Below are 72,089 nucleotides of genomic sequence, written 5' to 3' on the forward strand. Positions count from 1 at the left end.
CTATAATTCGGTGACCAGAACTGTACACAATATTCCAAATTTGGCCTTACCAATGCCTTGTACAATTTTAACATTACCTCCCAACTTTTTTACTCAATGCTCTGATTTATAAAGGCCAGCGTTCCAAAAGCCTTCTTCACCACCCTATCTACATGACACTCCACCTTCAGGGAACTATGCACTGTTATTCCTAGATCTCTCTGTTCCACTGCATTCCTCAATGCCCTACCATTTACCCTGTATGTTCTATTTGGATTATTCCTGCCAAAATGTAGAACCTCACACTTCTCAGCATTAAACTCCATCTGCCAACGTTCAGCCCATTCTTCTAACCGGCATAAATCTCCCTGCAAGCTTTGAAAACCCAACTCATTATCCACAACACCTCCTACCTTAGTATCATCGGCATACTTACTAATCCAATTTACCACCCCATCATCCAGATCATTTATGTATATTACAAACAACATTGGGCCCAAAACAGATCCCTGAGGCACCCCGCTAGTCACCGGCCTCCATCCCGATAAACAATTATCCACCACCACTCTCTGGCATCTCCCATCTAGCCACTGTTGAATCCATTTTATTACTCCAGCATTAATACCTAACGACTGAACCTTCTTAACTAACCTTCCATGTGGAACTTTGTCAAAGGCCTTGCTGAAGTCCATATAGACTACATCCACTGCCTTACCCTCATCAACATTCCTCGTAACTTCTTCAAAAAATTCAATAAGATTTGTCAAACATGACCTTCCACACACAAATCCATGCTGGCTACTCCTAATCAGATCCTGTCTATCCAGATAATTATAAATACTATCTCTAAGAATACTTTCCATTAATTTACCCACCACTGATGTCAAACTGACAGGTCTATAATTGCCAGGCTTACTTCTAGAACCCTTTTTAAACAATGGAACCACATGAGCAATACGCCAATCCTCCGGCACAATCCCCGTTTCTAATGACATCTGAAAGATCTCAGTCAGAGCTCCTGCTATCTCTACACAAACTTCCCTCAAGGTCCTGGGGAATATCCTGTCAGGACCCGGAGATTTATCCACTTTTAAATTTCTTAAAAGTGCCAGTACTTCCACCTCTTTAATTGTCATAGGTTCCATAACTTCCTTACTTGTTTCCCACACCTTACACAATTCAATATCCTTCTCTTTAGTGAATACCGAAGAGAAGAAATCATTCAAAATCTCTCCCATCTCCCTCGGCTCCACACATAGCTGACCACCCTGATTCTCTAAGGGACCAATTTTATCCCTCACTATCCTCTTGCTTTTAATATAACTGTAGAAACCTTTCGGATTTACTTCCACCTTATTTGCCAAACCAAACTCGTATCTTCTTTTAGCTATTCTAATCTCTTTCTTAAGATTCCTTTTACATTCTTTATATTCCTCGAGCAATTCCTTTACTCCATGCTGCCTATATCTATTGTAGACATCCCTCTTTTTCCGAACCAAGTTTCTAATATCCTTTGAAAACCATGGCGCTTTCAAACCTTTAACCTTTCCTTTCAACCTAACAGGAACATAAAGATTCTGTACCCTCATAATTTCACCCTTAAATGACCTCCATTTCTCTATTACATCCTTCCCATAAAACAACTTGACCCAATCCACTCTCTCTAAATCCCTGCGCATCTCCTCAAAGTTAGCCTTTCTCCAATCAAAAATCTCAACTCTAGGTCCAGTCCTGTCCTTCTCCATAATTATATTGAAGCTAATGCTATTGTGATCACTGGACCTGAAGTGCTCCCCAACACGTACATCTGTCAGCTGACCTATCGCATTCCCTAACAGGAGATCCAACACTGCCCCATCTCTAGTCGGTACTTCTATGTATTGTTGCAAAAAACTATCCTGCACACATTTCACAAACTCTAAACCATCCAGCCCTTTTACAGAATGAGCTTCCCAATCTATGTGTGGAAAATTAAAATCTCCCACAATCACCACCTTGTGTTTACTACAAATATCTGCTATCTCCTTACACATTTGCTCTTCCAACTCACGCTCCCCATTAGGTGGCCTATAATACACTCCTATCAGTGTTACTACACCTTTTCCATTCCTCAATTCCACCCAAATAGTCTCCCTAGAGGAGCTCTCTAATCTATCCTTCCAAATCACCGCCATAAGATTTTCTCGGACAAGCAATGCAACACCTCCTCCTCTGGCCCCTCCTACTCTATCACACCTGAAGCAACTAAATCCAGGAATATTTAGTTGCCAATCACACCCTTCCTGCAACCATGTTTCACTAATAGCTACAACATCATAATTCCAGGTATCAATCCACGCTTTAAGCTCATCCACCTTTCTTACAATGCTCCTAGCATTAAAATAGATACATTTAAGATACTCTCCACCTCCTCCCCTCTTTTCATCCCTAACAATGCATTCAAATTTATTATCCTTTTCTTTCTTCTCCCCTACATCTTCAGGCTGAGCGCATCCCTTCTCCATCACCTGCCTTTCCTCCCTCACACACTGTCTACTTACTTGCTCTACTGGTGAACTAACCTCCTCTCCCATAGTTTCCTCAAATTGATTTCCGCCCCCCCCCCCCCCATCTTACTAGTTTAAGTAGGCTCAATACATTTGGCATTTTTATTGACATAGTGTTCAAAGCCATTTTATAGAATGTGGACATTCCCTGCAAGGCCAGCATTTATTGAACTTCCCTTAAGAACTTAGTGGTGAACTGCCTTCTTGAACAGTTCACTGAAGGGACTCCTGCAAGAGAATTCTGGAATTACACTCAACAAAGATGAAGGATTACCTCAGACGGTGCTGTCAGAATAGCCTGGGTGAGTACCATCAATGCATTTTTGTAGATGGTTCACTACTGTGACCACTGGGTGAAGAGAAGGAATGTTAAGGATGGTAAGTGAAATATTAATCAAACAGGTTGCTTTGTTCTAGATCAGGCATTCCCAACTTTTTTATGCCATGGACCAATACCATTAAGCAAGGGGTCCATAGACCCAAGGTTGGGAACCACTGTTCTAGATAGTTTCAAGTTTCTTAGATGTTGTCAAGAGTATTAGAATACCTGTTACACTAAACCTTGATTAGAATTGGCATGGAGTCTCTTCAACACTGTTTTACCTTAAATCTACTTTTATTCCTTTCTGAATTAGCTGATAATGCCCAAGCTTCTAGGTTGGCCTGAGGCAGAGTACTGAAAATAACTGATCTAATTCCTGCCTCTGATTCAGTACCTAGTGGGTCTTGCTCAAGATTTGGTGTATGTGGCTGTCAAGTTATGACAGATTTGCTGAGATTAAATGAGCCATGATACGAACATAGGACAGTCACATTAAAGGAGAACAATTGTCCGAATTCAGCATATATGGAAACGTACTGTAGGTCTGCAAGCTGAAATCTTCGTTCACAGGAGGATGCCTTGAAGCTTCTTCAGATCTCCCGCCATTACCCTGCAAAAACTCAATGAACACCATGCAAAAGTTATGCAGAATTGTAGAATTAAAGAGAGAGATTGGCTTTATTTGTCACATGTACATCAAAACATAGACTGAAGTATATCATTTGCAGCAATGACCAACATGGTCCAAGAATGGGCTTGGGGCAGATTGTAAGTATCACCATGCTCCTAGTGCCCACAATTTACTGATCCTAACCAATATGCCTTTGGAATGTGGGAGGAAAATTGAAGTATCCAGAGAAAACCCACACTGTCACAGGGAGAACGTACAAACGCCTTACAAGCAGTAGTGGAAATTGACTACAGTGCTGCCCTGAGTCATGATAGCCTGAAGGAGTTATTTTGTCCATCAAGTCCATGCTGTTTTTAGGAGCATTGCCTAATTATACTCACGCCCCTACTCTTACCTCATAGTTGAGCAAATTATTTCTCCTTAACTACCTGTTAGTTTCACTTATGAAGAGTTAGTTCCTGATTATAATCACTTTACTGTGTTAAATTGTTTTTCCTCACATTCGCTCATTTTTTTAAAATATCTGTGTCGTCTAGACCCTGCACCATCTGTTAGTACCAATCTATTTTGCAATTATAAACCTTCATAGACATAGTCTGCTTTGTGGAGAAGATCCCCAGGCTATCTTCATAATTGAACTCTCTCATCCCTGAAGGTATTCTAGTATCTCTTGTCTTGGACCTTCATGTCCTTCTGAAAGTGCAAGTGTAACATGCTGTAAGGTTTTACTGCTAATGTAATGGCCTCTCTGTAATGTTTCACTGCTAAGGTAATGGTTTCTCTGTAGCAACAACGTTTGGGTTATGACTAGAGATAACGGGGCTCTGGAATATGTGCTGCTACGTACCCCATAACTGGGTCACTTACCAGCAAAGATAGAGAGGTCCGTTGAAGTCTGATGGTACTATTTTTAACAGTATTTATTGATAAAAATACACAAAAATAATATCAATGCAAACATACAGATAATATACGTCATCAATACTAAATCTAAAAGCGCGGGTATAATAATAATCAAGAAGAAATAGCTCTATCGTTGTCTAGGGGATAATGTATTGTCCGCTGGAAATATAAAAGTCACTTTAGTTCATTCAAGCTGCAGCTTTTGGTTGGAGAGAGAGACGGAGGTTTAGAATTTGCCCAGTTTTCCGTTTTAAGATGTCGATCCTTCGAAATGGCGTCGGTGGTGATCTCTTCCTTAGCTAACCCGCCTTCCGTGGTAGGGCCTCAATCCCGGGGCAACGGGAAAGGACACACGTGGGCCCTCCACCGGTTGTCGCTATTAGACGCTGTCACGGAACTTCTAGCGTTTCTCCTGGTGCGTGTCAAGAGCTGTTCCCCAGACCCTCTTTTATCCTGACTCACAGGGTCTCAGATGTCAATCAGGGTGGAATGATGCCATCCCCCAACCAGCCCACGTTGCCTGAGGGCTTCCACGAAGCACAGTACTCAATACACAATTCTGTCTCCACGAGACAATGACCTTTTCCGTGGCTTTGTATCGCTGAGGGCCAGGACATTCCAAACGTCTCTCTCTCATTTCCTGGGTCTCCTGACCTGACTTAATAGCAATCTTGCGATTCTCAAAAAGGAGGGGGGGCACAGGCGTAACAGTGCTATCAAATGAGAGGGTTATTGTTCTTTCTTGTGGGTCAGGGAGCAGGGACTTTGCAGTCTTTTGTCGGGAAGAGATGAGGAGAGAAGACGTGAATGGAGACGCCGGATGGAGTGGACTTGGAGCAAGAGTCCGGGGGTCAGCTATGTTCAGAGGAGGTTGACGGAGAACCAATGGACTGTTTCATGAGAATGAGCCCTTTTTTTGGTGTCTTTACTAACCATATAGTCAAATTAAGAATTATAAAGTTCAATCATTTATTTGCATATTGTGTACTGTTTGTTATTTCGGGGTACGAATTTATAACAGGAACACATCGTGCAGCATCCGCCCAAACAAGATTTCTTAAGTTTAGCCAGGCCGGGGGCTGGGGGCTGTCTTCCCCTAGATTAAGCCGCTAGCCAAACCAAGAGTTACAATTATGGGGGTATTGTTCGGGATTGATTTTGTTGCATGCTGTATGATTACCCTGAGCTTTGAACCAGTGGGGTAGATATTCGTACTCCTGATGAATTGTTAATTCGCCTGTTACGTAATGTTAAAGTTGAAATTGCGCAGAGGAGGTTTGATAAAATGGCGGGCACAGCTCTCACTTTAATGCAGACCAGTGCTGACACAGAGGTAGCTGGGGTGAGCGGAGATTTCAAAGACAGGTTTCCATCGTTTCTGAGGAGTGAGGGGAAGGAGTGGTCAGATTTGGAATGTCTAATTAATCCCCGTCCACCAATGAAGAGTGAGAATTCTGAGTTAGTATCCGCCCTTACCTCTCTGGCGAATAAATGGAAAAACACCCAGGTTCAAACTCCCTTCTATGGTAGGCTCTGCCTATTCTCTGGAATAACGCCCACCCCAAAAGGGAAAGAGGAGTATGAAACATGGGCAGAACAGACCTCTTAGTTAGATGGGTGGCCGTGCTCTGATGATGTAAAGCGGCAGAGATTGGTTGAGTTTGAGTGGGCGGGCTGCTGACATTGTGAGAATCGTCAGGTTGCGGTATCCCGTAGCGACAGCTGTCAATTACATGTAAGCACTGGACAATGCTTTTGGCCCGACAGAGCTCATGGCGGGGTTTCAGAACATGCGTCAGGAGAAGGGGGAGAAGCTTTCTGCTTTTATTTTTCAGCAAGAGAGGCAGCTAAATTCCTTGTGGCGCAGAGGGATCACTCAGGCTGCTGAGGGGGATCAGTTAAGAATGGACCAGATAGCCAGAGTGCCCAGTCCCAGGACCTGATTGCTTGGGGTCTCTGACAGTCTCATAAGACGTGCCCCCCTTCCCTCTTTTATTGAGCTGATCAGAGAGGTACGGGAAGAGGAGAACACGGCAGAGGTGTGGGAGGCCTATGTCAGCAGGATACAGTCCTCGGTAGTGGTCCCCTACAGTGAAGTGACCACGGGAGCGGTAGAGGAGATTGTGGCCGAGCTGAGAACGGAGATGTCACGGCTGTTATTACAGGGTGTGACCCCCTGGCCCGTATGATGGAGCTGATGGGGGGGAGCGTATCCCCTAAGAAGATGAACAGTGTGGAGGGCTGCTGGCAGCAGGTGCCACGCCAGAAGGAGAGTGACCCCGGGTACTAAGCAGAGAGTGTCACTGCGAAAACTCAGTGGAGACCCAATGAGGGAACGGCCTGGTGTCTCTGGGGGAGCACGTTCCCAGCAATATAGTGTACGACAGAACCCCCGAAAGTCAAAAGACCCTATTCCTAAAGGCTTAGTGGGACCATGCTCAGTGTGTTGCTACGTACAGAGGATATTTATGCTAAACCATATTCGACACCGGGTCGCAGATCATGTTGTTGTACCGTTCATTTTACAACTGGTATCTGAAGCATTTACCATTGACCCCATTCAGGGCACTGGAGATCTGGGGCTTAGTGCTAGTGATTATCCATAAGACAGTTATTCCTCAGTGAAGCTGGAGCTCTTAAAGGTCGATGTGGGAGTGTCTGAGGTCCTTGATACATTAGTGCTGGTTTGTCCGGACCTCATTGAGAAGGACAGGGTTTCAATTCTGGTGGGGACCAACACCCCTCTTGTGAGGAGGCTCATGGGGGCTTGCAACGAGAAGGCTGGGAGAGCTTTCTGGGAACATTGTCTGTGCACCCACTGTTTTGAGCCGCTTTTGAGGAAATCCGTGGGCCGGATTGGACCAAATTTAGACGAGGGACTGTGTGGTTCACCCAGTTGAAGCCAATGGTGGTACAGCCTGGGGAAGTAGCGAGAGTGATGGGGAAACCCAAATTTCCCGGAGTGCCTGAGGGTGATGCTCTTTGAGGGGATGCTCCAGAAGACCACGAGGGGGAGTTGGGATTTCCTGCTGGGGTACAGGCAAGCAGGACTCATCCATGAGTTACCGGGCATGCTTGGAGTCGAGAAGTCGCAGGGTGATCCAAATCCGAGACGTTTAATCGGACCTTGCTAGACATGCTCTGGCTTTTGGAGATCAGCAAGAGCAGGTGGAGTCAACATATTGGACATCTGGTCCACAGTTACAACTGTACCCGAAATGAAGCTATCGAGTACTCGCCATACTATCTGATGTTTGGGCACGAGGCGAGGTTGCCCATTGACCTTTGTTTTGGGACTGGCAGGGGTGACTTACCACCGAAGACTTGTCTGAAATATGTGTCTGATATGAGAAGAGAGCTGAAAAGGGCTTATGAATTAGCTGGGGTCGCGGCTGCCAAGCAGAATCAAAGAAATAAGAGGAGGTCTGATCAAAAGGTGAGGTTCTCCCAACTCCTGCTGGGAGACCAGGTCCTCAAAGAATTTGGGGCTACCTGGGAAACATAAGTTGGCCGACCGCTGGGCGGCTAAGCCCTATGTGGTGGAGAATCAAATATCAGTTTTCTGGGTGAAACCAGAGGGATGGGAATGGGCCTGTCAAGATTCTCCATGGGAACCACCTGCTGCCCCTGGGACAAGAGGTGCAGGCAGACCCAGAGACCGACTTGGAGCCTACACCTAGTAAGAGGACTCTGCAGAAACTGAGGGGGGGCTTCACTGCAGGGCCCACAGCAGGAGAGGTTAGGCCGGCCCCTACCTCTGAGAGGAATACTGATTCGGAGGATGAGGACCTGGAGGTGGACCTGGAGGTGTGGTATATGCTGCCTTTTGCTAACTCCCCATTGATTGAGGAAGAGACTCCTGGCCCTTCTCCCGCTGAGTCAGGTGAAGTGGGGGAGCTATCTATAGACAGCCTGGGTTGCAGCGGGACCCTGCAGGGGATGAAGTGGGGCTTAGTCATGGGACAGAGGGGTCTGAGTCGCAGGTGGGCATGAGTGATAGATCAGGGGAGGCCTCGCTAGGTAGACCAGAAGTGTCCCTAGTAGTGTCTGAACCTGAAGAGTTAGGTGAGGGGGTACGGAGGTCTCAGAGAATTAGGAGACCACCGGATAGGCTGGCCTACGTAGCACTGGGGGAACAGAATGTGACCCCTATCATTTTGGGGAGCTATGTCACTGCCTTTTACACCTGGATTGAACTTTGTGTTTTGCAAATCATCTCAATGTCATGAGGACATGACTAAATTTGGTGGGGGGAGAGTGTAAAGCGCTGTAAGGTTTCACTGCTAATGTAATGGCCTCCCTGTAATGTTTCACTGCTAAGGTAATGGTTTTTCTGTAGCAGCAATGTTTGGGTTATGACTAGAGATAACAGGGCTTTGGAATGTGGGTTATCCAATGAGAGGGATGTTGTTCTTTCCTGTGGGTCACGGAGCAGGGACTTTGCGGTCTTTTGTCGGGGAGAGGTGAGGAGAGAAGACGCAAATGGAGAAAGCTGGTAGACTGCTGGATGGAGTGGACTTGGAACAAGGGTTTGAGGGTCAGCTATGCTCAGAGAAGGTCGACGGGGAACCAGTGGACTGAACCGTGAGCTCCAACGTTGCGCATTAGACTGTTTCATGAGAATGAGCCCTTTTTTGTTTCTTTGCTAACCATATAGTCAAATTAAGAATTATAAAGCTCAATCGTTTATTCGCATATTGTGTACTGTTTGTTATTTCGTGGTACTGATTTGTAACGGGGGAACGCATCACGCAGCATCCACCCAAACAAGATTTCTTAAGTTTGACCGGGCCGGCGACTGTCTTCCCCTAGATTAAGCCACTAGCCGGACTGAGAGTTACAAAGTATAAGAATTTTACACAATACCCTTGTTCTGGTCTACTCAACGGTTCAGTGTAATTTCCCCACTTTCGTATTCTGTCCTTCTCTCTGTGAAGGCATGATCCTGCATACTTACGAACCAGTCCCTCGAAGATCTGCCACCTTCAAGAATTTCAATACATAGGTCTTTCCATCCCTGCATCCAGTTTAAAATAATAAATATGTGAATGGCTTTTTTCACTTCAGGATGCTGAATATCAGCCATTTGTAAGCAAAGCTTGCTTGGGCACAAAACCTTTATTTTTCATTGTATTCATATTAAACAAAATAGGCAATATACAACACTACAAAGACTAGCTTAGTCACCTCAGTTAGCTTGGATTGGCAATATCTCGTCCACAATCACCATCGGCACAGGGGCACTACAAAATTGTGTGCTTAGCCCCCTGCTCTACTCACTGTGAGGCTAATTCAGCTCCCATACCATATATGATGACACTTCTGTTGTTGGCACCTTCAGAAATGGCAACAGATCAGAATACAGGAGAAAGATTGAAAATCTGGCTAAATGGTGCCGTAACAACAACCTCATTCAACATCAGTAAAACCAGAGCTGATTGTTGTCAACAGAAGGATGAAACTTGAGGTTCATGAGCCAGTCCTCATCAAGGGATCAGAGCTGAAGAGGGTCAGTAACTTTAAATTCCTCGGTGTTATAATTTCAGAGAATTTGTCCTGAATCCAGCACATAAACACCATTACAAAGAAGGCACTGCAGCACCTCTACTTTCTTAGAAGTTTGTGAAGATTCGGCATGTCATCTAAAACTTTGACAAACTTCTATGTAGTTTAACTTCGGTGGAGAGTATACTGAGTGGTTACATCACAGACATCAAAACCTGCTATGCCCTTGAATGGAAAATCCAACTATAAGTAGTGGATATAGCCCAGTCCATCACAGGTAAAGCTCCCCCCACCATTGGGCACATCTTTAGGAGAGCAGCAAACATGATCAAGGACCCCTGTCACCCAGTCCATGCTCACTTCTCACTGCTGCCATCAAGAGGGAGGTACAGGAGCCTTGGGTCCCTCACCACCAGCTCCAGGAACAGTTGTTAGCCCTCAACCATCAGGCTCCTGAACCAGAGTGGATAACCTTACTCACCCCAACGCTAAACTGATTACACAACCTATGGATTCACTTTCAAGGACTCTACAATTCATGCTCTCAATTTTATTTATTACTTATTCTATTTATTATTATTATTATGTTGTTTTTCTTTTTGTATTTGCATAGTTTGTTGTCTTTTGAATTCCCACAAGAAGATGAATCTCAAAATAGTATATGGAGACATATATGAATTTGACTTTGAATTTCAACTATATAAACTGTTCTTTAAACCCTTTTGGTTAAATGTGATGCTTCAGCAATTAAAATATTTATTTTCCTGGAGCAGTTTGTGACCATTGGAGTTGAGTTCCTGAAGTCACTATTGAAGTTTAATAATTAGACGAAACTCAAATATCTGATAAACAGTGAGGAAAAAAAAAGATGCATTCCAAGAGGCCACAAACAGGATGGTAACACAAGAGAGACTACAGATGCAGAAAATCTGGAGCAACACACGCATATGAGAAATGGCAGGGTCTGCCAGCAGCTTCTACATCTGCATCACTTATCCCCGTGTCATGAAACAGGCAACTTTCCCTAAGTGATGAAATTACACAAGGCTAGAATCCTCATAACAGTAATAAACACAAATAGTGCAAAGATTGAAAATTATCAGTTGGGTTAAAACACTCCCTCTCTAATACCTTCACGATTCCAATACTTGTGAGATCTGATGAATTGGTACTAGATTACCAGACTCCTTATTTACCAGGCTTCATTTTGGTTTCTGTGTTCTTTCTATTTGAGATAAGGTAAGATTAGCATTATTTGTCAGACACCCTGAGCCAATAGGCTGGTCCTGGACTTACTTCCACTTGGAATAATTGACTTATTATTATTTAATTATTTATGGTTGTTTGCTATATTTCTACACTATTCTTGGTTGATGCGACTGTAATGAAACCCAATTTCCCTCGGGATCAATAAAGTATGTCTGTCTGTCTGTCGCGCGTAGACCAAAACATCGAAACACACAGTGAAATGTGTCTTTTTGCCTAAATGGCCAACACATTCTGAGGATTGTGCTGGGGGCAGCTGGCAAATCATACTTTTAGCACCAACATAGCATGCCCACAACTCACTAATCCTAACCCTAACCCTAACCAATACATTTTTGGAATCTGGGAGGAAACCAGAGCACTCAGAGGACACCCACATGGTCACAGGGAGAACACTCAAACTCCTTAAAGACAGAGGCAGGAATCGAACGCTGATTGGTGCATCCAATCACTGTGAGGCCAGTGTGCTGACCACTATGCTACCATGCCACATTCAGGACATATTTCCTCAATGACCCACAAGAAGATCTTGCAAGTAAACGGATGGGCTTCTGATTGCTTCCAAGGCCAACTGAAGAAACGTCCCAGGATGGCTGGTTGTGGGGCACTGGTGTGTGTGCTGCTTCAGAGCACACGTGGGTGGTGGACTGATGCTAAGAGAGCGTTGGACTTTGAGGAATGTGGTGGAGGACATTAATGTCCTGACTGTGCATATCAGTAAAATCTAAACAGGGTGCAGCGACCGGCTCGTATTAACACTGCACTAATGCACTTCGAACTTCCAGATCTGTAGTCCACCCAGCTGACAGAGACAAATGCATCTCTGCCACCCTCGATCTTTTCCTTGCAGTCAGCTCCCTGTGCAATCTGAGCAGGACTATTGCTGGAGCTTTGCGATGAGTTCCCATATCTACTCTGATAACCGTGCCATACTTCTGATTCCGAGACTCGCATTTGACAGCTCTCTGCCAGCACAGGAGAGCAATCTGCTCACATGCAGCACCTCTTTCCTCATACAGAACAGCCATCTGTTCGCATGCAGCAATCGCGTTTCTATTGTCGAGTCCCGAGTGTGCTCCCAGTGGCTAATGAGAGCAGCAATTTGCTCACAAATGACACTCCTTTACTCAGTAATCACTGTCTATTGGTGTTTCACTGTTCCTGAAGAGCTTTAAGCTGCACCTGGGTAGTGCCATCTTGATTACCAGCTTGATGAGTGTAAGGCTGAAGGACAGTAGTATGATTCTGGGGAGCCTCCATGTCTGAGTCATAGCAGCTGTCGCCTGAATAATCCAGGACTGCCACTCCTGTGCTGTGAATTAGCAGCTGCTACGTGACAGAATTGTCACCGGTACTCAGTAAATAAGCTGAGATCAGAATCTTACCAGGACCCAATGAACCAGCTGAGGCAGTGGGACAAGATTACCACTAGAAACAACAAAGAATGGCATCGAGCTTCTAGAGTGGACTTGTGGTGGCCTATCACTGTGGAACATTCCCCTCTAGGTTATCTGTAATCTTTCTTCATTTGCTGAAGCAGGATACAATGTTAACCAGCAGTGCCGTCATATTAGCCTTGTCATTAAAGCTTCCCAACTCCTGCCTTATTTGAGGTCTCTGTGACAGAGTGGAAATATGTACCCTAGCTTCTCTGAAGGAGGACACCCCATTGAAAAAATGTACTGCATATAACAATTTCTGGAATGTTTTGGTGATTAGATCCCAGACTTTCATTAAGTCACCTATTTGTGTTATGAGTTAATGAGTACAAATATAAAATATTTCAGTTTTAGGGCATTGTACTATGAGGTTTTTTTTTCAAACTTACAAGAATTCGTGCATGCTAAGAAAAATAAACAACACTCCTGCAAAACAGACAAAATGCTGGCGGAACTCAGTTGGCCAGGCAGTGTCCAGGGAAATGAACAAACATTCAACAAACACAATGTAGGCTCTTGCACCCTCTGAGGTTTTCACTCACCACTTGTCTGACCTGTGAGACACTGGCAATTAAAGGAGACTTCCTGCACACTTGTCCAAGATTATATCTTTCATATGGGATTCTAATGAACTCCTACCAGGCAAATCACACCCAGTCATGAATTATTGAATTGCTAACTCGGCCTTTCCAGCCTGCTCCTATCCCCTGAGCATTGATGTTTTCTCTGTCCATTCTTTCACGGGAAGAAATTGAGACCAAATATTGGGATGGGTGGGGGGAGATGGTCGATTTCATGTCTGGAATTTTGTGGAAGCTAATCCATAATACCTTAAAACATAGGATCAGAATTAAGTCATTCATCCCATTCCACATCCCTGATGCCTTCCCACGATGGTTATTATTCATGCATGAAGCCACCTTGCTATCACTCTTGCCCCAATGAACCATTCAGTATCGTGAGCAGTAATAAAAGAAATTACAGCCTCATAATGTGAACTTAGGAGATATCATTTAAGACTTATTGTTGGTTACATTGACCCTGGCAAAATCCAGTGGAAAGATAAAGGAGATTTATGCATGGAAATAGAAGAAGAATTTGCATTAATTTTATGACTTCCATTATTTCTGGATTTCCAAATTGTGTTTCTAGTCAATAAGGCATATTAACCTTGTTTTCTTTCAGAGGCTTGAAGATTGTTTTCTCCCCCATGGTTATCAGGCTTCCAGTCCAAGAACACCTTGTATTTATGATTTATGAACTCCTAGATTTCTTGTCCTTAAACTAGTCCAACTATTTTCTGATAGATAAACTAGAAGAATACTAATGATAGTGGACTTCAGAACAGTCTGGGATTATGGACACCTCTGTTCCGGTGGGTTAGGTATCTTCATATTTGCTGTGTGATGCTGGCTAAGTAGCACCTTCTTACTGGGGTTCTTGAGTTCTCCAATGTTGATTTCCTCAAGGCAAGTTTTCAGTTACCATCAACATATTTGGCTTAGCCAAGGGAAAGGACGGAGTATACGAAACAGTTTAAGTGCATCAGTTGTTAGCTCCTCAATGGTCTGTCACTTTGTTGGTCATGTGCTCTAACAAGTTCCAGTTGCTGATTCAGGGATGCGTCCATTAATATAATTGTCCCTCTCATAAAATAGGGTTATGAAATGTCATGCTCAGTCATTTCATCAGAAAAATGATTCATTTGGAGAGGAGGGAGGGGAAGTCTAAAGGAATCAATGACCTTAAGAGAAGAATGTAGGAGATCCAACAATTCATCAATCACCATGGCCTGCATGAATTCTTTAGTGATGTCATGGCTAGTTTCAGAGCAATGACTCACCCTGAAAGCCCAGACTGGAAGGGAGCTCATCAAAGATAGTGAGGCAGTCAATTCCCACTGGGAGGAACACTTCAAAGATCTCCTCAACCAAGACTCTGCCTTTAACTTGAGAGCTCTTGACAATATTCCTCTTTGTACCATTTCCCCCAACCCTAACGCTCCCCGGCCCAGCAGCAAATTGAAAACAATACAGCAAGGAACCTCAGCCTTGATTTCATGTTCGAACAAAAATGTGTGCCTGCAGCAAACATAGAGCAACAGTACCTGAAACTGAAACACATTGTCTGGCTTTTTCATCATTCTGCTATCCATAATTGATGTATTAGAGTCAAGTTTATTTTCACTGACATATATTGTGAAATTTGTTGTTTTTTTTAGCAGCAGTACAGTGTAGGACATAAAATTACTATAAGTTACAAAATAAATAAATCTTGCAGAAGATGAATAATGAGATAGTATTCATGTGTTCATGAATTGTTCAGAGATCTGATGGTGGTGGATGAAACTGTTTTTAAAACATTGAGTGTGGGCCTTCAGTCTCCTGTACCTCCTCCCCAGTGGTAGTAACATGAGGGGTCTACAAACCTCTGCAGCCCATTGAAATCATGTGCATTACAGCCTCCATACCAGGCTCTGATGCAGCTAGTCAGAATGCACTCTGCTATATATATCTGCAGGAATTTGCATATCTTTGGTCACATATCAGATCTCCTCAGGCTCTTAAGGAAGTAGAGCTGCTCACGTGCCTGGAATAGATCCTCTGAGATACTAATGCCCAGGAGCTTGAAGCAACTCACCTTTTCCACCATTGTCCCTTCAATGAAGTCGGGTGTGTGTGTTCTCCTGTCTCCCCCTTCCTTGATCTTGCTGACCTTGAGTTTGAGTTTGTTGTTGTGACACCACTCAACCAGCCAACATATATCATTCCTGCACACTTACTTGTCGCCATCTGAGATTCCGCCAACAACACCTGATATTCTGCCAGTGGTATCATCAGCGAATTTACATATGGCATTTGAGCTGTGCCTAGCCACACAGTCATGATTGTAGAGAGTAGAGCTATGGGCTGAGCATGCATACTTGAGGTGTGCAGGTGATGATTGTCAGTGAGGAGGAGATGTTATTACCGATCTGCACTGTCTGTGGTCTCCTGATAAGGTGGACATGGATCCATTTGCAGAGGGAAGTATAAAGGCGAGGTTTTGAAGCTTGTTGATTTGTAGTAAGGGGGTGATGATGTTGAACGCTGAACTGTGATCAATAAGCAACAGCCTGACATACGTTTTTCTGTTGTCTAGTGCTTCAAAGGCAAGTGGAGATTGTTGACCTGTTGTGGCAATAGGCACATTGCAGCGGGTCCAGATCCTTGGTCAGGCAAGAGTTAATTCTAGCCACGACCAACCTCTCAAAGTTCTTCTTACAATAGATGTGAGTGTTATCAGGTGATTGTCTTTGCGGCAGCTCACCCTGCTCTTCCTGGGTACCAACATGATTGCTGCCCCTGTGAAGCAGGTAGGAACTTCCAACTCCAGCAGTCAGAGGTTGAATATGTCCTACCAGCTGGTTTGTTAAAGCTTTCAGCACCATGACTACACGTATGATGTAATCCTGCTTAAGTCATTGTGGTAATCATTTATGAGTACAATTACCATAAGACATAGGAGCAGAATTAGGCCATTCCGCCCATCAAGTCTGATCCACCATTCCATCATGGCTGATCACAGATCCCACTCAACTCCACACACCTACCTTCTCACCATATCTTTGCTACCCTGAATGATCAGGAAACTATCAACTTCAGACAATCTGTGGCAGAGCATTCTGGCTAAAAAATCTCCTCTTTACCTCTATTTTAAAAGGTCGCCCCTTTGTTTTGAGGCTGTAGCCTCTAGTTTTGGATATCCCCACCACAGGAAACATCCTCTCCACATCCACCCTATCTATTCCTTTCAACATTCAGTAGGTTGCAATGAAATCTCCCCCGTACTCTTCTAAGTTCCAGTGAGTACAGGCCCAGAGCTGCCAAGCACTCCCCATACATTAGCCTCTTCATTCCTAGAATCATCCTTGTGAACCTTCAAAGACAACCCATCCTTTCAGAGATATGGGGCCCAAAACTGTTGACAATACTCTAAGTACGGTCTGACTAGTGTCCTATAAAGTCTCAGCATTATCTCCTTGCTTTTATATTCTATTCCCCTTGAAATAAATGTCAACATTGCATTTTCCTTCTCTACCACAGACTCAACCTGTAAATTAACTTTCTGGGTGTATTTCATGAGGACTCTTCAGTACCTCTGCACGACTGATATTTGAACCTTCTCCCCATTTAGGTAATGGTCCGTACTATTGCTTCTTTTACCAAAATGCATTATCATACATTTCCCAACACTGTATTCCATCTGCCACTTTTTGGGCCACTTTTCCAATTTGTCTAAGTCTGCCTGCAATCACATTACTTCCTCAGCACTACCTATCCCTCCACCTATCTTTGTATCATCCACAAACTTTGCCACACAGCCATCAATTCCATTATCCAAATCACTGATAAACAATGTGGAAAAAAGTGGTCCCAGGCAGCCAGCCAGAAAAGGCGCTTTTTATTCCCACTCGCTTCCTCCTGCCTGTCAGCCATTCCTCTATCCATGCCAGTATCTATCCTGTAACACCATAGGATTTTATCGTGTTAAGCACCCCCATGTGTGGCACCTTATCAAACGCCTTCTGAAAATTACATCTACTGCCTTTCCTTTCTCCACCCTGCTCGTTACTTTTTCAAAGAACTTTAACAGATTTGTCAGGGAAGATTTCCCTTTACAGAAACCATGCTGACTTTGACTTATTTTATCATTAGTCTCCGAGTACCCCAAAACCTCATCATTAATAATAGACTCCCAACCACTGAGGTTAGACTAACTGACCTATGATTTCCTTTCTTAAAGAGTGGAGTGACGTTTGCAATCTTCCAGTCCTCCAGGACCATGCCAGAATCAAGTGATTCTTGAAAGATCATGACCAATGCATCTGTTATCTCTTCAGCAATCTTTCTCAGGACTCTGGGATGTAGTTCATCTGGTCCAATTGACTTATTCACCTTAAGACCTTTGAGTTTGCCTTCCAGTTTTTCCTTTGTAATAGTAATGGCACACATTCCTGCTCCCTGACACTCATGGACCTCTGGCACACTGCTAGTGTCTTCCACAGTGAAGACAGATGCAAAGTACCCATTAAGTTCATCTGCCATTTCTTTGTCCCCCATTACTACCTCACCAGCATCATTTTCCAGTGGTCCAATATCAACTCTCACCTCCTTTTTACTCCTTATGTAACTGAAAAATTTTGAATGACACAAAATACGAATATTGGATTGGGTACTTCTGCTCAGGATCTATGTTACCATGCCCTAATATTCTTCCAGTACTCTGTGCATCCTGTGATCGTCAATATGCAAAGCATTTTAAGGCTCTGAAGACTTGAGAATTCCCAGAGGTGAAAAACAGCATTTAACAGTCACAGAAAAAGCAGGAACACAACCTGTGAGTTCCACACTTTGAAGCTGTTTAAAGAGCTATATGGTCACAAAATCTCACTGGAGATACTTACACATCTTCCAGAGATCTCAGACAGAACTCAAATTAGCAAAGGCTGTTAACACATGAGATTCTGCAGTTGCTAGAAATCCAAAGCAACACACACAAAATTCTGCAGGAACTCAGCAGCTAGAGCAGCATCTATTGAGAGGAATAAACAGTCAACATTTCAGGCCAAGACCCTTCATCAGTCCTGGGAAGGAAGGGAGAAATAGCCAGAAAAAGAAGATGGGGTGTCATGATTGTGATCTAAGTCATCAGAGAGACACTGAAGCTGGTGATATTGAAGTCTTTACTCATCACAATAAGCAGGCATCCTTCTGGAAGCACTCATGGTAAGGTCTCACAAACTCCAAACTACATCACATTTTTATACCCTTAAGACCAAAGTCAAAGTCAAATCAAAGTGCATTTATTTTCAAATAATATATAAGTTATACACCTTAAGATTTGTTTGCTTACAGGCAGGCACAAAGCAGGAAACCTGAAGTACCCAATTAAAAAAAGACGGTAATCACTGCACAGAGAAGGAGAAAAACAAACACACATCATGCAAACAATAGATGCAAATGACAGTATTCCGAACCGAATTGAGTCCTTAGACCTGCTCCCCAGAGCAGCCAGACTAGTAGGCCCAAGCTTTGAGCTCAGTTCATCATATTAAAAGGGGAAGATGTCACAAAACTCACAGAGGTGACAGCCACCAAAGCGAGGAATAAATGTCAGTGAAATCACCCTGACCCTCGCCTGCACACTCAGGTTTTCCAGTCTATCTGGGCTGGTGTTTAAATTGTCTAAGCACCAGGTAGTGCCTCACTCTAGGACATGGCCCCAGCACAGCGACACACCCGGATCACACAGCCTGAAGCTGCTCTCAATCTTACCAAATCAGCTCGGTGCTTGAAGCAATCAAACTTCGCACCCTGGTTAGGCGGACGGGCATCAAAACTCTTCGGCATCGACTCCTCTCCAAATCGTTCACTTCAACAGTGATACCACCTTTGTCTGTAACCGCGTCTTGAATATGTTGTCCAGCTTTGTGATTCACCAGTACGGCTCATCCTTCAAATCAGCTTCACCTCCACTTGCTTCATCATTGTTTGTGGTGATAGTTGACCACAATTTACTTCAGAAACGGTTATTAGTAATATTTGTTGTCGTATTTCTTGCCTTCTAAATCATCAGTAAGCTGTCACACAACTTCAATAGCGTCATCTTAAACCAGAAATTACAACTGGAAGTAAGTGATACAAATGCAATTTCAATAGTTAAAAGGACATAACATACTTCTATAATTTGGGTTGCCAATGCTTCCTTTGAATTACAATAAAATGGTCTCCATTTTTCAATCCGTATCTCTTAGCCTGTGGGCCAGCCTGTGCTTTTAACTTAATTTACTGTTTTCAATTTACAATTTACGTCGAGAACTAAACAATAGACACAAAATGCTGGAGGAACTCAGCAAGCCAGGCAGCATCTATGGAAAAGAGTAAACAGTTGACATTTCAGGCCGTCAAGAACTAAAGACTGGTTCTTGTTTGAATTATTATCTGCTGCACTCACATAACTCCAGAATACTCGCTCACAGAGGGGAAGGAGTACAAGCTGTCAGCTGCTGGCAGAGATTGCTGTTGTTTTTGGTGTTGGACAGTTTAGCTGCCGACAGACAAAGTCCCATTGGCAGATTGTCCTCAAGCCTGGGGAGCTGCTCTCCGGATGATCTGCTAATTCAGATGTGTGTGTGTGTGTGTGTGTGTGTGTGTGTGTGTGTGTGTGTGTGTGTGTGTGTGTGTGTGTGTGTGTGTGTGTGTGTGTGTGTGTGTGTGTGTGTGTGTGTGTGTGTGTGTGTGTGTGTGTGTGTGTGTGTGTGTGTGTGTGTGTGTGTGTGTGTGTGTGTGTGTGCCCGCACACATCCGGGTGGTCATAATAAAAGAGCATTGATCATAGTGCTGTGAAGCTGTTTACATACTTGCCATATTTAGTGGCATGATGTTATTTTTCCACCATTACCCCAGAGAATATGAAATAATGCATCGTCTTGGCATACATCCCATTCACTAGCTCATCGTCACCTCCTTCAGGGAGCCTTTGCACTCTGCCCTCCATGGCAACTGTAGTTTGTAATGCTGCCAACTGGCTACCAAGGGGAATGTGCCTTTAAGGCTAAACAGCCTTCTCTGATTATTTCACAGCAATGTGGCGACAGCTGTGATAAATTGACAGTGCTTTCATCTGGATGTGTGCAGAGAATGATGTAACACATTTTATGAATTATATTCATAGAAAACTACAGCACAGAAGATGGCCATTTAGCCCTCTGTCCATGCCACCTCAAGATGGACGTGTTAATCCTTCTTGTCAGGTTTTGGTCCATAGCCTTACGGGTTGTGGCTTTTCCAGCACAGTACTTTTCAACACTGGTGAGAGTTTCTGCCTCCATTGCCACTATCCATCGACAGAAAGGCCCTTTTTTGTGTCAAGTTCCCTCCTCCAGTCTTTCTAGCCATTAAATGTTTCCTAGTTATTAACATCTGCGCTTTATGAAACAACTCCTTACAGTTTAACTGTCATACTTGTATATTTTCACATTTTTCTCCCCTAAATCTTTGTACTGAAGAACACCCCAGCCTAGACCATCTTTACTTATTACCAAAGGTTTCCAGTCCTGACAACATTTTTGTGAATCTCTTCAGCACCCTCTCTATTGCTATAATATCTTTATTGTAGTGTGATGACCAGATATGATCAAAATACAAGCTATAACAATGAGGGATGACCTCATTGAAACCTATCGAATGGTGAAGGGCCTTGATAGAGTGAAGGGGATGTGGAGGGGATGTTTTCTATGGTGGGAGAGTCTAAGACCAGAGGACACAGCCTCAGAATAGAGGGGAGTCCTTTTAGATCAGAGAAGAGGAGGAATTTCTTTAGGCAGAGAGTGGTGAATCTATGGAATTCTTTGCCACAGGCAGCTGTGGAGGTATGTATGTATATTTAAGGCAGAGGATTAAAGTCAAAGTAAGATTTATTACCAGAGTACATACTTGTCACCACGTACAACCCTGAGATTCTTTCTCTGTGGGCATACTGAGCAAATCTATAGAACAGTAACTGTAAACAGTAAACATCAGGAACTGCTAACGATAAACAAACCATGAAAATGCAGATAAAAGTAAATAACAGTAAATAATGAGCATGAAATAACAATACAACAGAGTACTTAAATGAGTGAAGCTATCCCCTTTTGATGGTTGTGGGGTAGTAACTGTTCTTGGACCTGGTTGTGCGAGTCCTGAGGCACCTGTACCTGCTACCTGTTGGCAGCAGTGAGAAAAGAGCCTGGCCTGGGTGGTGAGGATTTCTGATGATGGATGCTGCTTTTCGACAGCAACGTTTCATGTAGATGTGCTCACTAGTTGGGAGGGTTTTACCCATGATGTACTGGGCCAAATCCACTACCTTTTGTAGGATTTTCCACCCAAAGACTTTGGTGTTCCCATACCAGGCCATAATGCAGTCAATCAACACATTCCACAACACACCTTTAGAAATTTGCCAAGGTTTTCAATGACATGCCAAACCACCACAGGCTCCTGAGAAAGTAGAGGTGCTGTCGTGCTTTCTTCGCAATAATATTTATATGATGGGTCCAGGGCAGACCCTCTGAGATAGTGACACCCAGGAATTTAAAGTTACTGACCCTCTCCATCTCTGATCCTCTGATGAGCATTGGCTCATGGACCTCTGGTTTCCTTCTCCTGTAGTCTACAATCAGTCCCTTGGTATTGATATTGAGTGGGAGGATGTTGTTATTGCACCACTCAGCCAAGTTTTCAATCACCCTCCTTCCTATATGCTGATTCATCGTCCCCTTTGATACAGCCCACAACAGTGGTGTCATCAGTAAACTTGTATATGGTGTTGGAGCTGTACTTAGCCGCACAGTCATAGGTGTAAAGCGAGTACAGCAGGGGGCTAAGCACACGTCCCAGCAGTGATCCTGTGCTGATGGAGATTGTGGAGGAGATGCTTTTGACAATCCAAACTAACTGGGGTCTACAAGTGAGGAATTCCAAGATCCAGTTGCACAGGGGGTATTAAGGCCCAGGTCTTGGAGTTGATAGATTCTTGTTTGGCCAGGGCATGAAGGGAAATAGGGGAGAAGCCAGGAGACTGGGGCTGAGAGGAAAATCCATGATGAAATGGTGGAGCAGACTTGATGGGCCAATGGCCTAATTCTGTTCCTATGTTTTATCGTCCTATGGTCCAATTAATGTTTTCGACAATGTCATCCTTTGACTTTGCCATTGACGGCAAGTATCCCATATTCCTTTTTAACCATCTTATCTATGTATCCCACCACATTCAAGGATTCATCGACATTTGCACCAAGGTTCTTCATTCCTCTTCACCTCTTAGTGACCTACCACTTATTGTGCATTCCATTGTCCTTTGCTCTGCATCACTATCTGCGTTTTCCCCATTTCTCCAGATTGACTCCACTTGCCACTCTTATGTACCTATTGCCCTTTTGGTGTGCATGCTGTATCTTTTGAAGATATAGAGTTCTTTTTGGAACTTGGTTTCACATTTATCCAGAGCACCTATCGTCAGGATTAACGAGTAGCTCTTTAACAATTGGTACCTGTCCTCCCCAGCTTACAAACTTATGCACAGCCCTTACAAGTAAATGAGCATTTGAGACATCAGCAAAATGGGGTCGATAGCCGCTGAGGAGCTTTAGGCATCTTCTGCCGGCTGGGAACTCGATTTGCAGCTAAGTTTCTGATCTGCAAACTGTTTGGGTTATGAATACTTCATCGGAATGGAATACTGCCATAATCAGGGAGGACAATTTGGTGTTTCAGCAGTGAATTGAATGCTGTGTAGAATACCCAGAAGACATCAGCAGATGGTAAAGGAAAATGGCAATCATGCTGCTTTTTCCTTTCTGAGTCTGAGGTGCTGAGACAACTTGCAGTACCACTGATATAACCATGGTAAGCTTTTGTCCTGCAGCCTTTCTAGGTCCATGGCATTCACCTGTTATTGATTACTATTGGGCTGCATTCAGTGGCGAGCTGTGCACTCCTGCAGATCACTCCTTTATGCAGTTTGAAATTACCCAGTGGGATTTTAGCACTGCAACCTATGATGGAGGTCCAGCCTTGCACAGCAACAGGGCCTTTTGCGTTGTGGTGGGATCATACAGAAAGATGTGGATAGGGCACCACAAGTCCCATTGACAGCAAGTGAACCATTCCAAGATGGCTTATCCAGAACTGTCAGGATTATTACCTGCTCTGAGCATTCCACAATTTCACAAGCATACAGAGACTTCAAAAGCTCTTTGTTCATTATTCACACGGCAACATGCAGTAACAATGCTGACAAATAATTATGGTCCTGTTATATAACAACCCAAGTAAGCATTGCCAGAATGTGCAACTGAGGAAACAAGAGTGCAGCTGTTCACCTGGCCCAGCAGGGCTCCAGTGACACTGTTAATATCTGGCATCAGAACCCTCTAGATGATGTTGGAGCACATTAGCCAGGAGCCTCCAGGGATTATTCAACGTCAACTTTTATTTTATATATATATATATATATATAATGCAGCAAAGCAACTCAGGACATTTTATAGAAGTTTAATCAAATAAAAATAAACACTGCCACATTGATGGATATTACAGCAGAAGAGCAGAATCTTGGCCAATGAAGTTGGTCTAATGAAATGTCATAATATATCCTTGAGGAGTACAGAGGCAGCGAGGTTAAGAATTGCAGAAGTTGGAGTCTTGGTGCCATTAAACTTGGAGTGCAAATATCTAAGGTGATTGGAGACCTGTGAATTTTGCAGAGCTAAAGTAAGATGAAGCTCAGTATCGATTTAATTCAAGATGAAGGTGGAAGATCTGGGTGAAGGATGGAGAGGGCAAGCGATCAGGGAGAAGGAAATGGAGAGAAGAACAAATGTGTGTGGGGGGGGGGGAGGAGAGGGATGCCAATTAACAGACAAAAATATCTTAAACTTCAAAAATGCCAATTGGCATATTTCCATTATCAGTTGATTCATTGTTATATTTGTTAGATGTCCATATCCATCCTGTTCTACTAATAATCAACTTTTCAAATTTACTGTTGACATATTGTTACCATGGCAGCTAGTTTCCTAACAAGCCACAGTCTGGTCTTCTCTGTAATTCCCTGTCCCTTTGTTCAGCTTAAAAACCTTTTTCCCCTTTCCTAAGATCTGCATTTTCTATTTTCCACCCCTACCACATTCTAGAGTTTACCTATTGAATTCCTTCCTTCTACTCTGAATAATTCTGCTTTGTTGATTATTTTTAAACTCCATCTCAGCCTCAGTGGACCATTGAACTCTAATTGCCATATTCCTGTCTTCAAAAGAAATCCCTCCACCTACTGGCACAGCTACAGCATCTGGTGTCTTTCTGCCTGGCAAAGCATTTCACAAAAGAAGCAGAATAAAATCCCCTCAAAGCAGCAAAATATCAGAGAAGATTTTAAAGATGACTGTGAGTTTATAATATTATTGACAGCAGGGAGCTATATTCTGTTCAATAGCAGGAGCTTGTGAATTTATACCAACTTTGATGCAGCACAGGAGTATTATCGAGCAGGTATAAGAAGATGTGAGCGCAGGTGACCAAAAACTTACTCTATTTTAAGGAGGCAAAGGAGGTGAACGGGAGGAACAGCTTACAGGAGTTCCAAAACCGAGAGCCTTGGAGATAGTTACAACCATAATAATTTTGGGCTTTTTCTGAAGCAGTCAGTGATAGTCTGCCACTGAGTCTGCACTGAATTTTGAAAAAAGGTATTTGGGCTAATTAGAATCAAAATTCATACTGGCTGGAGTATATAAATTAATATAATCTAAATATAAAAATAGAAAGTTTCTATTTTCCTGAACTAGTTGAAATGTCATCCTTTCTGGCAATAATTTCAGCTACCTGGTGTCCCTGCAATTGGAATTCTGTTTTCAACTAAGTCCTACACACCATCCTGGCCTGAAACCCTATAAGGGGAAGGCATGAGTTCAGACATCCAGCACCCGACTATAATTAATGAATTTCCACTGGTAAGGTGCAACTGATGCAGATGTTTTCGAGTCCACTGAAATGATGCTCTATAAACTATGAAACTTACGGACAATGCAATTTGTATCTTGCATTTGACACTGGACACCGCTACTGCACCCATCATGGTCCCACTATTTGAATGGTGTCATCAAGCTTCATTAAAAAGGAAAGTTTAGGTAATTGTGTTGTTTATATTTACTAATTAAAACGTAAATATATGGTGAAAGCTATTTGTAGCAGCTACTGCATTTAAATATGCTTCTAAAATAGTTTATTTACTTTTATAATATTAAATATTTAGTATCATTTCTTCCAACTGTTTCTAAATTTCAGAAGATTACCGGGGTGTCAGTGGGCAGCACCACAGTTGCATTCTCCAGCACCGATTCAGTGCTCATATTCTGCTTTAGAGGGGACATGTTCTGTTATCATTGGAAGCTCTGAGGCCACAGGAGGCTGGTGTGGTCTTGAAGTTGGTGCAGGTCAAATGAGAGAAGCAGGCACAGCCTGCAAGATCAGCATTTTAAATAAACAAACTGAAGGGTTATTGGAAGGCCTGTCTATTGTGCAGGTTTGTGTTTAAACCTCACAAGAGTCTTCTTCGTTAGCTATCTGTTTTATATTATTATCAGCCATGAATTATACTCCATTTAGTACCTTGCTTTTTCATAACAGGGTTCTTGTGCTGACACTCAGTCCAAATCTTCAACTCTCACTGCCATAGTTTGGATATGTTGGATCTAACTGTTTAATTGTTATTTTCTTTGCAATTTAACACCTTTAGTTGTCTGCTGTTTAGCATGTTTCCTATTGGTCTCAATATGTATAACCAACTGTTTAATATGTCCCCTACTGATTACTTTTGTATGATTCTGGAAAGTTCTGGAAGCTCCTCTAGTGCTGCATTATTCGAATAGAGGCTTTCAGACTCTTATCTGCAAATCTGAATGGAATGTTTCTTATCTATATGTATAAAACGAGCTGACCACGAGGTCTTGCCATTATTGTCTCCTTTCATCTTTTTAATTTTATCTCCTTTCACTTCATAGACCTTATCTCTGTCTGCGTTTAATTTTCTTTGTTCCCTTAACACTTAATAAAGGGCTGTGAAGCAACTAGTTTTATGCCTCTTTCCTGTCTTCCAAAAAAAACCTTGGATTAAAAATATCAGAATCCAATAGATACCTTTCTTGAAAGAGCTTCTTAAATGATCAGGAAACGTTCAGTTTCTCCGAAGTATTACAACCCACATTGGACAGTCCTCCATGACAGTGCCACCATCTGAACTCCAAAAGAATTACAGGATAGACATAACACGGACTTGACAGCGGCCACTAGCAACTCAAATGAGGATGCTAGTGATAAAGAAATAAGATTGGAAGTTATGTCAATCCAAAGCTTGCTCCAATAAAGATCGGGGAAGTGGCACACAGGACTGAAGATGAAACCATTGTTAATCAATGTATTGACAAGTTAATTGAAGAGCAGTAAGTCATCGGACAGTCCTGTGACTCTTAATGAAGAACAGCTAAAAGTGTTTCAGATTTTAAAAGTAACGTGTCCTGAACATACATTACGAATCCCTGATACAAGTAAACCATGTATATCAACAAGAAACACAAGATGACAGCCTTAACTCAAGAACATGGAGACTGATAACATCCTGTTTGTTATTATTTTGCCAAAGATCCGATTCTGTACACTGATGGCTCCTCAACTATTGAGAGAGGAATTCGAACAGCTGGATGGACTGTTAGTTCTGGAACTGAAGTACTGATATGAGGAACCATGGCTCCTGGAACCTCCACACAACAGGCAGAACTAAAAACTCTGATTGAAGCCTGTAAGTTGGCAGAAAGAAGATCAGCTAGAGTACCAAGAACATATGCAGTGAACCCAACAACTGGAATTATGGAAACAAGGTTTCACTCTGTATCATAGACAGATGAAGAATCATGGGAATGGATGGATTATGGAGATATGGAAATATTCATGGACTTGTAGCTCCATGAATACTGTGGTTTTCCTTATCTAACACAGCAGATGCATTCCCTAGGACATAATGGAGTGAAAAGGTGATCGATAGATTCTCCCAGTGATAGTGGAATGCAAAGTTCAGGGCACAGGCTTGACAAGCATTTAAAAGATGCATGACATGCCAGAATGAAGTTGTGGAGCAGCAGAACAGCTACCACAATTAAATGCCCTTGCCTCATCTGGTCAAATTTTTCACATACAAGTGGTCTACATTGCTTTGCCAAAGTGTCAACGATACTCCGATGTACTGGTAATAGTGGACAAGTTTTCAAGATGGGTGGAAGCTATTTCAGCAAGAACAACCACAGGCACACACCAACAACAAAAACTCTGATCAAGGACTATATTCCTGGATGGGGGATAGCGTGACACACTGACTCCGAAAGGGTCGCATTTCACTGGGAGTGTTTGTCAGGAATTATGTTGACTGGTGAACTTTGATCTTTTCATCATCACTCAGAATCATCAGGACAAGGCAAACAAATGAGTGGGATCATCAAACAACAACAGACCAAGTATCATAAGGAAGGCATCCCATGTCCTACGCTCTTCCTATAGTCTTGTGTAACATTGGAGCAACCCCAAACAACAAAAACTAAACTAAGTCAATTTGAGGTGCTAACAGGACATCGTATGTCTTTTCCAGTAGCCCTCGGTCTCAGAGAGGCTGATGTACACATTAGGGCAGACAGTTCAGTTAATAATTGTGTGAAATTAACCCAAGCTGTACAGTCTGCTTCTAAACAGGTTTCTCTCACTTGGAATGATCCAACAGAAGGAGAACACATTCTGAATCCTGGTGAGTGGGTCCTGATTAAGAAACTGCAGAAAAAAAACAATGGAAGCTCAGTGGCTTTTACCAAACGCTGCTGATTGCCAAATCAGCAATAGAGGCAGAAGCTCAAAGTAATTGGGTACATGCCAGCCACTGCAAGCAAATAAAATTAGTACCATCAAGGACAAAAAGCATTGTGGTTAACGTGCTAGTAACCTCTGCTATAGTGCCAATACTGTTGGGCTACAGTGAGCAAATTACTAACCAGCCAGAAGACTTTGAACAAAGTCGACAACTACTGGACATTATGAGGTTTATTCTAACCTTATTTATTGATGCTATAATTCTGCTAATTCTCCCCACTCACAATGTGTCAGCTGAGATGTCTCATACTGTATACTTGTGAATATCACATGAATTTGCTGATGCTGTTAATGTCTCCAGCTGTTGAGTATGTCAAAATATTCACCAATACTAGGCATTCCTGCAGATCCAGAACAATCATTCACTCTCATTATTAAACATTCCAGCAATGGCAATATTGACATTATGCCTATGATTCACTATCCTCAAGGGAGAAATAAATCTACAATGATCATGACCTCCACACACCATCATAAACTGGATCAATTATGTAAATATAATCAGCATGATTTAAGGAATCATATCAGATCTGACCCTAATCGTGTCTTATCCGGGGATGCATCTGCACCTAAAGTTAATGACATTAAATATTAAATATGTTCATGCGTTCACTATAAAAGCTACCTTTTGCTTGCATTCAGAAGGTACTATTCCAGTAGGGCATAGTTCATGCAATTACACTTACATTGTCTGAAATGGGGTAATGACTGGAAGTTTCATTGACGATATCCATCAGAAAAATATTACAATTCAACACACACACACACACACACGCACACACACACACACACACACACACACACACACACACACACACACACACACACACACACACACACACACACACACACACACACACACTTGCCATGCATAAGATCTTCTCTTAGCAGTTGGGGGGTGGGTCATGCACAGTTTTAGGCAAAGTGTAGTGTACTGTACCTGATGAGTCTGAAGATCTAACTAATTTGGCTGATCACTGTGTAAAGAAGCAGTTAAAATGCACCAATCTATTGGATTAGATTTTCCTAGAGTCATTTCAGTCTCAGAGGCTTGGGTTACTCAATATTGTGAGTCATATTGTGCTAATATGCCTTATCATAATTTACATCTTTTTTGTTTACGGGTGATAATAGAATATTTCAAGCTCATGTAGGTGTGCCTACTAATCAGCCTAGCCATTACACAAGTTTTTTCTGCCTCTGAATTTTCAGATGTAATGATTCTAAATGTGTGACTTAGAATCAAAGGGGTGGGGTATTGTTGGATCCATCTGTTTAATTGTTATTTTCTTATCAATTTAACAATTTTAATTGTCTGCTGTTTAGTATGTTTCCTAGTGGTCACAGTATGTATAACTAGCTGTTTAGTATGTCCCCTAGTGGTTCCATTTGTATGATTCTGGAAAACTCTAGCAGCTTCTCTTGTGCTGCATTATTTAAATAGGAGTTTTCCGATTGGCTGTCTCTCATCTGTATATCTGAATAAAATGTTTCTTATCTATGTGTATAAGAGCTGACCACGAAGCAACACCATCTTTGTCTTCTTTTGTCTTTTTCCTTCTATCTCCTTTCACTTATTAGACATTTATCACTGTCCATTTTCAATATTCTTTGTTCTATAAAGAGTTAATAAAACTATTGTGAAGCAACAAGTTTTGTGCCTCTTTCCTGCCTTCTGAAAGAACTTTGGATTAAAAACATCACAATCCAACAAATACCTTTCTTGAAAAAGCTTCATAGGTGATCAGGAAACTAGTTCAGTGACCACAAAAAGTATTAGTTTTAATGCAGCATTTTTCTAACACAGTATATTCTTGTTTCAAGTTATTTGCTGCTTTGTATTCTGGATGTGTGAAATGGACCCGTTTATCTAGCGCCCTGCCTATTCCCAGTGAGGCTTCTGTGCTGCTGAAACAATCCTCGTGGACTGGATTGCGTAAGTAACTTCAGACTCTGCACATACTTATTTCTAAAGGTCAAGTTTAGAAGATCAGACAAAAGTAGTGTAAGAATCTTTTCTATGAAAACATTTTCTTCTCTGTAACAAAATGATTGTGGTCAAACACAAAAATGTACATACGAACACTGAGGAACACTGACATTTTTAAGGCACATTTGAGAAGCTGGGGTAGGGGAATTGAATTAGGAAAGTGTTAAGGTTAACATATAGATATTAGTTTTATCTAAAGATATTTTAAATAGAATGTAAAATATATATTGTATATTTTGAGAGCTCTAAAATCATCACTCCTCTTTATGTAATGGTAAGCTTCCCTTTGTTATTTTGCAGTTTAGGACTTTCTGTTGTTTCAGTTATCTAGATTAGCTCAGCAATCTCTTTTCCCAGGACAAAACCTTATAAAAGTGCTAATTAAACTAAAATAATGCAACAAAACTATCATAAGAGGAGAGACCTGTGGGCAATGACACCCCATACCAGAGGCAAAATGCCATCTCTGCAAAGCTCTGTGCATTCCACCTTCAAACAAAATCTACTGACATGTCATGGAATGAAATGCACCTGTGACCTGGCTGGTGCAACCGTGGATGGCAAACTGTGAGGAGTTTCTAATATTTAAGCTCTATTCCAGAAGGATCTCAATGCATAAATATTCATGGCCACGCTGACCTTTACAGAGTGATAAAACAGGGAAATACAGAAATTCAGCAGTGAAATCAGAAAATGCTGGAAATTCTCATCTAAACTAGTGCCTTGGGGGGCGAGAAAGCAAGTTCATATATTTTGAGTCAAAGTCATCTGAAAGGTTACCAGTCCTGAATTGATAACACTGGTTCTCTCTCTAGAGATGCTAGGATAACCTGATGATCATTCCCAGTACTCTATTTTTTTTCTTATTTGAGTTGCAGATCAGGAGTTTAGTTCCTTTTGTTGGATAAAGTTAGAATTGAAGTCATCCCAGCTTGGATGTTCTGTCACCAAATCCAGATTCTGCTGTCACCAATATTCATTTGTCTTCTGCAGCTTGCCTTCTCCTGGACCTACTTTGTGTACATAGGCAGCAGTCTCGAGTACAAACCAAGGGGCAATGGTAGGAGTTGTGATGCAATAGAATAGGATCTTGCTCCAAGGAGATACTGCCATTCACTTGAATGGTACAACAGCATTCTAATCAACCTGTTGGACTAGTTATACCCTTCAGGCCCCTTCAATTGTTGGCATCCAGAGCCAATTACAACAGTCTGGGTTGGCGTTGCAGAAAATTGAACTCTCACTACGACACTTGGGCACTGGTTAGTTGCTGCTACTACAGTGAATTTGGGCCATTGGTCAAAAGGGCACCACTCTGGTTCAAGCCAGCAATATGAAAGTTTGTCTCTCACTCCAATGCAAAAAAGAAGGCTCTTTGAGCCCTGCACCAACTTAACTTTTTTTTCTGGCATCCCAATCAAATCGGGGGTGAGAGGTGGGGTGTCAGGGAAGACAGGCAGACGATAGGGCAAAATTGCACTCAGTGAGATGATGCAGTGTAACAAGGGGTCACAATCAAAAAGTGCGATGAATACAGAACAGAATGTGTTATATTTGAATGCATGCAATGTATGGAATAAGGTAGATGATCTAGCAGTGCAGTTAGAGTTTGGCAAGTATGATGTGAGCATCAGTGAGTCGTGGCTGAAAGAAGATTATAGTTGGGAGCTTAACATCCAAGGATACATATTATATCAAAAGGACAGACAGGTAGGCAGACAGGCCAGCATGGCTCTATTGGTAAAAAAAAATTAAATCAAATCCTTAGAAATAACAGAATTGGAATCCTTGTGAGTAGAGTAAAGGAATTGCAAGGGTACAGCCTTTGAACTGTAGCCAGAATTGAGCTATGAATCTCAGTGGGAGATAGAAAATGCACATCAAAAGAGCAATGTTATGATAGCCATGGGGGATTTCAATATGCAGGTTGAAAATCAGGTTGATGATGGATCCCAACAGAGAGAACTTATAGAATATCTACAAGATGGCTTTTTAGAGCAGCTAGTGTTTGAATCCACTACAGGATCAGCTATTCTGGGTTGCGTGTTGTGCAATGAAATAGATTTGATTAGGGAGCTTAAGTTAACGAAACCATGAGGAAGCAGTTTGAGAGGAAGAAGCTAAAGTCAAATGTTTCAGTATTCCAGTGGAATAAAAGGAATTACAGAGCCATGAGAGGGGAGATGGCCAAAGTTAAAGGGACACGACCAGGGATGACGGCAAAGCACCAATAGCTGAAATTTCTGGGAGCTATTCAGAAGGCACAGGATAGATGCACTACATCCCAAAGAAGAAAAATGCTAAAAGCAGAATGAAGCAACCAAGTCTGACAAGGGAAGCCAAAGCCAACATAAAAGTGAAAGGTCTTAATCTTATTGACTTGGTAAATAATTTCCAGCATTCATAATATTTTAAAATCTATTATCTTCTCTACCTATTCTGAAAATAGTTTGAGTGACTGATTAGCAAAATGTTTTAAAATGATGATTGCCCAAAAAAAACCATTTTAATGGGAGCACTTCAGCAACAATTTTCTCCTTTTCCCTTGTACTTTTCTCCACCTAGATTTGTTCTGTTGCATTTTGCTTCAGTCTTTCTCTAGGCATTGACTGTTAAATCAGATTATAGCTCCACTAGCCTGAGGAACCACCATCACAATAGGGATGCTGGCAAACTCTCCTAATGTGAGCACCAGTTTAACTAGTGCCATCCTCAGTCAGTAAATCCAGACTAACATTAGTGGTATTAGTAGAAACTAAGCTGGTATATGAGATATGTTTAATTCATGGCTTCAAAAGCTTCCCTTATCTGTAAAGTATTAATCTTGTGAATATATTGAAAATATACTGTACCTACTTCCTGAATTACATTATTTAGTTGAAAAAGGCTAGGTGCATCAGGCAAAACATCATGGTAGCAGTATGCAGAAAAGGTTGAGTAATGAATGATGCACAACAGGTATCTAGATCAAAAACTTTTGGTGTATGCAGGACAAGTGAATGATGATTAAAAGGCATAATATGGAGATCCTTTAAGGAATCATTCAGAAGAAAAATTCTAGCAGTCTACTATCAACAGCATTGCATACAGTCAGGCACTATATCAAAATGCAATAAAACTATTTGGTGTTTATCATCAGGTAGCTTCAGGACAAAGTACAAAAGAAAAAGGCTAAGACACTGGACGATGGATTATCTATCAATTTTTTGTAGTTCAGTACACCTAAAAAACTGCTGGTTTAAGCATCTCATTGCAAACAAGGAATACATTACAAAATAATATACACATATTTAAAGAATTAATTATTATACATGTGTAAGAGGCTGTAGCATATCATATTTGCTCTTCTTTCATGCAAATAAATGAAATGTCACTGTTCTCACATTAGTAAGTTTCAATAATTCTGCATATGAAAAATAAGCAATATTTAATTTCCATGTATAGTGATGGAGAACATTGAGAAGTTCTAACTTAAAGGTCACTTTCACAAAGAAACTAACTTTTTTTTTGTTATTTCTGCTGAAACATTATTGGCATTCCATTCTTTGACTGCAGATCAATACTCAAACACTAATGCAATGAAAAGCCACAATGATGGGGATTGATTCTCCTCCAGTAATTTCCAGCACAGTGCAGGCAGCATAAAGTAAGGTGTCTGGTCAGAGACTGAATAGAGAACCATTTCTCTCACTAAAAGGTGCCTCAGGATAAAGGGCTTAGAGTAACACATTGATATTTTTTGTCAAATCCAACAGAGTGCAGTATCAACTTAATAGAATTCTGAGGTGTCAGAATCAAGCATTTAAGCATTTTCACTCAGTTTTTAAAAATGCTTCAAATTCCTCTGTGCTCCCAATAACTTTGATTTGTGTGTTCATTATTTGATTAGATTTGTTATCCTATTCAAAAGTATTCCATTAAACATGTAAGAAAAAGATGAAATGGATGCTGGCAGTTTGGCCAGGCTCTCCAGAGAACCAGCAGCTTGCTTCGTGGTGTTCTGATTCACAGAAAATGTTGGGGAGGGGGAGAACGAAAAGAGAACACTGCAAATTTGAGGATTAGTCCACCAAGCATCTTCAAATGTGAAAAGGCATTGGATTTATGGTTAAATTAAAATGAAAAGCTGCTTTTGTTTTCTGTTGAAATGTCATTGTCTTGTAACATGAACTTGGTTCCTTTCTTCAAAGATCCTGCCTGTATGTTTTCAGCATGTTCCATTTTTATTTCAAATCCTCAATGGCCGAAGTTTCTTGCAACGGCTTTATTTCTCTTATCATTTTCAATCTTCCCATGGGAGCCTTCACATTGAGGCCTCTATATTTCCTCACCAGACCAATTTTCTCTTAACATTGTAGTTACTGTCAGATGTCAAATGTCACAAAGGTGCATGATCTACAAGATTACGACTTAAGACCAGGCTTAATGAGGCTTGCCAACTCAAAGGTGACATTTTACTCAGAATAATAACCAGAACTTTGAGATAGGACTGGTGCAAATTTACATTTAATATGACCTGGAGAAACTTAAGGATTTGAAGATAAAGTTTCATTTATTCCCTATGTGCCCTGAGATTAGGAGAGGGTACAGCAACAAGGATGCTGCAAGAGAACAGCTCCTAATCTCAAATCGAGTTCATTACTGAAACGCAAAACCGATGTAAAAAGGATAATGGTAATCTAACGTTATTGTCTTCTTGATATTAAACCTGATTCTGATTCTTACACAAGTATTGCTCAAACAATAGTTTGCTCTCAATTTGTTTTATACGGTACAGCTGTCAATCAGTATATTTTAATTAGACTCCATGAATCACTGTACAAGGACAAACTGTACTCATTAAGTATAAAAATAAGACATGCCAATAATTTTCAAAGGGACACAAAGAAACTAACAACATTGGTTCCAATATCTTTCATTAGTGACAGAACACAATCCTTGCGACATCTCAAACTGAAAATAGCTCGACTGTATAAAATGTTCTATTTATCAGTCACAAAATCTCTGCTAAAGATTTACACAGTTGAGATAAGGACTATTAAGAAATACTATGGGGTTATGTATGTCTATAAAAATGATACATATGTAACAATTATTATCCAAAGGGTTCAGAATTGCTTGTACCTGTTTGAAAGGGGAATTGAAATATATGGCTGATATTCAACTCATATAATTGCTTTCTCTGATAAAGACATAATTGGCTTGGGTTAAAACTACCCAGTTTGCTTGGGAGTTGTTAGTATTTCTACACCTAACTGCTACCATATTCCTGTATAACAGTAAACATCTAGGATCTTAGGTCCCAAAGCCAGGGTGAGTGTTTTGCCACTAGTTTTCAGAATGTGCTCAGTGATACAGGACGGGAGTTGACAGAAGGATTGAGAGAGAAGAGGCAAAGAAATATGATTGAATAGATAGATTCTTCATTTATTCAAAATGCAGTGAAAACCGTAAGTTGCATTTTGAAAACAAGCAAACATTTGAAGGTGACAAACGAAACCCCTAAGGCAAGGGGTACTAGAGGCAGCAAAAGCTAACTAGGCTTCATTACTTTTCTTTGCAGTATCTTCTATAATTGGAGCAGTTTTTACAGTACAACCGCGTTATATGCAATTTATTGAAGATTATCCTCAAACAAGTCCTTTCTGCAACCTTTACACTTCCCCTCATCCACCATGCCTGTAACTTGGCACTTTTCTTCAGAAAGTTACAGAGTGGGATGCAGTAAAGGATTGTACAGGCACCTGATACCTAGAAGAAAGGTCACATTCAAAGCTTGTTTCTGAGGAGTTTGGTGGGACTGAAAGGCTGTTAAGACCATAAGACACAGAGCAGAATTGGGCCATTTGGCCCATCAAGTCTGCTCTGCCAATTGATCATGGCAAATCCATTTCCCTCTCAAACCCATTCTCCTGCCTTCACTCCACAATCTTCCATGCCCTGACTTATCAAGAAACTCATCCTCCACCTTTAATACACCCAATGACCTGGCCTCCACAGCTGCCTGTGCCATTGAATTCTACCAATTCACTACCGTCTGGCTAAAGAAATTCCTCTTCATCTAAATGGACGTTCCTCTATTCTGAGGTTGTGCCCCACTATAGAAAACATCCTCTCCACATCTAGTCTCTCTAGTCCTTTTAACATTCAATAGGTTTCAATGAGATTCCCCCCTCATACTTCGAACTTCCAGAGAGTGCAGGCCTAGAGCCATCAAATTCTTCTCACATGATTCCTTTCATCTCTGGAATCACTTTCATGAACCTCTTTTCAACCCCCTCTAATATCAGCTTATCTTTTTTTAGATAAGGAGCCTAAAACTGCTCACAATATTCCAGGTACTGACTTATAAAGTCTCAGTATTATATCCCTGCTCCTGTTTTCTTTTTTTTTAAAGATTTAAATTTTCTTGAATTCTTTTAAAAATTTTCCCTGAACCCTTGAGTCAGTGTTGGAATTATGTAAATCATAGATTACAAAACATAAAATTATCCAAAACAAACATGGCAGAAATAAATATCAATATAATAACCATGTGTGTCTACTTAGACCTCTAATAACAGAAAAGACTGCCATTCAGCAATATGCTTCACCACTACATTCAGCATTATTCCCCCCCCCCCAGGAAACCTAAATATTTGCCCCGTTTTTGTGTGCAGATGTCCAATCTATCAAACTGTTTGTAAGACATGCGTTCAAAAGCTGCCACTTTGGCTGTTTCTGTGACCCACTCCTGAAATGATTATTCCCCCCAAGTTCCTCCAGCCTCTAAGTTTAACTTGTCTTCCTACCACTATACTTGTCTGGATCCAATTTTGAGAGTGTTTAATCCCCAAGTAACCCAAGTGTGTTTCCCAAGACAAAAAGTCTGGGGCAGAAAGGGAGTTGAATACCTGAAACTTCACCAATATACAAGTATCATAATTCAAAATTCTTGAATTCTGTGACAGGACCAGAGTGCATGTACTAAGTCCCCTTTATCCACCTCACAGCGCCAGCATTCAAGGGTAATTTTCAACCCTAATCTATGTAACCTTGCTGGAGTCCAATAAAAACGGTGTAGGATCTTAAACCGAATAAGGCGCACCCTCAGGTCTCTTGACGTTGTTTTGACATTTTTGTATATTTTGTCCCAATCTTTTGTCTCAGAAGTCACACTCAGATCTTTTCCCATGCTCTTTTAGACCCAACAGAAAATTATCCCAGAGATTTGTGTTAAAGCTGAATAATAGGTTGAGGCTTTGTGACTTTCACCATATGCAGCCAGTACAGTAGACAGTATCGTAGCAAATTGTGGGGGTTGCTGTGTAGAGCCAAAACTTGTATGTAGCAAATGACACAGTTGAAGATAACTCCAAAATTGTGACCTAGAGATACACTTTTGGGTTAATTGATTAGAAGATTTTAAACTATCACCATTATAAAGGTCTCCCAATTTAATTATGCCTTTCCCTTGCCATTCCCTCCAGAAGAAAGGGGACTTATCATTACACAACTTTGGATTCATCCAGATGCTCAAGGCTTCATTCAAATACGGATTAAATTTAAATAATCTGGCTAGTTTATTCCAGAACAAATGCCTATGCATTTGTGAGACCTTGCCTCAGAAGGTAACTTGATAGACAAGCATTGTAATGGAGGGATGGCAGGAAGAGCAGAGCACTCAATACGATACCAAGGAGGCACTCTCTCCGGAGGGAGAGACCAACGTGTTCCTCTGCATAGCATTTAAAAAATTCCGCTGTAAATCCATCTGGGCCAGGAGCTTTCCCAGTAGGGAAGGTCTTAACCACTGATAGAATTTCTTCCATTGTTATAGCGGAGTCAAGGTATTGTTGTTGTTCTTTCATTAATTTGGGTAACCCTAATGAACCCAGAAAGCTATCAATTTCTTCCTCATTAGAGTTGGAGGTTGGTAGGCGTCATTAATATCTTTAGGTTGATTGGTCCTTATAAAACTCTTGGAATGCATCATTAATATCTTTAGGTGTCGTCAAAGTTGCTGAGCTAGTTACTCTCAAAATGATTGCTATCATTGCCTTCCTTACCACCAACTCAATCTGTGTTAATCTTTAGCGAATCCTGCACAATGACTCACAGGTCCCATTGCAACTCTGACTTTTGAATTTTCTCCCCATTTAGAAAATAACCTATTTTATCATGCATCTCCAAGTTCCCTGAAGCCTCATCTTTAATAGTGGATTCTAACATCTTCCCAGCCAGTCAGGCTAACTAGCATATAACTTCCTTTCTTCTGCCTTTCTCCCTTCTTTGACATTTGCAATTTTTCCAGCCCTCTGGAACTATTCCAGAATCTAGTGTATTATACATCAAGCCAGGTGCCAGCTACAGAGACAGAAGTACCGGTAGTTAATATTTCAGGTCCATAACTTTCCTTCTGTATATTCTATAGGAGAGATTAGGATTTCCTCTAAACAGGCATTTCTAATTTTCTAATTTTAAAACTGATAGTACACAATCATGCTGGGGGAATATTTCAGGCTTTCTTGTATATGTGGTGTGCTTGACTGTGTGTCTAAATAAATGATTCCCAAAGCTCCCCTGGGGCTGGTGGGAGTTTCCAAGGGAATGGTAAACATAAAAGGAGCACAGGGGTGGGGGGGTGCACTCAGTAACAAGGGGCAGATGAGGGATTACAGGCTTAATTTAGTAAATGAATTAGTTATTATGAATATTTGATTGTCTGTGCCTCATAATTGATTACAACAATTACATCATCACCTCACCTCGTTAATCCACCATTCTCTTAGATTTTGCTTGAAGTGCATTGTAGTTGTTGAAAATTTACGTGACACTTCCGTATTTAGCATATGATGAGAAATCTGGACTGAAGAAATCATATTACTTCCAGGCACAGCCCACACATTATTGCCATTTGCTACTGCAGTGCAGTGTTAGCTAGTACAATTCCTATACTCTAATCATGCAGTGACGCATTTTCTGTGAATTAAGGTATGGCAATCAATGGGGTAAAGTTCAGAATCTACCCTTTCGAATGGTCTTGACTGCATTTCTCTTGCCTCTGGCCTAACAGAAATACTGTGGTCGCACGTTTTGTACCTCCAGGCAGAGAGTCAGGTTTTGCCTGAGCTATTATGATGTCATAACTTTATTGATCATTATTGAGGTTGGACTTAAATAGTATGTGATTTGAATGTGGTCGTCAATCCATAATGAAAATGGCAGAAGCAGACCAAACAAAAACAAAGTGTAGACAGTGTAGTGTGGAGTATCTGAAATGTGGATTTATACCAGCACCATGCAACCAACAGCAGCCAATCTGTCTGTTGTGTGAAGAAGTTTTATCAAACGAGGCAATGAAACTGTCCAGGCTTCTTGAACATTTCTTTGCTTTATGACTCAGATAAAGCAAAGAAGAACTTGGCTTATTTTCAGTTATTTCCTGAAAACTTTCAGAAACGAAAAACACTTCAAAACATATTTGCCAGTACTTCACAACCAAACAGTGATGGTTTGCATGCTTCATACAATATTTCATTGCTGATTGCTAAATCTGGAAAGCCCCATGCAACTGGTGAAGAACTGATTCTGCCAGCAGTTGGAGATTCTGAGTACGATTTTACATAAGTCCAAATAATTAAACCAACATCCACGGGACAACAGAATTTGCTCTGTAGCTGTATGAATCAACCTTGCCAGGCACTAAATCTTTGCTTTTTGGTTATATGTGCTTCTTAAAAGGTGAAAGCATGGTTCAAGAGCTGTTCTTTGCAAGGGGTCTAGAAACAGATATGAAAGGGGAATCAATATTTTGGGGTGTTGAGCAATATTTTAAAGAGAAGGACATTTCCCTCACTAACATTTTTGCTTGTGCAACAGATGGGGCACCATCAATGACAGGATGCCACCGTGGGGGGTTATTACTTTCTTGATAAAAGTAGTATCTAACATATTTACCATTTGCTGTGTGATTCACAGACAGCCTCCTGTCGCAAAAAGAACTAAGTAATTGGCTGCACAAATTATTAAATACCGTTATCACAGCAGTAAATAAAATCAAGTCCCATGCTGTCAATTCTCACTATTTTGAGAGTTTTGTGTTGAGAAAGATGGATAGCTTGAATGTTTGCTTTTGTGCACAGAAGTCAGATGGCTCTCTAAAGGAAACCGCCTGAGACACTTTAATGCACTTTTTCAAACTGGGATGAAATTCCTTGAAAACTCAAATGCTTCCTTCAGTAATCAACTCAAGAATACTGGCCATGACATGGCTTATTTGTCAGAATTATTAGTAAAGTTTAGTGAAATCAGTCTTCAATTGCAAGGAAATTATGTGAATCTTATCAAAGTCAAATCAGTCTGCTCTATATTTCTGTCCAAGTTAACATTATTTAAGGGCAACGTAGACCATTGGGACTTTTTTCCAATTTCCAAGGCTCTCTGATGTGGAAGAGAAAGAAAAAATACCAGATGATGGTCTTCAAACATACGAGGGGTGATTGATAAGTTCGTGGCCTAAGCTAGAAGGAGTCGATTTTAGAAAACCTAGCAGATTTATTTTTCCTACACTTACACATTTAGCCCAGCGGTTGTGGAGCATACAGATCCCTTCTTTGTAGAAGTCAGCATCTTGGACCTCCAGAAGTGGTCCACAGCACGGGCTGATTGATAAGTTCATAGCCTACAGTCGAAGGAGATGAGTTATTAACTTTAAACTTTCTGCATTTTCACTCAGAGTTGAAATGCACGTGCGTATAACAAGAGCTGAATAACTCATCTCCTTCTACTTTAGGCCATGAACTTATCTATCACCCCTGCTGTGGACCACCTGGAGGTCCAAGACGCTCTTGTTACATGCACATGCAGTTCAACTCTGAGCGATAATACAGAAAGTTTGAAGTTAATAACTCATCTCCTTCTACCGTAGGCAACGAACTTATCAATCACCCCTGCTGTGGACCACTTCTACAAAGAAGGGATCCGAATGCTCCACGACCGCTGGACTAAGTGTGTAAATATAGGAGGGGACTACGTTGAAAAATAAATGTGCTAGGTTTTCTAAAATTGACCCTTTCTACTTTGGGCCACGAACTTATCAATCACCCCTCATACTGTGCCCACCTGGGTGAGCTGTGTAAAGACATGTCAGATAGATTTCAGGATCTTCTCTCAATCCAAATTCCAGATTGGGTAATAATCCATTCCTGAACACTTGTAATGAGGAAATAACAGGAAGGATGGAAGAAGAACTGATCTCGCTACAAAATAACTAACACCAAGGATCAGAAAATCACATCAAGACTTCTTGTTGCAGGAAGAAATCGCTGAACACTATCCTGTGCTATGGAAAAGGATCAACATCAGATTCAGTGGATCACAGTTTCAGTGCAGTTGCCAAACTTCTTTCCAAGCAACAAAACAGACTGCAAATTGCTGAACATGGGGATCTGAGACTCCTTCAGAGTGACATTCAGCCTGATGTTGAGAAGCTGATATCACTGCACCAAACCTGTCGGTCTCATTAAAAGGTGAAAAAGCAGTGACGTACTGAATAGCTGGACTACTAATGTATACTCTAAAATTGTTAATGAAAATTGTTTTTACTGTAAGTAAATAAAGAAATTATTTTATTTGTAGATTTAAACACGTTGAATATTTTTGTAATTATTTGTCACTGCTTTGAAATTGCATTTCCTATTCGCTTTCACTGTGCATCATAAATCAAAATTCTTTATAGTTTTTTGCAGAAAGAGAGAGGGGTGTACTAGGAATGTGGTCTGGGAGTCCATCATTGTGTGGTTTGGAGCCGCCACCAAGCAGGTTAGAACCAGACTACAGCGCACAGTGAGGACTGCCGAGCGCATTATTGGAGCCTCCCTGCCCTCTATTGTGGACCTGTACTCTTCCAGGTTGAAGAAGAGGGCGGGGAACATCATAAAGGACTCCTCCCATCCTGCGCACGGACTGTTTGATCTGCTTCCGTCTGGTAGGCGCTTCAGATCCCTCCAGACTAAGACTAATAGGCACTGGAGAAGTTTTTTCCCTACTGCGGTCACTTTGCTGAACAGTTAACTGCCGGTTAACTGTCAGCTAACTATTACTTGGATTGCACTACCTGTATGTACAATTTATATTTTCATTTATATTTATCATTATTATTGTTATGAGCAGAGAGACAACATCTGCCGAAGTAAATTCCTTGTATGTGCATAGGTACTTGGCGATTAAAGTCTGATTCTGATTCTGAGTCAAGGAGGTAGTAAACCAAAAAAGTATTGGGATCCACTGGTCTAAATTATCTTAGCAAATAATTGCTTCATTTCAACTCAGAAGAGAAAGAGGGAGGGGGATGAGAGAGAGAGAGAGAGAGAGAGAGAGAGAGAGAGAGAGAGAGAGAGAGAGAGAGAGAGAGAGAGAGAGAGAGAGAGAGAGAGAGAGAGAGAGAGAGAGAGAGAGAAGAGAGAGAGAGAGAGAGAGAGAGAGAGACTGACTGACTGACTGACTGACTTCTGGCTCTCAATGAGCTGTCCGTGGTGCTGAATTGGCATAAGACTTTTGTGGAATTCTGGAAAACTCCAATCAGGCATCAAAGTATAGCAATCCAGCTATCAAATATAAGAACAACACACACAAAATGCTGGTGGAACACAGCAGGCCAGGCAACATCTATAGGGAGAAGCACTGTCGACGTTTCAGGCCGAGACCCTTTGTCAGGACTAACTGAACGAAGAGATACTGAGAGATTTGAAAGTAGTGAGGGGAGAGGGAAATGTGAAATGATAGGGGAAGACCGGAGAGGTTGGGATGAAGCTAAGAGCTGGAAAGGTGATTGGCGAAAGTGATACAGAGCTGGAGAAGGGAAAGGATCATGGGACGGGAGGCCTCAGGAGAAAGAAAGGGGGAGGTGGGGAGCACCAGAGGGAGATGGAGAACAGGCAGGGTGATGGGCAGAGAGAGAAAAAAAATAACAAACAACTAAATATGTCAGGGATGGGGTAAGAAGGGGAGGAGGGGCATTAACAGAAGTTAGAGAAGTCAATGTTCAAATATATGACTTCAGGTTCAGAAAATCACCATTGAATGATATCTTTTTCATTTATAACTCAGTTACAACTTCAACTTTGTTAGCCATTACTTTAATTCTACTTCTGTTTTTCCCTTAAAGAGTTTTCATTAAAAGCAGCTATAACTAAGGAATTTAAAAGAGTGGCCCAGAGGAATTACTGCTCTGGTCATGCAAAGGTGCTAAATAAACAAGCATTAATTGAGAAAACATCAACAGTAAACCCTGGATCAGAGACAAGACATGGCAGAAGGTGGAGGAGAGGAAAAAGCTCAAACAGGAGTCGAATCAGGCCAGAACCCGGCAACAGAAACAAATTGCCGCCAACAGGTACAGCGTGATGGCCAAGGAGGTGAAGAAACAGCTCGAAAAGAACAAGAGGTCATACTTCAATGAAATAGCAGAGCAAGCAGAAACAGCGGCCAGTAAAGGGGACCTCAAGGCACTCTACACAACAACTAAACTTTTGAGAGGGAAGAAAAGCAATTTCAACAGACCTGTTAGAGACAAAACAGGCCATCTACTCACTTCGGTTGAAGATCAGCTGGCAAGATGGAAGGAGCATTTCCAGGAAGTATTGAATAGACCACCGCCACAGAACCCACCTGACCTGGAGCCTGGAGACCCACTTAACATCAATATAGGTGAAATCACCAAGCAAGAAATTCGAAAAGCCCTGAAAAGCCTGAAGAACGGCAAGGCTGCTGGAGAAGACAACATTCCTGCAGAAGCATTGAAAGAGGGTGGAGAGGTTATGATGGACCATTTGCATATACTGCTGAATTTGATATGGAGAACAGGAGAGATCCCATCAGATTGAAAGAAGGGCCTCCTTGTGAAGCTGCCAAAATCTGGAGATCTTTTACTGTGTGGCAAGAGGAGGGGGATCACCTTGTTGTCCATTCCTAGCAAAGTTCTCACCAGAGTCATCTTGGAGCAGATGAAAGACGCCATTGACCAGAGACTTAGAGATGAGCAGGCAGGGTTCAGGAAAGAGAGATCATGCATTGACCAGATAGCTACACTTAGAGTCATTGTGGAGCAGACAATAGAATGGCAAACTCCACTATATGTGTGTTTTATTGATTTTGAGAAGGCATTTGACAGCCTGGACAGAAAGTCAATGTGGAGCATCTTACAACACTATGGTGTACCAGAAGAGATAGTGAATATCATCAAGCAGCTTTATGATGGCTTCTCATGCAGGGTCATCCACGATGGGAGACTGTCCGAAGAGTTCCTGGTCACTACTGGAGTCAGACAGGGATGCCTGCTGTCGCCTCTACTTTTTCTTGTGGTACTCAACTGGGCTACAAGAACAGCCTATGCTGGCTCAGAGAGAGGCATCCAGTGGACGTTAACAGGAAAATTGGAAGACCTGGCATTTGCAGATGATCTCGCTCTTCTCTCACACCAGCTGCAACAAGATCCTGACCTTTCTCAACAAATGCCTCCGGCAGATCCTCCGCCTCAAGTGGTACGACAGAGTGTCAAACCTAGACCTATGGAAGAGAGCAAACCAAGAGCCCATTGTATTCCAGATAAGGAGGAGGAAGTGGAGATGGGTCGGCCACACCTTGAGGAAGAGCCAGTCGAATGTCACTCGACAATCACTCGAATGGAATCCACAAGGGAAGAGAAGAAGAGGTCGCCCAAAGCAAACCTGGAGGCGTAGGCTTTTGGATGAACTGAAAGCCACTGACCAAACTTGGGAGACTGCAAAAACATCTGCTAGAGATCGCAGGAAATGGAGGACTTTTGTTGAGGCCCTATGCTCCATAAGGAGCGAAAAGGATTAAAGAATTGAGAAAACAGGATTGCTGAACCATCTTAACTCAATGATATTAATTCACCCTCTTCTACTATTCCCTGCATCCTTTTCTATAATTCCCTAAACATATTAATTATATGTTTAGCATATAATTAATTTAGCATTATAGAATATATAAGCTATGTTATATTAACATATAATTAATAAACATTTTTTCTTGTAATTACAATTTGTGATGATACAGAACAGATCTTTTAAAAATTGAATGCTTGTGTGATGTCTCTTTGTTGAGGTACAGTTCTACAGATAGTAGCCCTTTGCACACTTATCCAAATGTCCATTTCTCCTATGTGAACCAAACATACCTTTCAGCTCTACATATCCACGAGGGCATCATATAGAAGCATAATTCTTGAACAAAAAACAGAAAATGGTGGCAAACTTTCAGGTGACGTTTGGGAGATATCTGGAGTGTAGTCATTCATGATGCCATTGATGCAGCCATGATGCAGCCATTTATGTCACTCAGTGTCACAGAGTTCGCAATCAGGCCAAACCAATGTGTGGCTATTCAGAAGCAAAAGCCATCCTCTCTCCATGTGACTCATGTTTATTGAGAAAAGCAAGGACAAGCTCACTGAGCGCCAGTCTGTCACCTGCAATCTCATTTGGCACATTTTCATATCCTCAGGCAATATTGCACTTGCTGTTCTAGAATTATCTTACAAAACATAGTCTCCAAACTGAACATTCTGGCAATACTGGGCTTAACCCTTGACAGGATTGCTAAACAGAAAATGAGCAAGCAGGAGGCGTAGAAAGAGGAAAATTAGAAGCAGTGCAGAAAGCCTGTTTCAATCCATGCTGCATATGATTCAGGGATGGCCAGTCCATTAACAACCATCAGTCACTCCTCCATGAGAATGAGCTATTGGAGATGCATTTTCCCTTCCTGACTGTGCTGCTTGTGTATGCAGCGTGCTCAGGTGGCATATCTATCTAATTGAAGCAGGTAGCAAGTGTTTAAGTTGTGGTACATGGGGATCAAGCTTGAAGTATTGGTAATCCTGAAAAACAAAAAGATATGACTTTACTAATGGTGAATATGAGAAAGCAGGTGAGGAGATGTGGTAGATCGAGCAGTCTTTGAGGCTAGTGGCTAGTGGGGATTAAATTCACACGACTATGCATGTCTCTTAAGGATCCACTCCTAGTATTGAACAGAAAGGTTTTCTCCTCACTCTGCGACTCGTCTTCATCTTATCGACCAATGCCTTAGAGTCACATTCAAAAATCCGGGTGCCAGCCAAGCTGTATTCAATTATAGTTTCCAGCTGTCTGCTAGGACCTCTGGAATGGCTTTCGCCACCAGATTCAGCCTAACACATTGTGCCTTTGAGAATGTGGAAAAGCTTTGATTAGAATTAGTCACCTTGAACCGTCATTAGACACTGACGAATATGGACCCTGGGGTGATAGAACATAAAACATAGAACATTGAAATCTACAACACGTTACAGGCCCTTCAGCCCATAATGTTGTGTCGACCATGTCACCTACTCTAGAAACTGCCTAGAATTTCCCTAGTGCATAGCCCTCTGTTTTTCTAAGATCCATGTACCTATCTAAAAGGCTCTTAAAAGACCCCATTGTATCCGCTTCCACCATCGCCGCTGGCAGTGCATTCCACGCACTCACCACTCTCTGTGTATTTCCAAGCACCTTACAACTATGTACCCTCATGTTAGCCGTTTCAGCCCTGGGAAAAAGCCTCTGACTATCCGCACAATCAATGCCCCTCATCATCTTACACACCTCTATCAGGTCACCTCTCTTCCTCCGTAGCTCCAAGGAGAAAAGGCCAAATTAACTCACCCTACTCTCATAAGGTACACCCTCCAATCCAGGCAACATCCTTGTAAATCTCCTCTGCACTCTCTCTATAGTATCCACATCCTTCCTGTAGTGAGGTGACCAGAACTGGACACAGTACTCCAAGTGGGGTCTGACCAAGGTGTTATATAGCTGTAACATAACCTCGTGGCTCTTGAACTCAGTCCCACAGTCAATGAATGCCAACACACCATACGCCTTCTTAACAACACTGTCAGCCTGCACAGCAGCTTTGAGTGTCCTATGGGCACAGACCCCAAGATCTCTCAGATCCTCCACACGGATGTGATGTGCTGTTTTAATAGACAATGCTCTCTGCTGCACATCTGTAGAATGATGTAAGTATAAATGTGCATACTCCAGATCTCTTTAGCTCCCTCAGAAAGTAAAGGCTTTCCTGATTGTGCAGAATGTGTTCTGGGACCATAAGAGGTTGTGTGAGGTGTGCTGTGCCACTGAGGTAAAGAGGGTTGTGAGTGGTGTAAGTACTCCTGAAGTCATCTCCATTGTCTTGCTGGCATTGAGGAAGAGGTTAGTTCCCAACTATGTGCATATATTTCCACCCATATATTTTTCACTCGCTTAAAAGAATCAAAGGGAAGCTTGGTAGATAATAATTGTATAAGTAAGTGTCAAATTAAATTTATATGACACGGACAGTAAGATTTCATGATAAATACAGCACAGTTGAAGTTGATTGTAAGCATTTCAACCTCAACATTTGCACGCGTATCCTGACCACCATCCCTGAAGTTCATTGTACCTCCTTCTTCTGTGGATTAACTATTCATTCTAGATCCCTTTCTATTCCTATCATACCCCTTTTTTAACTGTTCAGTGCAATGGGATGGTGACAGTGCCATCATATAATTACAGTCTTAGAAACAGATGGAATCATAGAAAACTGACCAAGAAAAAACAAGGAAATGTCATTTTCACTCACTACCTGAAGATGGCTTTACTGTGATATTATGTGCTCCTGCAGAGAGCCATTGAGAAAATGACACTCATCTGAATTCACACATGCAACTTTTATTTTACTCTTAGAATATTTAAGTGTAAGAGAATAAAACCTATTCAATTTATAAGATCTATTTGTTTCATGCAAGTCTAAAAATTGGATTACACTCCAAGTTATATTCTACGCTAGGCATTTAAAGCCACGTTATCAGAGAAGGCAATGGTGCTGTTGAAATAATGAACAGTGAGAGACACATTTTCCCTTTAAGGATCCCACCAAGAACATAATTGAGTCACTTTGTATAAATAATATGTTTTTTATGCTTGGTGGAATATTCTATTGCTCTTCTAAAATTCAGACATTAGGAGGTGAAGACAGAAGAGAAATCGCATTCCATTTTCTTTGCAATCATAGACTTCATTTTAAACTAGTTCAAGTTCAAGTTTATCATCATTCAGCTGTGCATGTGTGTATATAGCTAAATGAAACAAGGCTCCTCTGGGACCGAGGCACAAAACATAGCACGTATATCACATGCAACAGATAAATTAATATTAACACAATAGTATTAACAGATAATACAATTCATACAAGTTGACATAAAGTGCATTATAACATATAGTTAAATATACAACAGTAAAATGCTGTTGGCACTGTTATAAGTAATGTGTACTGACTGGTAGTGCTATGCTCAGAAGTCTCACAGCCTAGCAAAACAAGCTGAAACCAGCCTAGCAGTCCTTATTCTTACACTGCAGTAGCTTCTGCCTGATGGTAGGAGGTCAAAGAGATTGTGAGACAGATGGAAGAGGTCCTTGACAATGCTGAGGGCTCTTTGAATGCCTGGATGGGGGTGTAGGGTGCTGGAAGAGAGGCCCTGATGAATCTCTCAGTAGTCCTCATGATCCACTGCAGGTTCTTGTGGTCAGATGCCTTACAATTCCCATACCAGATGGTGGGTCAGCTGATAGAACATTCTCAATGGTGCTTCCTTCCATTAAAATCAATGATTTATTTATATTATATCTACATAAGCAACATATTGCTGCTGTATGCCTTTTTCCTCATATGCACATCGAATAAAGTACTTTTAAAAGAGTCATAGAGTACGACAGCTCAGAAACTGGACCTTCAGCCCATCTAGTCTGTGCTGAACTATTAATCTGCCTAGTCCCACTAGTCCCATCAACCTGTATCCAGACAATAGCTCTCCATACCGCTCCCATCCATGTACCTATCCAAATTTCTGTTAAATGTTGAAACCAAACCTGCATCCACCACTTCCTCTGGTAGCTCACTCCACACTCACACCACTCACATGTACTTAAGAGCACAGGTATGTGTATGTACTCCAAACATATATTTATACTGCTTACTTTGTTCATGACCTTTCGTGATGGTATTGGCTCTGATTTCATACCTGAGAGAAGGAGAATAAGATTGGGGTGGTCCCAGCCTGTGTCACGTGGTCATTCCTTTTTCTATCACCACAGCTGTGTTAAACCCGTGTGGCAGTGCTGCTGTCAACATGCTCCCAATGTTACTACCGTAGCAAAGCCTGGGGGGGAGTGGGCCATGATCAGCAACTAAACCACTGGCTACAAAGGTCAACACCCTGCTCCCAGATGAACTTCTGGCACCTCTGCTATTCCAAGTGTTTGATTATCAGATTTGGAGGAAAAATGAAAAATAAAGAAATTTAAGTTTAACTAAGTATAGATAACATGTGAGGTCAGTTATGAAGAATATCCAAGCCCTTCACTTATCAACAGGAATCCTCCTATTATGTGCAAACCAAGGAACTTTGTGCTCTTCACTAACTCCACAGCAGAGCCATTGATGAGCAATGGAGAGTGGTTGACCTCTGCTTTCCTGAAGATCTACAGTTACCTCTTTTGTCTTGTCCATGTTGAGACTCAGGCTGTTGTTCTGACACCGTCTGACAAACCTCTCTACCGCTTCCCTGAATGCCGATGAGGCTGTCCACCGTTCCATCAACAAGAAACTTGATGATGCACTTTGAGCTGGATCGGGTAGTGCAGTTGTGAATCAACAGCAGAGGGCTGAGCACACAGCCGGATGTGTGGCACCAGTGCTCAGCGTGATGGAGCTTGAGATGCTGCTGCCTACTCGGGCTGACTGGGTCTTTCCATCAAGAAGTCCAAGATCCAGTTACAGAAAGGGTTGCTGAGTCCTAACGAGGACAGTTTACCCACCAGCCTTCGAGGGATGATTGTACTAAATCAGAGCTGAAGTCAACGTTATTACGTCCTGGCATATGAGGCAGCATTTTCTAGGTGGGACAGGATGGGGTGGAGGTCTGAGCCTATGGCAGGCTATGGTAGAAGAAGCAAATACAGTAGAAGAGTCTAAGTGGCTCTTAGAATAGCAAAAAAATTAGGGTAAGGAGTTGTGTATGCAGAAGGGACTAGTTTAGTTGCTCATTTAATTACTAGTTTAATTAGCTTGGCAAAATATCATGAGTCAAAGAGTCTGTTCCTGTGCTCTATTGTTTTATGTTCTATGATAATTTAATACAATAATTTCACTTCAATAATCAAAATTAATAAATTGAGAAATTAAGTTATACATAAGAAATCAGTTAATTGCGCAATTTTAATTCCTGGAGTCAATGTTAAAGCACTTCACAATTAAACACTGAGGTAGGAATTATAAAATAAAACAACACTGATAGATTTTGTTGTAAAATCTGATGCTTAAACAATAAACCAACCTTTCTATCAGTGAGACAATAGTGCACCTGCCACTGAAAAACATGAAAACTGTCGTTTTGTTCAGTGAGGTGTGTGACATTTGACAAATATTTACAGACATGTCAATAGCAGGGTTGTTCCTATGCCACCTTAACACATTCTCTAGCTTGGCTAGCTCCATTTTCATTGAACAGAATCGGATAACACCTTGGCCACAAATAAAGGACACAAAGGATTTCAGTATACCTTGAGAGCCTTTCACAGTGACTTCCATTGTTTTTAAATATCTCTGCTATTGAGAGATATTTTAAAATCTGCTCAAATGGGATCCACATCCAAAGGTTTCTCAAAGTAGCCGTGCAGCTTGATAGGATGATTACAAAGATATGTGGTGTACCGGTGTTTGTTAGTTGGGAGATTAAGTTCAAAAGTCATAAGCTGATGTTGCATACTTATAAATCTCTGGTTAATGACAAAAGGAGCATTGTGTTCAGTTTCAGTCACATTATAGGAAGGATGTGGAAGCTTTAGAGGTGTGCAGAGGAGATTTACCGGGATGCTGCCTGGATCAGAGAGCACGTTTTAAAGAATGGAACTCTCAGGTTCGGCCAGCACGTGTTTGTCGAGGGGAAAACAGCCTCCAGACCCGCCAAACTGAGAAATCTCGTTTGTGTGGACGCTGCGTGATGTGTTGCCCGGTTACAAATCTGAACCGCAAAATATCAGACAGCACACCGTATGCAATTAAAAGACTAAACTTTATAAATCATAATCTGACTATAGGGTTAGTAAAGAAAATAAAAAGAAAAAGGGCCCATTAATGAAACAGTCTATTGTTCATGTTGGAGCTCATGGTTCCATCCATTTGTTCTCCCTCGACCCTCTAAGCGTTGCTGACCTTCAGACCCTCACTCCAAGTCCACTCCGCCCGGTGGTCTACCAAATTTCTCCGCTTGCATCTTCTCTCTTCGTCTCTCCCTGACAAAAGACAACAAAATCCCTTCTCTCAGACCCACAGGAAAAAACAACACGCTTCTCATTGGATGGCACACATTCCAAAATCCCCGTTATCTCTAGTCATAACCCAAACATTGCTGCCTCAGGGGAACCATTACATTAGCAGTGAAACCTTACAGCGCGTTACATGAAGAAAAGTTGAGTGAGCTACAGTTTTTGTCTTTGGAACAAAGGAGGATGAGAAGTGACTTGATGGTAGTGTATGAGATGATGAGAGGCATTGATAGAGTGGACAGCCAGCACCTTTTGTCCCAGGACAGCAATTACTAAGGTGAGAGGACATAACTTAAAGGAGATTGGAGGAAAACCAATCCTCCGATGTCAGAGGTAGGATTTTTACACTGACAGTGGTAAGTGTGTGGAACACAGTGCAAGGTGGTGGTAGAGGTGGATACATTAAGGAGATTTAAGAGACTTAAATGGGCTCATAAATGATAGAAAAATGGAGGGCTATGTGGGAGGGAAACTTTAGATTGATCTTGAAGTAGTTAAAAGGTCAGCATAACATCATGGGCTGAAGGGCCTGTACTGTGCTGTAATATTCTATGTTCTATAAATGCCATCTGGGTTAATATTCAGCCACAGAAGATGAAAGCAAGAAGGAAAGTAATGCAAATTTATGCCACTGTCCAATTAAAAGTGCAACATAACAAATAATCTGCAGTAAAAAGTTTTCTATAGATCCAAATTTATTTAATTTCTTGTGACGTTATAGTAATCTTGTTTTGACCCTAAAGCTTCTCAGCAGATGAAGAAAATCAGGTTTATTAAACTGCATTTTCATTTAAAAATTGACACATTATTTTAATGAAGTAATGTGAATTAATGTAAGTAAAATTTATATATCTCTGACCTAATGAGATCAACAAGTTGCAAATTCAATATCCTTTATTCACCTTAAATAATTTACATTCTAATTAAAAGCAGAGCACTTTTGCTTGCACCAATGGTTATGGGTAGTTATCACTTTGAAGGTTTGGAGTTGTTTCTTTCTCCTAATTTACAATATTTTCAAGCATTAAGTGAAGCAGACTTTATTCTTCTGATCACTTTTGTGTCAGTATGATTTACTTGGAACAATATGCAGCATTTATTTCTGGATTATTATTTATTCACAAGAGATTTACAAATTACCGGAAGTTTAAGTGATTTAATTGATTTTTGTAAACTTCACACAGCACTCACAGAATAGCTACAATTTTAAGATCAAAACCGAACGTCAGGTTTGGGAATTTAGTGACCCACTGGTGTAGATGGGGATCAGGGTGGCAGGCAAACATCTAGAAACATAAATTAGTTTTGCTATAAACCTCGTCTGCACATCCACCATGTTTTCAATGTCAATGGAGCACTGTAATTCAATTGCAGTTCCCACAAGTAATCCTTATTTCCTAATTCATCCGGTACAGACTCATAATCAGTTTAGATTCGTTTGTTTTATCACTGGAACCCAGAAGACAATCAACTTTTGAGCACTATCTCTAAAATTAACCTACAATGTCTTCTGTAATTTGTATGCACTCTTCCTTATCTAAAGCAGAGGTCCTAAATAAAGCAAGGTTGCAAATATACGGCTGCCTTAAGGGGAAGAAATAATTCAAAATACTGATTCTAACAAAGAAGCGTTCCATTTTAAGATAATGTGGAATTATCCTACAGAAGACAATGCCAGGCTATCACAGCTCTGCTTAGATTCTTCCTGGACATTACTTTTTAAGAAGTAAGGTATCAATTATTAACTGGGGTTAAAAGCACAAATTCAGATTTCAAACTGAAGGTGAACAGCTGGAAATCTTGTTCACCAAAACCAATTAAAACGATGAACCCCTCAGAGCGTATCATCATAGAGATGTTGAAAGCCTGAGTACAAAATTTCAGAAAAAATATTTCAAGAGCCTCTGCTACTTTTCAACTTCTTAATTTTGTTGAGATCTTCTTAAAAGCCATTACTTTGAATAAACATCTTGTGACTGCCAACTATCCTAATATTTGCTTGAGGCCAGAATTCTCTATTGCATGGGCTACTCATGAAATATTATTCTACATTTAAAAGTGCAAACCGATGATATGATTAATATATGCAAATGGAGGAGGGTCATGGACTTAAACTCCAAGAGAGCTAGAAAACATGAACAATAATTTTCAATTTAATAATAATAATAATAATAATAATAATAGTTGCTTTTATTGTCATTTCAACCATAACTGCTGGTACAGTACAGAGTAAAAAATGAAACAACATTCCTCCAGGACCATGGTACTACATGAAACAACACAAAACTACATTAGACTTCAGACCTACACAGGACTACATAAAGTGCACAAATCAGTGCAAGACAGTACAATAATTAATAAACAAGACAATAGACACAGTAAAGGGCAAATTACAATATGATAATAAATGGCATAAATGTAAATGTAAACACTGTAAACAATGTTTTAGCAGGAATTGGGAAAGAAATGAGCAAAAATTGCTAAGGGAGTGGAGTAGTGTTCAATTAAGTGTGTGTGTGTGTAGGTTAGTGTCAGACTAGACTCTGGTAATTGAGGAGTCTGATGGCTTGGGGGAAGAAACTATTACATAGTCTGGTCATGAGAGCCCAAATTATTTGGTATATTTTGCCAGATGGCAGGAGGGAGAAGAGTTTGTGTGAGGGGTGCGTGGGGTCCTTCACAATGCTGTTAGCTTTGTGGATGCAACGTGTGGTGTAAATGTCTATAATGGCGGGAAGAGAGTCTACGATGATCCCTTCAGCTGACCTCACTATCCGCTGCAGGGTCTTACGATCCGAGACAGTGCAATTTCCAAACCAGGCAGGGATGCAGCTGCTCAGGATACTCTTGATACAGACAAAAGACATGAAGTTTGTGCATAGGATCTTCTGATTGAGTTTATGCATGAATCTCATGGTATCTGTTCATCATCGTAGTTTCAGCAACTATGCAGTGTTTTTTTGATCGCACATTTCAAGGCTTTTTGAATCAAGACTTACTCTACATTAGACTTCTCTCTCTCCATAATGGAATGATTGACTTTGGCTATTATACCTCACCACTTCATCTCTTGGATTTCCTTTCCAAGTTTCATATTGCTTCACTTGTGGTCTATCGTAATGCAATATTCAAGATCCTTATAATCTCTCTACTTGCAGTTTGATGCCAAGTAGCTGTAATAACATGACAATCCTTGATGTCTCTTTGATCTTCTGTGGTCAGTTAAATATGCACTGTGTCATAGAGAGATGGAAAATTAAAGTATGGTGACTACTTTCTGAAAACTGAAAAGTGACCAAAATGAGTAACACACCCAAACTGCTGGAGGAACTAGGCCGGTCAGGCAGCATCTATGGGGGTGGGGGGAATAAACAGTCAATAATTTGGGTCAAAACCCTCTATTAGGACAGGAAAGGAAAGGGGCAGAGCCAGAATAAAAAGGTGGAGGGAGGGAGAGGTGTAAAAGCTGGATAGGTGTGTCTATGTGAGGGGGAAGGGGAATGGAAGAGAACGTGGGAGAAGCTAGAAGGTGATAGGTGAAAGAAGTAAAGGGCTGAAGAGGATGGAATCCATGTGGAAAGGACAATAGGCCATGGAATAAAAGGAAGGAGGTGGAGAACCAGAGGCAGTGATGGGCAGGATATGAGAGTGGGGAGGTGAAAACACGCGGGACAAGGGGCAACAGGGTGCAGATGAACAAAGTGGGGGTGTGGGTGTGAAATAGAGGAGAGTGGTTATCGGAAATTAGAGAAATTGATTGTTCATGCCATCGTGTTGGAGATTACCACGACAGAATATGAGGTGTTGCTCCTCCAAACTGCAACTGGCCTCATTGTGGCAGTACAGGAGGCCTTGGTCAGACATGTTGCTGTGGGATTGTGCAGCAGAATTGAAATGCGTGGCCATTAGGAGATCCTGTTGTTGCAGCAGACGGTGCAAGGGTGCTAAGTGACCCCAGTGAAGCAGCACCTCACCCGGAAGGTCCATTCCAGCCCCCGAATAATGGTGCAGGGAGAGGTGTAGGAGCAGATAGAGCAGTTACCATGGATGCAGGGCTAAGTGACAGGAGCAAGATCTGTGGGGAGGTGTGAGTGGACCTGGGAGCTGCAGAGAGTGCGATCCTTGCAGAAAGCAGACAGAGCGGTGTGGGAGGGAAGAGTGTGCCTGGTGGTGGAAATTAAGGACAACGCATCTCTGCAGCATCAGGTGACCCTGTGATCTCTGACCTGGAAGCCGACGTCAGAATAGGTTTCATGAGAGTGATACCTTACAAGGCATCAGGCACTGATGGTGTTCCGGGTGGGGTGGGGTATGTACTGAAAACTAGTATCGATCGATTGGCTGAAGTATTCAAGGACATCTTCAATCTCTCACTGGTCCCATCAGAAGTTCCAACCAGCTTCAAAAAGGCAACTATCATACTAGTGCACAAGAAGAGCAGGGTGAACTGCCTCAATGGTTAGCACCCATTTGCACTCATATCTACTGTGACAAAGTGCTTTGAGAGGCTGGTCATGTCCAGATGCAATCTCACTGGCTCCCTACTCCGCCTTGGGTCGTCTGGACAACAGCAGTACCTACGTCAGACGGCTGTTTATTGATTACAGCTCAGTGTTCAACACCATCATCCTCTCAGTACTAATCAAAACCTGGGCCTCTGTACCTCCCTCTACAACTGGATCCTTGACTTCCTCATCAGAGGAACACAGTTAGTGCAGATCAGAAATAACATCTTCTCCTTGCTGACAATCAACACAGGCGCATCCCAGGGATGTGTGCTTAGCCCACTGCTCTACTCTCTCCACACCCACAACCGTGTGGCCAGGCACAGCTCAAACACCATCTATAAATTTGCTGATGACCGAACTATTGTTGGCAGAACCTTAGATGATGATGAGGATGCGTACAGGACTAAGATGGATCAGCTGGTTGAGTGGTGTTGAAGAAGCAGATTCATACCCAACGTCAATAAGACCAAGAAATTAATTATGGACTTCAGGAAGGGGAAGTCGAGGGAACACACACCAGTCCTCATTGAGGGATCAGCAGTGGAAAAGGTGAGCAGTTTCAAGTTCCTGATTGTCAACATCTCTGAAGATCTATCCTGGGACAACATATTGATGCAATTAAAAAGAAGTCATGGCAGCAGCTATATTTCATTAGGGGTTTGAAGAGTCTAGCTATGTCACTAAAGACTCTTGAAAATTTCTACAGATGTACTGTGGAGAACACTGTCACTGGTTGCAGCACGCCTGGTATGGAGAGACCCCACAGCATAGGATCGGAAAAAGCTGCAAAGGGTCACAAACTCAGCCAACTCCATCATGGGCACTAGAAACCCCAGCATCGAGGACACCTTCAAAAGGTGATGCCTCAAAAGGGCAGCATCCTCTTTTGGTTAGGGTCCCCATCACCCAGGACATGCCCTCTTCTCATTACAAGGGCAGGAGCCTGAAAACACACTCAATGTTTTAGCAATAGCTTCTTCCCCACCACCATCAGATTTCTGAATGGAAAATGAACCAGTATACGCTATCTCACTTTTTTTTCTTTTTTTTTCTCTTTTTGCACTACTTAATTAATTTAATTTCATTCAATATACTGCTGCCACAAAACAACATATTTCATGATATTGTACCCAATTCTGAATGATGTGTGGGATACAGAGGTTTATGGGGTGGTACTTGTGGACAAAGGTAACCCTATCCTTGCTATATCATGTGGGGATGGGGTGAGGGCAGATGTACAGGAAATGGAGGAGATCTGGGTGAGTACAGCATTGATAGTGGTGCAAGGGAAACTATTTTCTGAAAATAGAGGATATCTTGGATGTCTTGGTATGGAAAGCTTCATCCAGACAATAGATGTAGCAGAGATGGAGGAATTGATAGGAAGGAATTGCATTTTTACAATTGACAGGGATAATGATGCATGAAAAATGCTTGCACACCCACTGTCCATTCAGGGAATCAAATCTCTTCTGATTACAGGATGCCTCAGAATACACGAGGCAGTTTGACATGAGAGTGCTGAGAAGTGTCCTGTGCCAACAGGAGCTTTGGAGCTCCAAAAAACCTATGTTTTGTGACTGTAATGAAAGAAAGTGGAAATTCTGTTCTCCTGAGTATGCCCACCTCCTCTGCAATGCAGAAGTGAGCTACAAATTAAAATGTTGTAGTTATCCATAATCCAGAAACATAAAATCTGAAGGCTATTGTAAACTTCAAAACAATGGGCAATATGATCTCAGTCGAGCTTTGCAGCTGCAGTTTGACCTCCTGCAAGTACAATCTTTCTGTTAGGACATCAGTACAGAAGCACTTCATAGATGATCTTAATGAGGTGTATTCAGGCCCTGAATACCCTTGGAGTAGGTCTTCCTCGTATATTTGCCTTGTATTCCTCCCAATGTTCTGCTCTGCAGTTTTCTCCTCACTCAGTTTATCGTACTATAGTATACGATGATCAATGCTCCCATGTCTGAAAGGAACAGATTTTTGAAGAGATCTAGTTTTTATTTCAGACATATGGATCATTTTACCCTACTCTTGACAGTTTATTTGTTTGTGAGAGGGAAACGTTGGCACATCATTACTTAGAGTTCATCTTTATTGAGCATGAGGGACCAGAGTCATCTATCTATCAGATCAAGTTGGGTGGCAGGTTTTCTACTTTGAAATGCTTCAATAAAGTAATTGCCCTAACAACAGATGAGTGACTTATGAATAGGATGGCATGCAGACCAATTTTAAGACAGTTTTAATGTTTATTTGGGATGTTACTCAGGATTTCTGCATAAACATGTCCCCATGTGCTTAAAACAGTGATTGGTGGTAAACACAGATTTTTGTCCTAAAGTACTAAAACTAAACTGCAAACTTCCTAAAGTAGGATTGTGGTGAACTAGATATACCTGTCTGACTGCTCCTGTGGCTCCTCCCACAGACCCTGCTGACTGCTCCTGTGGCTCCTCCCACAGACCCCTGTATAAAGGCGACTGTGGTCTGCTGCTCTCCCTCATTTTCCCAGGATGTAGTGTTGTTCTTCCAGTCAATAAAAGCCGATATCTCACTTCCTAAGTCTCAGCGTGAGTTATTGATGGTGCATCAAGGATACAATGGTAACAATGAGGCTAATCTTATGGTAATTGTTGAGCAATACTTTTTTTTGTCTGCTTTCTAAAGTGCAATTCAATGCGGTTAATAAGCTCTTTCTTGGACAAAACTCCTTCAAGGGAATCTTTAACCACTGGGAAAATAATAAAGGATTTTTTATGATTAATGGATATTTAATGAACTTATATAATAGTTTTAATTTAAAACACAACCAACTGGGTTGACCTATAAAAAAATTAACAAATATAGTATCTCCCAATTAAGATATAATTCATCTATACTAACACATACACACTAGGGATCAATAATTATCTTACAACAAATTTTTAAATAAATTGTTGAATCAGCTTTCAAAATTATCTTTAGTTTATATTAGTTAACCAAAAGTAAAGTTGTTGAATAATAAAGAAGCAAAGCACAATATAATAAAGGTCATAAAGCCATAAGATATAGGAGCAGAATTAGACCACTTGGCCCATCAAGTCTGTTCTGCCATTTCATCATGGCTGATTCAATTTTTCTCTCAGCCCCAATCTCCTGCCTTCTTCCCATATCCCTTCATCCCCTGACCCATCAAGAATTTATCCACCTCTGCCTTAAGTATTCATAAATAGTTGACCTCCACAGCTGACTGTAGTAAAGATTTCCACAGATTCACCACTCTCTGGCTAAAGAAATTCCTCTTCATCTCTGTTCTAAAAGAACACCCCTCTAATCTGAGGCTGTATCCTCCGGTCTTAGACTCTCCCACCATAGGAAACGTCCTCTCCAAATCCACTCTATCAAGGCCTTTCACCATTCGATAGGATTTAATAAGGTCACCCCTCATTCTTCCAAATTCTAGTGAATAAAAGCGCAGAGCCATCAGATGCTCTTCAATATGATAAGCCATTCAATCCTGCAGTAATTTTCATAAACCTCCTTTGAACCTTCTCCAGTTTCAGCACATCCATTCTAAGATAGGGGCCCATTACTGCTCACAATACTGCATGTGAGGCCTCACCAGTGCTTTATAACGTTTCAACCTTACATCCTTGCTTTTATATTTTACTCCTCTTGAAATAAATGCTAACATTGCCTATGTCTTCCTCACCATAGACTTAACCTGCAAATTAACCTTTAGGGACTCCCAAGTCCCTTTGCATCTCCGTTTTTTGTATTTTCTTTCCATTTATAAAATAGTCAACCCTTTCATTTCTTCTACCAAAGTGGATAACCATACATTTCCTGACACTGTATTCCATCTGTGATTTCTTTCACCATTATTCTAATTTGTCAAAGTCCTTCTGAAGCCTCTCTACTTCCTCAAAACTCCACCTCCACTTACCTTCATATTGTCTGCAAACTTTGCAACAAAGCCATCAATTCCATCATCCAAGTCATTGAAATATAACATAAAAGGAATTGGTCCCAACACTACTAGTCACCAGCAACCGGTCACAAAAGACTCCCTTTATTCACATTCTTTGCATTCTGCCAATCAGCCTCTGCTTTATCCGTGCTAGAATCTTTCCTGTAGTGCCTTATCAAAGGTTTTCTGAAAATCCAAGTACACCGATTCTCCTTTGTATACTCTGTTTGTCACTTCTTCAAGGAACTACAACAGATTTGTCAGGCAAGGTTTTCCCTTGAGGAAACCATGCTGACTATGGCCTATTTTATCATGTGCCTCCAAGTACCCTGAGACCTCATCCTGAATAATTGACTCCAACATCTTCCCAACCACTGAGGTCAGACTAACTGGCTTATAGTTTCCTTTCTTCTGTCTCTCTCCCTTCTTGAATGGTGGAGTCATTTTCGATTTTCCAGTATTCTGAAACCATTCCAGAATCTAGTGATTCCTAAAAGATCATTACTAATGCCTCCACACTCTCTTGAGCCACCTTTTTCAGAACTCTGGGGTGTACACCATCTGATCCAGGTGACATATCTACCTTCAGACCTTTCAGTTGCTCAAGAACCTTCTCTCTAGTTATGATAACTTTACACACTTCATGCCCCCTGACACTTGGAACTTTTACCATACTGCCAGTGTCTTCCACAGTGAAGACTGACACAAAATACTTATTCAATTCATCCACCAATTCTTTATCCCCCATTACTACCCCTCCAGCATCATTTTTCAGTGATCCAATATCCACTCTCATCTTTCCTTTACGCTTTACATATCTGAAGAATCTTTTGGTATCCTTTTTAACGTTATTGGCTAGCTTTCTTTCATATTCCATCTTTACCTTCTTAGTGACTATTTTAGTTGGCTCCTGTTGGTTTTTAAAAGTTTGCCAATCCTCTAACTTCCCACTAATCTATTATTATATGCCCTCTCTTTGGATTTTATGTTGGCTTTGACTTCCCTTGCTAGCCATGGTTATGTCATCTTGCCTTTAGAATATTTCTGCCTCTTTGGAATGAATACATCCTGTGCCTTCCAAATTGCTTCCAGAAATTCCAGCCATTGCTGCTCTGCCATCATTCCTGCGAGTGTTTTTTTCCAATCAACTCTGGCCAACTCCTGTCTTATGCCTCTGTAATTCCCTTTACTCCACTGTAATACTGATACGTCTGACTTTGGCTTCTCATTCTCAAATTTCAGTATTAATTCAATCATATTATGATCACTTTCTCCTCAGGGGTCTTAAGCTCTCTCATCAATTCTGGTTCATCGCACAACACTCAATCCAGAATAGCTGATCCTCTTGTGGTCTCAGCCATGAGCTGCTCCAAAAAGCCAACTCGTAGGCACTCTAGAAATGCCCGCTCCTGTAATCCAGCACCAACCTGATTTTCCCAATCCAGCTGCATATTGAAGTTCCTCATGACTATTGCAACAGTGCCCTTTCGGCATGTGTTTTCTATCTCCCATTGTCATCCGGAGGTAACATCCTTATTACCGTTTGGGGGGGCTGTGCACAATTCCCATCAGGGTCTTTTTACCCTTGCAGTTCCTTAGTTCTGTCTGTCCTCAATGATTCGACACCTTCTGGCCGTATGTCACCTCTTCCTAATGATTTTTTATCAACAGAGCAACATCGCTCCCTCGGCCTTCCTGCTTATCCTTTTGATACAATGTGTATCCTTGGACATTAAGCTCCCAGCTATAATCCTTCAGCCATAATTCCCTGGTGCCTGCAACATCATACTTGCCAATCTTCAACTGTGTTGTAAGTTCATTTACCTTATTGTGTATACTGCACACATTCCAATACAGCACCTTCAGTCTAGGCTTCACCATCTTCAATTTTCTTGCACCATGCCCAATCTTTTGATTCATAACTATGTCTGAGGTCTTACCAACATCTACCTTCACAAACTCTCCACTAACTCTTCAGGCTCTCTGTTTCCAGAGTGAAAGAACTCAGGTTCCAAAAATGTATATATATTTTATATGTTATGTACCCCGTAACTGGGTCACTTACCAGCAAAGATAGAGAGGTCCGTTGAAGTCTGATGGTACTATTTTTAACAGTATTTATTGATAGAAATACACAAAAATAATATCAATGCAAACACACAGATAATATACGTCGTCAATACTAAATCTAAAAGTGCGGGTATAATAATAATCAATAAGAAATAAGCTGTTTCGTTGTCTAGGGGATAATGAATTGTCCGATGGAAATATATAGTTCGTTCAGTTCATACAGGCTGCCGCCATTGGGGACCCTGTGTGGCAATTGTTGGAGAGAGAGAGACGGGTTAAAACTTGCCCATTCTGTTTATGATGTCAATCCTTCGAGAGTCGTTGAGAGTTGAGTTCCCCGTTGTTAGCTAAAAACCGTTTTTCCGTGGCAAAGGTCACCGATTCCGGGCAAATGGAAGCAGACGCATGTGGCCTTCCACTGGCTTTCGCTATTACGGGATCGCTAGCATTTCTTCTGGTGCGTCTGAGCGGCTGTTCCCACAGACCCTCTTTTTATCCTGACTCACAGGGTCTCAGGTGTCAATCAGGTTGGGGATGATGCAATCCCTCCACCAACCTCCTCCTTGGTTCATTGCCTGGGGCTTTGATTGCATCGTCCAGGATGCAATACACAAGTCCGTCTCCAAGAGACAATAGCCGGTATCAATGGGTCCACCTTTCGGAGGCCAGGACACATTCTAACCCTTTTGTGGATTCTGCATGTCTTTCTCTCATTTCCTGTGTCTCCTGAATTGACTTAATAGTAATCCTGCGATTCTCACAAAGGAGGGGGCTACCCCGCACCCTTCGGCCCCTCAGAGCTGTGGTACATTCATAACATACATAAGACACGAGGCTTACAAAATCATGAGTGAAAGTAGTTCTAATCCCATAAGTACAGATATTCCAGGTTACATGAATCAGAATCCCAAATGAACCACTTTGGTGTCTGCTGAAAATATACTACCTGCTTTCTGGATCATAAATACCATTATAAAGCTGGGCTTCAGCAGTCCAACTTCAATGTTTAATTGCATTGTCTTTTGGGATCTATCCTCTATTATTTATCAGTTTTAGTGTGTGCAGGACATGCAGGCTCACTTCATCACAACTGGCTGGAGAAGGGTTTTATAAAAATGCCTGTCGTCTGATAGCAAAGCTCACAGTTAAAACACTAAAACATGCAGGTTTGGTCAAGAGGTTCAATTGTTGTTTTGACCAAACATCAGAATGAGGTAGAAATGTGATCTCGCTGACTTGGACCATGGGCTGATTGTTGGTGCCAGATGGGGTGATTTGAATATCTCAGATACTGCTGAAATCCTGTTTTTTTTGTGCACAACAGTCTCTGAGCTTTACAGAGATTGGTGTGAGAAACAAAATACATCCAGTGAGTGGCTGTTCTGTGGGTGAAAATACCTTGTTAATAATGAGAGAGGTCAGAGAATGTCCAGTCTGGTTTAAGCTGACAGGAAGGTGACAGTAATTCAAATAACCACGTGTTACAGCAGTGGTGTGCAGAAGATCATCTCTGAATGCACAACACCTTGAAGTGGATGGGCAACAGCAGCAGAAGACCACACTGGGTTCCACCCCTGTACCTAATAAAGAGGCCACTGAGGATATGTTATTGATCGATAAACTCATTAACTCAAGGGAACCATTCTGGTTCTGTACATGATATTGGAATGTTCTGGAGTCCGTAGCATGTGACATACACCCAGTAGCCATTTTATTAGGTGCATCAGTACACGGGCTTGTTAATACAAATACCTAATCAGCCAATTACATCTCAGCATCTCAATACATGCAAGCATGCAGACATGTTCAAGAGGTTCAGTTGTTGTCCAGACCTAACATCTGAAAAGGGAAGAAATGTGATTTAAGTGATTTTGACTGTGAAATGATTGCTGGTGCCAGACAGGGGTGATTTGAGCATCTCAGAAACTTCTGTTCTCCTGGGATCTTTACTCACAACGGTCTCTGGAGTTTACAGGAAATGGTGGAAGAAACAAAAAAAAATCCAGTGAGCAGCAGTTCTGTGGGTGGAAACACCTTGTTAATGAGAGAGGTCAGAGGAGAGTGGTCAGATTGGATCAAGCTGACAAGAAGACCACAATAGCTCAGATAACCAAGCATTACAAGAGTGATGTGCAGAAGAGCATCTCTGAATGCACCGACATATTGACCCTTGAAATGGCTGTGCTACAACAATGTAAGACCATGGGCATACACTCAATGGCCACTTTATTAGGCACTACAACAAATTTTAACCCAACTATGACATTTAAATGGATTAACTTTGCATCATCATTGTGATAACCAAGTATCCAGGTGATCTAACAATACACAAAGAACACTTTCTCATTTGCAATATGGACAATAAGATATATTATTGTGTGTGATATTGTTTTACACCAGTTTCCTGTATTTGGCTTGTCTGATCTCTTGCTTGTGAAACAAGTTAAACATTTGTTTCTTGTGTTACCTACTTGAATCTTTTTAGATCAGTTCATTTAGTGGATACTAGAAATTGGCACAACAGAACTCAATCATATCTCTACGTAGAGGTGCGTTTGCGAGTATGTATTCATTTCTGTTAATTACAGCTTGACACTTTTGCCAAATTACTAACATAATAATATTGCAGAGCAGATTAAACTCTCACTAATTGTCCAACATCTTTTTTAAATATAATTACTGAATTCTTTAAAAATGAGTTTCATTATAATTATGACATTGATTTATTTTTGGTTAAATTGAGCTATTTCATTATAACTAAATGCTGAAAAATCAATAAAAACAGAAAATGCTGGAACCATTCAGTAGGCCAGGTAGCAGCTGTGGAATTAATTCTTTGCATTGTCATTTTCTCAGAGAGAACAAGTTCTTTTAAACACTGCATCAAGGCTGGGTTGATGTAGATGATTCAAGGGTGGTAGGGGGTCCAGGGTGGAAGAGAGGGTTAAGACAAATAGAATATCATTCATCAGGTCAGGCTAGAGTTGCTATGGAGACAATCTGCAGAAGGGGTCATTCAGTTGATGAGAACACTAAGAGAGAGAAAAGCATGAGCAAAGGGACATTAAAGCCATGAAATGGGGGCAGTTAGAGAGAACCTAAACCTTTCAGAAATAATGCCCTTGTTTTTCCAACCCTTCCCCATTCACCTTGTAACCTAAAACAAACTTGTTTTCTGTCTAACAGAGGGTTTCTCAGTTCTAACAGAGAATTTTCAACCTGAAATATTAATTCCATTTTTCTGTCAACAGAAATTCGGTCTTTCAACAGTTTTCATTGATTCTATTCTGGTTATTTCTCTACTATGGATTTATTGAGTATGCCCTCAAGAAAATGAATTTCAGGGTTATATATAGTGACGTATGTTTACTTTGATAATATATTTACTCTGAACTTTGAACTTTAAGATACTGCCTACTTGCAACTCTTTCCTTTATTTCAGAATTCCAGCATCTGCAGTTTTTGTTTTCATTTTCAATAGCTACTAACATTTCCTCTAAAGTCCTGTTTTCATTTGTTTATTCATCTCCCAGTTTATAAAACTAGATATAGCCTTATTCACATTTCCGTGTTAGCTTATAGTTGTTTTCCCTAGATTGAGATGTATCTGGTAAAAAGGCTTTTGAAAGCACCCGACAGGAAGTATACACAGTGCACCCCAACAGTCCAGGTGAAGAAAGCTATCCATGCTAGAGTCACTGCTAGTTTTAAGTGTACCAACCCCAATCCTGTGTAAACACGAGGAAATCTGCAGATTCAAACAACACACACAAAATGCTGGTGGAACACAGCAGGCCAGGCAGCATCTATAGGGAGAAGCACTGTCAACGTTTCAGGCCGAGACCCTTCGTCAGGACTAACTGAAAGGAGAAATACTAAGAGATTTGAAAGTAGTGGGGGGAGGGGGAAATGCGAAATTATAGGAGAAGACTGGAGGGGGTTAAACCTATATACCGGCTGGGTAGCCTTCAACCTGATGGCATGAACATTGACTTCTCTAACTTCCGTTAATGCCCGTCCTCCCCTTCTTACCCCATCCCTGACATATTTAGTTGTTTGTTTTTTTTCTCTCTCTTTGCCCATCACCCTGCCTGTTCTCCATCTCACTCTGGTGCTCCCCCCTCCCCCTTTCTTTCTCCCTAGTCCTCCCGTCCCATGATCCTTTCCCTTCTCCAGCTTTGTATCACTTTCGTCAATCACCTTTCCAGCTCTTAGCTTCATCCCACCCCCTCTGGTCTTCTCCTATCATTTTGCATTTCCCCCTCCCCCCACTACTTTCAAATCTCTTAGTATCTCTCCTTTCAGTTAGTCCTGACGAAGGGTCTCGGCCTGAAACGTCGACAGTGCTTCTCCTTATAGATGCTGCCTGGCCTGCTGTGTTCCACCAGCATTCTGTGTGTGTTGTCCCAATCCTATGTAATCTGGTATCCATCTAAAAATAAAAGCCCAGGAAACTCAAGCTATATGTCACAACTACTATTGATGTGACTTTTTTCCATATCAGCCTGCTAAAGCTCTATTGTTTCCTCCTGTGGATTTTAATGGCACTTTTTGTTTTATGAAGACTTCACATACAATTTCATAATTCCTAAACAACAGATGTGGCTTATAATGATCTAATGTAACAGTCCAAATTTGAGATATTGCACAGCAAAATACTGAGTGATTTTATATTAGCTGTTGTTAATCTTTTAGAGTTGACAATTACCAACATACATTATCACCCCATGTGTGATTAAGACATACTTGAGAGTCTTGTTTCAACCACTGATTTTTTTATGACGAGCAGAGAGTATTTATAAAGCCATGACTGCATCAACCTTACCTCGATGAAGGAGGCAGAAGAATGTAAGTAATAATTTTCACTTTCACTGTAAGTCACATCTTGTTTCCATGAAGAGTGGGTCAAGTTTTCAGTTTTTGTTATTGAACTTGTCACAGAAATTAAACGTGACAGGAGGTTAATACAGAGGCAACTCCCTTACATTAATCTGACCTGACTGTAGAATTAATAGAGAAAGAAAAATATATTCAATAGGTCTTAATCAATGTTTGAACAGCTTTTTACAAAATGTTGTTCTCATTTTTCATTCCCCTGACTCATAATGTTCTTCACTATGGAGAGCAAAAGGACACCCGGCTTCTATGAATGGTTTTAGTATTTCTTCCAAAATGACCTATTGGGAAAAAGGCAATGTTCCTTAGTCAGTTCTCATGCTGTTCTTTGATATTCAGGTTAAAGCTGGTTAAATGCATCCCATCCCCTTGGAAATATTAAAGGGTAAATCTCAGTCAGTGATATGCAGTTGGAAATCCGAAGCTGCAGCTTTGTAGCTACCAGCAGAATATGGCAGCCATGTTCATACATGCCCTTAGTGAAGCTTTTCTAATAGGCTTTTAATTAAAATACAGTCAACATTCGCCTCCTGTTTGTTGAGGGAAGTGGTGCAGGACAATGGGCAGCCTTTCTCCATCCCCTGGTTAGGCATCCATAGAATGATTTCGATTAGGGGGGCTGTCTAAGAGTTCTCATAATTGCATGTCTATTGCTGAATCCCAAACTCCAATGGAATTCCAACTCAGTTGTTCCTGAAAGTAAACAAAAATAAAAATGGGATGCTGGAAGTCGGGAATAAATACAATAAATACTCAGCTGCTTCAATACAGAATTTGTGATCAGGAACTATTGAAAAGTAATGAACCAGAAATTTAAACTTCATTTCACTCCCCAAGATGCTGTAGGCTCTGTTGAGTATTTCCAGCATTTTCTGTTTCTATCTATGAAAATAACATTTTGATGAATTACTGCAGGTGAATAATTGCATCTAACAGAGATGTGGAGGAAGTGAAAATTGGGGTGGGTTCCCTATCCTGCTGCCCAATGTGGTTTGGTACCAATGGTCTGCGGCTCTGTGGCATAGCTTCCCTCATGTATTGGACAAGATGGTGAATGTTGGGGAAACATTGGAAAGAACATGGTTGAGAATTCATCCCATTGTAAAAAAAAATGGTGCTCAGAGGTCTAACGGCAGATATGGTGAGCACGATCAAAGTGGTTGTTTTCATAAAGAGAATAGCAGTTCTTTCAAATGTTCCCTGTAAGCTGACAGTTTTACTGCAACTTTGCAGAAGCAGTAAAAACTAAAATACCTAGAATGATTTGCTATTTGTGCATTAAAAATGAGGTTATGCCATAGGACATCAGGGGACAAAGATGGTATGTTTCAGATCCTGTGAGAACTTCTCACTGAGTTTCACAGCACCAAAACTCAGGTGATTGTTTTTTTCTCTTTGGAGATCAGACATACATCCATTAAAATTACATAACTACTTGCACTTCTGCCCCCATACTCTTCCCACCCCACCCCCTGCAATATACTTCATGCCTGACTTCACCCCACTCCTGTGTTCTTCCCTCATTCCATGCCCATCTCTACAAAGTTGTATTGAGAAACCTATCCTTGACTTTCAATGTCAATACCATCACTGAGTTCCCCTCTACCAATATATTGGGGGAATTACCATTGATCAGAAACCTCAAAGCACCAGAACAAAAAAAAAATCAGAAGCATGTAATCCTGTGATCAAAGATGCCATCTACAAAAGTTCTTTCACAAGTGAGAAGTCTGATAAGGTGTCCTCTATTTACCTGGAAGACTGCAACAACAACAGTACCTGACAAGCACGACACCTGGTTAATAACTTTCATCACTCTAAACAATTACTCTACAACACTGGCGCATCATGACTACAGTGAGTTGCGTCTACCCAACAGCTGGTTGAATTTATATGGTATCCTTAGCTTTGCCAATACTGTAATCAAAGTCAATTTGTAGGCTGAGATATTGGGAGAGTAACAAGGAATTCAAAGATTCAGGTTTAAAACCTGAAGAAATGGCTGCCATTGGTGAAACAATGAGAATTGGCTTTTTGAGTGAGCTCAAGTGGGAGAAGGGATGATATCTTAGAATGCTGTGTTTCATCTACTGTGGAAACCATTGCGTCCTACCATTGTTATATCAAGGCATGTCTAATTCAAAACTGAATCACCTGGCCTCATTGTCCCCACTCCCTGAAGTTTGAACTCATTCAAACTTTTTCCATCCACTCACTAGGTTACACCAAATCCCCATCATGCAGTTCCTATCCATGTATTAACTTACACTGGTTTCTTGTCAAGCAAAATTTCTGTTTCAAATTTTTCACGATTGTAAGTACTTTCAATCCTTATCCTCCTACTATCTGTAACATCCCTCAACCCTAAAGGTATGTGCAGTCTTCCAATTATGGTTTCTTGATCATACACAAATTGAACAGTCTTGCTTTTGGTGGTCAAGCTTTAAAGAAGGCACTAAGCTTTAGAATTTTTTTTCCTAATCATTTCTTTTCTTTCAAGGTGGTTTCATCAGACCTGCCTTTTCAACCATGTTTTTGATTACTTCTCCAAGTTGTTCTATGCGTGGTTTTAACTGCAAAAAAAAAACATTGGAATTAATTAGGTCAAGACATCCTGCCACATGAACATTCAGCAATGACCAATTAATTATCCTTTGGGTGCTTGTTGAAGAATAAGTATTGGCCACAACACCAGTGATTTTCAAAGTAGCACTGCAAAGTCAATTGCCTTAGAGGAGAATCTCATTTTGCCCAAGCCACTTGTAACCATCCTAATTTGGTACAGTAAGGGAAAACTGTCAGAGATCACTATCAGGAAGCTTCCAATTCACTCTTCCATGACTTCTTACAGCTAATTTTAGCACTGAGCAGATCATTGATAGTACATACTTTGAGGAGAGAAGTACATTGGAAGTGAAGAAACTGCACCAACAAATTGTGTGTATATTAGATAGTTCTACATGAAAAAGAGGAAATGTGCTATATGGTAAAGCCATTCGCAAAAACATTTCAAGAATTATTTCTGGCAATTAAGATTTTTTTTGTATACCATTTCATTTTAAACAGTTGGGTTTGTAAGTGAAAACCTGGGACTCAGGTGGTGTTTGTTATTTTACAGTAGTTCCTGAGTAAAAATCTCACAGTCTATCAGGCTGATCATTCATGACAGAGTGTTAGGAAAATGCCAGATTTTGAATTGATTCTTGAAGCCTGACAAAGAACCAAAGAAAACAGAACTGATTAATCTCTGAGTTTCACAGAATTACACAGTCTTCCTTTATCCTTAGAATCTGAAAATGAGAAACCCTTTCAAGACTAAAGCCACTGTGTCTCTAGACAAGTATGAGCCTGCAATACTTCGCACAATAGGGATATGAAATGCTAGTGTGCATTAAAATTCAAATTAATGGGAAATTATTGTCTGTCTCTCTTTCCTTTCACTTACTGTAATAATTAAGTGACAGTCAACTGAAAGCTAATTCAGCTACAATTTCAGTGAAACCATGAAAGGACATGACACTCTAACCGGATTCAGCTTGAATGCATCGTTTAGTCTATTCTAAAAATTTTGAAATGAGAACTGGTAGTATTATTCCTCCCAACCCCTACCACCAAGTGATACACTTTGGAAGATCAAACTTCAAGGCAGAATTCATGGTTTATAGCAGATAGATAGATAGATACTGTACTTTATTGATCCCAAAGGAAGTTACCGTGTTGCAGTAGCATTACAAATGCACAGATGTACAAATATTCGAAGAGAAGTAAGAAAGAATAAAAGAAGTTATCTCAAATAATCCAACAGGAGGGGGTCATCACTTTCCTGGTTATAGGTTGACTCATTGCAGAGCCTAATGGCTGAGGGTAAGAATGACCTCATATAGTGCTCTTTGGAGCAGCGCAGTTGCCTTAGAAACTTAGCAATGTGAAAGAACAGAGGGTCTATATCTACAGAGCCCTCAAAGTTGATCTTGCTGAGATATAAGCCCTTTAACTCTCATTATACTTTTAAGAAGGTAGTAAGCTGACTTTGTAATTGTCTTAATGTGGCAGCTAAAATTTAAGTTGGAGTCTGTCACCACACCATGGTTTCTGGCTTGGTTTGTGGGTGTAACAACAGCCATTTTAAGTGAGCACTGACTTTAATCATTCTTTTTTGGCACAAAAACAATTACTTCAGTTTTCTCTTTGTTTAACTGGAGGAAATTTTGGCACATCCAATTAGTGATTTGTTCAAGACAATTTTTTTCAGTGAATGTATGGGACCATAGTCACTTGATGACACTGTTATATAAATCTGAGTGTCATCTACATAATTATGGTAAGATCAGTAGACTGATTGCAGTGGGTCCAGGTCCTTCCTTAGACAGAATTAATTATAGCCATGACTAACCTCTCAAAGAACTTCATCACAGTAGATGTGAGTATAACTGGACAATAGATATTGAGGCAGTTTACCCTGGTATAACTGATGCCCTTTTGAAACAAGTGACTGCAACAGTGAGAGATTGAAGATGTCCTTGAACACTACCTCCAATTGGTTGGCACAATGTCCTACAACTTAAGGGCAGTGTGGAAGTTGGAGGCAAAGTTGATGAAATTGACAAGTTCAGCCTGAGTGTATGAGGCACAATAATGTTACATAATGCAACAGTGTTATATAACACAATTGTTGAGCAAGAACATGCATGAGATTTTTTTTTAGAATTGGGAATTCTGTTTTATTTTCTCTTTAGTCATCACGGTCTCCTCACTTGATTCCAACAGGATGATCTCCAAATACTGTTCATCTTGTGCAACTGCCAACCTACAGCTAATGTTACTATAAGGCTGATATTGGAAGAAATCTGTCTTCTTAAATTCTTCAACTGCTCCTTTTGGAAAGCGTCTACCATTCATTCAGTGATGACAGGGAAGGAGCAGTAAGGGATTGAGTTGTAGTACTACTGCATCACTCTTCTTTTTGTAAGAGTGGGACTATAAGGTTTAACTCAAGAAACAGCTGCACTGTTTGTGTTGTGTGATTAAGTGAAGTCAGTTCATTATGTTACACTCAGTATGGTGAATTAGTACCACCTGCTATTTTACATGATTCCTATGCTCAGTTAGCGCCAAGCACCCCTTTCACTGACTGTGCATACCAGTGGGATGCCTGATATCATCAATGGTTAGAACACATTCAAAGTA

General features: G+C 41.2%; 1 long non-coding RNA gene across 1 annotated transcript; it reads left to right on the forward strand.

The window, feature by feature from the left end:
• Positions 1–2,551: 2,551 nt before the first annotated feature.
• Positions 2,552–41,609, forward strand: LOC140734751 (uncharacterized). The gene is made up of 3 exons (XR_012100606.1): positions 2,552–2,827; positions 29,910–30,021; positions 41,372–41,609. It is a non-coding gene; the product is annotated as an uncharacterized lncRNA (long non-coding RNA).
• The last annotated feature ends 30,480 nt before the right edge of the window (positions 41,610–72,089 follow it).

This window comes from Hemitrygon akajei, chromosome 10 (assembly GCF_048418815.1).
Source record: "Hemitrygon akajei chromosome 10, sHemAka1.3, whole genome shotgun sequence".
NCBI classification, from domain to species: Eukaryota; Metazoa; Chordata; class Chondrichthyes; order Myliobatiformes; family Dasyatidae; genus Hemitrygon; species Hemitrygon akajei.